The following is a 72089-nucleotide window of genomic DNA, read 5'->3' on the forward strand; positions in this document are numbered from 1 at the left end:
CGCTCCTCCAAACTTTACGCACCGACGTTTTGCTGTGGAAGTTGTTCAAACCCGATTTCGATGCGCTTCAGTGGAGCCGTGGTGTTCCAGAGAACTTTTCCATCTACCTGGAGGCGTCCCACGGCCATTTAAATAGTGGTGTTTCTTTTCTTTTTTTTACCCCCTTCATGTTCTTTCCTCGCTTCATTTATTTTTTTTATTCTGGTGGACAAAAGCTGTAAATTTTGGAATAATAATAGTAATATTTCTTTTTTTAAAATGTTCGATTCCTTATTGAAGTGCCTAGTCTTGGCGCTCCTTGTCAGCGTGCACAGACTCTTGGCAGACTCCTTGGTTCTCCCCCGGTTGGAGGAGGTCGATGAGCCCAGTGACAGTGCCTCAACGCTGGCCTTTGTGTTCGATGTTACCGGCTCGATGTACGACGATCTGAAGCAGGTGATTGAAGGGGCCTCACGGATCCTGGAAAAGACCCTCAGCCGGAGGACCAGACCCATCAGAAACTTTGTCCTGGTCCCCTTCCACGACCCAGGTACGGTCTAATCAGACACAAATCGGCTCCAGAAAGCTGCAAAGACTTCACCTGTTCATTTCCCACAATGTCCTAACGAACAAGCCTTGCAAAAGGGTTTGATACCGATTCAACTTTTGAAGGTTCTGTCATGCTACAGCCAAGAACTTCAATATATTCTATTTAGATTTTATGTGACAGATGATTTGAATTTAGAGTGCAGGTATGTCTTCTTTCACCTGGACCTTTACATCATAACCTGTAACATGGCCTATTCAAATTCAACATACTCAGAAAATACTTTGTGGAGCCACATTTTTGCCAGCCGGCTTTGCACATTTAGAAAGTGGAACTTCTGCACAACAGCTTAAGCTCAGACAGTCTAGATGGAAAGCATGTGTGAACAGGAATTTTCAATCCCTCAGATTCTTAACTGGAAGTCTGGACCTTGGCTGGGTAATTCCAACACATAAATATGGTTTGATCTTAGCTGTTTCATTGTTGCTCCGGCTGCGTGTTTAGAGTCATCGTCTTAGAACGTGAACTTCTGCCCCTGTTGTAAATCTTGAGCAGCGTCTGAGAAATTTGTCTACATGTAGCTGCATCTTCTCATCAGCTTCAAAGAGTTTTGGCTTCCCCTTTTGATGATGCTGCCACCACTCTGCCCTATGAAGGCGACTTGCATCCATGTTGCCACGCTGTGTGAATGGAGGCCAAAAAAGTTCTCCTTGTCCTGCATTTTTGGCAAAGCTCATACTTTTGGTTTTATGTGTCTTTTCTTGGGGGACAACTAGCAGAAGAGAAGCCAGCGGTTATTGTGTCGACATATTCTCACACCTGCGCCAAAGATTTCTGCTGCTCCTCCAGACTCACCTAGCACCTCTCAGCTGTTTGTACTGATTGATTATTTTTATTTCCATAAAACCAATTAGGTGGATTGAACAAATCTTTCTGTAGCTGACCTGTCTGATGGTTGCTCTATTTACTAAGCGTCCTGCAGCTAGTTGGTTAGAGTCGATTGTATTAGTTAAAGGAGGCTAAATTTAAATACATGCAAACACTTTTCAGATCTTTATTTGCAAAAAACTTTACATGTTTGCACCACTTTGTGCTCATTTGTCAAGGGGGGTGTCAAACTCATTTCCATAAAGCAATATCGAGGCACAGACATGTTATCCCGAAGTGGCTCTCTAGAGCTATGGGTGTTGAGTTTGACACATGCGTTCTATCTCATAAAATCCCCATACAATACGTCGAAGTTTATGGCTGTAATAGGTCAAAATGTAGAAAAGTTTAACAGTCACAAATACTTTGAAAGACACAATATAGTTTTGGCTCAAATTCTTCTGCCACTATGTCAGTCAACTTAACGTAGTAGTATACCTTAAATTTCCTGTTATCTAGCTGTTGCAGTAGATTGCATATTTAAATTGAAAGCTTCACGTATGAAAAGTTATATATTCAGAGGGAGGCAGCACAAGCGAGGCGTGGAGCCGGAAAGCCGTAGAGTAACAGGTAAGTGTCTTCCCCCACCAGCATCTGTCCTCTTTTTTAAAAAGCTTCAGCTTGAAAATAAGAGTCCTCCAGTGGTGTTTGTGCTCTGATGAGAAGCATATGCTGGCTGCTTGTGTGTAATTACCCCAGTCGCCCCCCCACCCCCCTCCAACCCCTCTTCTTCTTAGCACACAAACATACATACACACACTTGCTAACCCCCATTTACCCCCCTCCACACACCAGTCTCCGGAAAACCCTCTCAGCTCCTGCCCCCGTCTCGCTCCCCCTGCCCCCAGTTTAGCCAGCCTTTGGGGCGAGCACGTGGGGGTGGTGGGGGGGTAACACCACACATGCAGTCTGTGTTTAATGTGCCCTGCCCTCGGGGACCTTGTAAACCTCCAAGACTGCGAAGAAGCGGCAGCGGCTGACAAACAAAGAGTCGTGACAGTGCTGTCAGTGTTTTACAGCCGCCGACAAAAAAGGGGAGGAGGAGGGGAAGGAGGAGAAGGAGGGGGAGGAGAAGGAGGAGGAGGAGGGGGAGGAAGAGTAAGGCAACTTGAAAGGCAGCAATACTGGGAGAAAAAAAAAAGGATTATTATCGAGTATGAAATATCATCAGCCTGACACACGTCTGTAAGCTCTGATTTTCATGTCAGTGGTTCATTTTGATACTTAGAATAACAATCGCAAGGCAGATCTCACCCTACCTGATGGGGTCTTCTTTGTCAGAGCAGCAGGAGTGTTCAATAGGGAGAACAATGCACTCCTTGGGTTACTGCTGATGTTTATTGCTTCACTGCCTGACTGCAGAGATTGTCAAAGTGAGCATCAGGCTGTAACTGGCTTGTGTCCATCATCTTGTGTCTGCCGCGCCTCCAGACCTTTGGGAAATTGCTTTGAATGAAAATGCTGATGGCGGCAGAAAGCGACCGCTCAGTCTGTGTCCATGAGGTTTTGGTCAGATTTCAGTGATTTGTTAAGGAAAAAAAATGAATAAACGTATTAATTCTGTTAATACATCAATCCTCTGTTGTGCCCAGTGAGCAAATTAGATCCATACTGGGAACAACAGGCTTTAGGACATCATTTGGGTCCTTATTAATCAAACTGCTGTTTATCTGATTTTATCAATAATCTTAGCAGCTGAGCTAATTACAACGGAGTTAATCTTTATTATCACTGCAAAGAGGCAAAACTGGAATCTGCTGAGAGGGGACCACAAAATATTTTCTTCTATTAATTGATAGTGAGGTGTCTTTATCTTGAGTGTTACATGTTGTCTGAGATAAAGGTAAATCTCCTCTCGATGTCCTTTTCCACCTTTGCAGATATCGGCCCTGTGTCCATCACCACCGACCCCAAGAAGTTCCAGCAGGATCTGCAAGAGTTGTTTGTCCAGGTGGGAAAGAAAACACACAAAACGGTTGCATTCATTTAGCTCCTCTATACCAGCCAAACAAAACAATCAGGGGATTATGGTAAAGAGTCATATCAGCAAAAATTGGAGATTTATTTATTCCAACAAGAGAAAGTTCATCCTGAACGTCGGGAACAAAAGTCGGATTCTGACGTTATTCTTCATGCAACGTGAGTCAATGTGCTCCTGTCAAACAGGGTGGGGGCGACTGCCCTGAGATGAGCATAGGAGCGATAAAGAAGGCCTTGGAGGTTTCGCTGCCAGGATCCTTCATCTATGTTTTCACCGATGCCCGTGCCAAAGACTTCCGCCTGAAAAGAGATGTTCTGCAACTGGTGCAGCTCCGTCAATCACAGGTACCAAGACTGAAAATTTGTGCTGCGATGTGCAGATTTAGAAGAGGCTTGTGTGTGTCCAAAAGAAATTATAAAATAAACATCTGGATAATAAACATTCACAAAGTGGCGAAAAGAGATATGTGGTTTTCTTTTTCTTTTGAATGAAAACCTGAAAAATGTGAGTCAATCACCTTTCGGGTTTTATTTACTTACATTTTAAAGGCTTATGTGTTTTTTTTCCCCCAGGCATTTCACTTATTCGTTACTTTTTTTTTATCTGCTTCTTAAAAAAAACCCCACTTCAGGTTGTTTTTGTGTTGACTGGAGATTGTGGGGACCGCTCTCAGCCCGGCTACCGGGCGTACGAGGAGATCGCCGCCACCTCCTCAGGACAAATCTTTCACTTGGATAAGCAGCAGGTGAACGAGGTAAGACCATGACAGAATGGACTCAAGCACCTCATTTTTCTTTAAATGAATGAGTTGAAGCAACGCATTCTGCAACATTTTGTTCATCTTCATTCTATTCGTGGAAACATGTGGTGGCGTGCAATGATTTAGCATTACATCCCTTGCTCAGCTCATGAAAATAAGGACTTCATGAATAGAAATCGCTATCAACTTCTCATTTGCGTTTAACTGATATCCCAATGTTCAGCAGCACTAAACTTTCTTTGTCTCTGTAGAGCAGTCTAGCTAAAGGAAATGAAGAGTAGAAGGTTACCAAGCACTTTCAGGTAGCTCTGCCCTTCATGCTTTATGTAATCATAAAGTGACAGTTACCATGAAAGGTAGGGTCAGGCTGAGGTCTTGCTGTCCATTTTAGATTAGAAAGACTCTTAAGAGTATTAGTGCGCTGATTTAATGGGGATATATTGCAGTGGAGAGCTGTCCGGTGGTTATCTGAAACACGGTGGAAGTGAATAGAAGTAGCTGTAAGAGCAAATCAATCTGCTTTTCTCCTCAGAGTTTGAGAATAGTGTAGTAATGTAGGTGTGAAATGTTAATCAGAGGACACTGTCTGTCACCCCATTCAATCTCTGTCACTTAGTTGTTTGGTTTTTATAAAGACTCTACAAGCTGTGTGGTGTTTGTAGGGGAAGTCAGAATACTGATAGGTGTCATTTCTTTTTAATTAGCTCAGACACTGAGAAAAAAGAAAAAAAAGAAAAAAAAAGATTTTGCTGCAGCTAATTGTTGAGGGAAAACATGCCGGGGGAAGGTTTGGAGAGCTTATGTTGTTAATCATCGCTAAATCTTTGGAAAAGCTAATGCTGCTTCCGCCATCATCTCGGTGTCGTCCATGTGAGATCACACATCCATTCAACACATTCCAATTAGAATGACTTGTTTTGCCAAGAAAACAGTCTCTCATCTGTTTGCAGCAGGCAGTGCTGCTCTGCAGTTCCAGGTGACATGTTGTCATCCACTTACAGCTGTCATATTCTGTTTTAGGAAAGCGTGGCTCCAACTTCTTTTTTTTTGTGTAAGACACATGTGTACAAATCCATTTTAATTATATTTTGTGCATAAAACTGACAGAGGAATGTTCAGCGGTGACGCCTATGAAGCCTCAAGCTGCTTAGGAACATTTCCTGTAGCCCGTTTTGGTGTTGATAATATATATTTTTTTAAAAACAACAAAACTAGTTAATTTTTGTTAGCTTTATTGTGAACCCATAAAACCTAACATTCTTGCCTGCATTTTCTTTTTGTTGAACAAAATGTGTCAGCTCATATGTAATGCAATCATGCCATCTGGTAGTTACATGGCTATTCATAGCTGCATAAATTTTCACCAGCTTTCCATGCTGTTTTTATTTACTTCCCGGTCTGGAAAAGAGCAGCAGCAGCAGCAGCAGAACAGGCACAGAGTCTATCAGACTGCTACAACAGCAATTTCATTCAGTCTAATCCAACAATATTAAAACTTCCTGTTCATACGATACGGCCGAGGGATTCTTTCATATCGGAAGGAGCTTGTAACAGAAGCCGCCCCCCGACCCTCCCTGTTCTCTGGGGCCAAAGACAACTGGGGCTCGCTTCCCAGTCAGACGTAAAAGAAGCCAGAGTTTCCTCTGGAAGAGACACTGGTATCCTGCATGTCAACACAGGAGATGGCTGGGTAGCGCTGTGCTGGAGCCAGAGGTTCTGGATTCTGGTGGCCCACTGAATCTGTGAACTCTCCAGTGTTTATGTGTGTGTGTGTGTGTGTGTGTGTGTGTGTGTGTGTGTGTGTGTGTGTGTGTGTGTGTGTGTGTGTGTGTGTGTGGTGTGTGTGTGTGTGTGTGTGTGGGGGTGTGTGGGTGTGTGTGTGTGCGTGCGTGCGTGCGTGTGTGTGTGGGTCTGCTTCCTGTCAGCTCCTGCTTGTATGTACAGCATACATTCGCCTGCGTGTGGTGCAGCTCGTTTCATTATCACACCATAATCCTGCCAGCTGTTTAAAGAGAGCCTGAATGTAATTTTTTTCTTTTTTTTTTGTGATGGGATTGCTAGGAGGGTGGGTCCAGTCTCGCTCTAACGCACCACCTCCAGACGGCTAACTTTTGACTGTTGCAAGTATTCAAACAGATCTTCGGTGTGCGGTTACACGCTTGCGCGTACTTGGTTTATTTTCTTGAATCCGTTTTGATTGCACTTCTTGCGTGGCACGCATTTTTAGAAAACGTTGCAAATCTTTTAATCCCTAAAAACCTCAAAAGCGCTACCGTCCTGACCAAAACATTCTCCCTTAATAACAGTTTAATAATGTTCACACAAATGACAGATATAGAGTCCTTTTTTTCTCTGTGTGCAGAGAGGAAGTTAATACAGAGCACTTATGTTACTCTCTAATCCCAGGATACGCTCTGTAATGGTTTTGCTCGTTCCAACGCAGCTGCTTAGTGGCATTGACTCAGTGTCCTCACACTACAGCTCCCTCTACTCTCGATATAACAGCCTTTATGTTTGATTGGTTGGGATCTGAGAGAGAATGTACATCCGGGGAGGAAAAGCTCATATTGCTATGATGGCATGTGAGATATGCATTTTATAATACTCTTTAAAATTCTGTTTATACACAAGGGCTTTGACTTTTAATTGATTATTTATGGGCTTCCAGGTCATTAAAACTGAACATTTCAATTCATCTTATTTAGATTGTATATAATAGTCAACAGAAACTAGTACATAATTATAAGGAAAAGAAAAGCATTACATAGCTTTCGCTTCCTTTTATCCTTACAAATAAATCTCTGCAAAGTGTGTTATCCATATATATTCAATCTCCTTCACTCTGAAGCCACTAAACTGCACCTCACCTAAGTAAAGACTCCAGATAATTTGATTAAGAAAACCAAAGAATACAGCAAACATGTCAGAGAATGTTCTGGAGAAGCTGAAAGCAGGGTTAGCTGATTTTTAAAAATCCAAAACTTATCATGGAGTAACTTATTAAGACATAGGGAACCACACAAGCTCATAGATGCATGGTGTCTCTGGAGGAGCTGCAGCGATCCACAGCGAGGATAGAAAAATCTGTTAATAGTACCACCAAAAAAAAAAAAGATGTAGACTCTTCAAATCTTGACGCAATGGAAGGAAACTACAAACACATATTTAAACGCAAGAACATATTGATCAGCATTAGAATAGCCAATGAGCAATCAAGTGGTCGGATTTGATTTAATTAACAAGATTTGGTTGATGGATTTGTGTTTTTCCGAGGAGAAAGGTGCGCATATTTGCGTGTACTGTTGCCCTTCTGGTTTCCTCATCATGTGGATTCAGTAGTGAGTCAAGGGGGTGGTAACGGTTCTCATGCATAAAATGAAATGTAGGTAACATCCACTCTTAAGTCTGAGCTGCCTCTCTCTAGCAGATTCTGCGTATCGAGCCCGCTGTGGAGAAAAGAGCGGGGGCTCCATCTGGTGCGGCCCACTCATATTTGTAGCGGGACATTTCACAGCAAATGTCTGCGGTTGCGGTGTTTAAACCTGGGTAAAGACTAAACTGACCCCTGCCCACCGGGACGTCTGGAGTCAGGCTTCCTAACCGCAGCGTGGATACATATTTTTTTCTCATATGTGGATGAGTCCGGGGGGGTGGGGGCAATCCAAGCAGAACTACAGCTTGCGCTTACCTCTCCTTCCAAGGCTCATCTGTTGAGCTGCTTTGACTAACAGAGGGGAGTCCTTCCTGTAGGCCCACTCATCTGAGACTCGCGGGGTGAGGTTACGCAGGACATGCGATCTTTGGCCTTCCCGGCGTTTGAGACGGGGAGAGGCCGCGGAGCCCCACCGTGGCCTGGACAGCGAGTCGTCCCATCTCTGGGCTTTGCTTCCTTTTATCCGGGCCCCGAGCAGATTAAAACCGACTCCTCCCTACGGTCTCGACTTGAACCAGGAGCTATCGCTGTCCGTCCTGAGGCAGATGTAGGACTCTTGGTTTGCAGTTTCCTGCTCTGCTGGTGATGACTGCACATGTGGCAGTCATTACAGCTGTTTCCCGTTTTCAAAGAGAGACCAGCTGCTGTCAGCACTCAATTGAAACAACATAGAAGAATTTAAAAAAAAGCAGAGATTTGATGATTGCGTTCAGAAATTTGTTCTAATTTTCTGTTGGTTTTAAACTTCCTAAAATATATTTCTGGAAATGACGTGTCACAGCCCGGCTTTCGACATACAAACATGCCTGCGAGGTTAAAATAAACATTAGACGTCAGTTGCTTGTTAAGCTTTCAGAAGATGTAAGAGTTTCGGTCTGTTGTGGCCAATGAAAGGAGACACTGGGAAATGTCTCTGGCTTCTGTTTCCATTTCTGGGGAAATCTAGAAGAAAACTGGGAAAATTTGGGAGTCAGTATCATCACAATAACTCCACATAGAGAGTAAAACAGCTGTCAAATTTGAAAGTCTATAATGTCAGATGTGTCTCCTGAGAGCTGCTGAGTGACTTGATATTCTGAGTAATTACTGCTTTTACCATTAGGTACAATCAACCTGTCCGCGGTAATTTCAGTTTTTGGATAATTTTCACTCTGCGCGTTGGGATGACTAAGTGAGCCGAGTGTGTCACCACCACCTGACCGAATTGTTCCCTTTAAATTTAATGGATTCCCTAGAAAAGTGGGGAGAAAAGCAGGTTACGGTCAGAGACCTCTTGTTTCTGTTATCTTTAGCCGGGTTGTTCCGAGGAAAAAACAACAACTAAAAAAAATCAGTTCAGTGTGCAAGTTTGGTTCTTAAACACAGCCAGCACTGCCACCCCCAAATTCAGCTATGCTTTTCCGTTCCGAGCAGGAAGCTGTGATTCATTAAAGCCGCAGAAAGACTACTGTCTGAAAAACTTCCACTGTGAGAGACGCTCTTCTGGGAATATATGCTTGAGAGTGCAGAAAACTGTATGTTATCAGTTTGACAGCTGAGACGTTTCACTTATCATTTGTTTAGGCAAAAACCTCTCTCTGGAATACTTTAGCGATGAAAGCAAAGTCTAAAGACAAAGAGTAGGGAAGGGAAGGCGTGCCAGGAAAAGCCCTTCCAGTTCCTGCACTGTGTATTTTAAGTTAAGAAGGGAGAACTTTGGTTAGCCGGATGATGAGCACGTCTCTTTGCACTTAAGTTTGTTTTTTGTTGTTGTTGTTGTTTTTGGTCGTAAAATTCTGTTTCTCCTCTCCTGCCAGGTTTTAAAATGGGTAGAAGAGACGGTTCAGGCCATGAAAGTCCACCTGCTGTCCTCTAACCACGACAGTGCCCAGGAAAACAAGTGGGAAGTGCCCTTTGACCCCAGCCTCAGGGAGGTCACCGTCTCACTCAGCGGACCGGCGCCACAAATCGAGCTCAGCGACCCCTATGGTTGTTACGCAGTTTGCTTCCTCCCATTTTTTCTTGTACATTCACAGAATAATGAGTGACTCTTCAAATTTTAACACACATTTTACTGTGGCTTAATATTTGACAATGGCATAAAAAAAAATTCAAGTTTGCATTCTGAGACAAACTTAAGACATTTATTTTGTAAAGAACACTTAACTGGAAGAAAAATAATAAACAAAAAAGAAATGAGCGAAGCCATGCATTACGGGGATTATGAAGTCTCTGTAAACAAAACCGCCTTTCAAAAAATATTAACAATCAGAATGAAAATTACTGAATTAATTTGATTTGTTATTAATTGATTGTTTATTCCGAATGTCTTACTCTCAGCATCTCACAGAGCACTGTTCAATCCATCGTCCAAAAATGAAACAATCCCATCAAGACGTGTTAATTGCTTCACCTCCATTTCAGGAAAGGTGATCAATAATCAGAAACCAGCCAAAAAAAGCAATGGTCACTCTATAGAGGAGCTGCAAAGATCCACAACTAAAGCTGAGAGAAGGAAATGATTCCACAAAAATGGTTTTTCTTAAAGAGTGGGAAGAGGACGCCATTGTTGAAGTAAACCAGAAGAAGCCCAGTTTGTAGTTTGCCTCAAGCCATATAGGGAACACAGCCTACTTTTGGAAGAAGATCTTCTCGTCAGATGAGCTTAAAACATAACTTTTTGGCCTGCATTCAGACCCTACATTTGGCAGGAAGCTAACCCTGTCCATCTTCATGATGACACACAGTGAGGGCAGCATCATGTGGTCGGGAGGCTATTGTTCTGAACAGAGTTGGCGATTAGACCTCTGGAGTCTGAATATTGCTGTTTAGCAATGGTCTCCGTGCAATTTGGCAGAGCTGGAGATAATTTGGTAAGAAGACTGGAAAAAAAAATCTCTAGATGGACAAAGCTGGTGGAGACATTTTTGAAAACTCTTAGACCCAAAATTTGGGTCCTTCAAACTGCTGACTAAGGAGAGATGAATACAATGCATGCCATATTTTTCTGATTGAAAAAAAAAGTAAAATGGTAAAATGTATATTTTGTAATGTGTCTTTTAAAAGTCTTTCACAAGGCACTTTTAACAGAATAATCTCTGTTTTCGCTTCTTTCCCCAAGGTCGAGTAGTTGGTGCTGAGCAGGGCCTTAAGGAACTGTTGAATATTCCCAACTCGGCTCGTGTCATCAACCTGAAGTTTCCCAGACCCGGATTCTGGAAACTCAAGGTACTTTGTCTTGAGGAAAGTGGATACAAAATGTATTCTTTGGTTTCTTGGAGAGTTAGCGAACAAAACGCTGCCATATTACTTTCTAAAGGTGAGCTGCAGTGGGCGCCATACTCTGAGGGTCACAGGGGTCAGCAGTCTAGATTTCCGGGCTGGCTTTTCGACTTTGCCCGTCTCAGAGTTCAACCACACCAGAGAGAGACCAATCAAAGGTGATGACAGACTTCTATTAGCATTTACATTGCATAAAGGAGAAAGTGTGTTGAAAATAATTGATGCCTGATATTTCCTTCTCCGCCCCAGGACTTCCAGCTCATGTCATGCTAAAATGTACCGGCCTGAAGCCGCCGGGTTACCTGAGCCAGGTGGAGCTCATGTCTGCCTCGGGACGCTCCTTACGCACCATCCCCGTATCTCTGCCCTCTGACCTCGGCCAGCAAGGGTTATGGACTCTCCCGGAGTTCCGCACCCCTCCGCAGAGCTTCTTCATCAAGGCAACCGGCAATGACGAGTCCGGCTTCCGATTCCAGAGACTGTCAAGTGTTTCCTACACCAACATCATTCCAGGCAAGGCTACAACCAGCAGTATTTCACTAAAGTCAACACTTCATCCATCTGTCCTGTGACCTTTTAACCTTTTGTTTCCTCCTTCCTGTAGATCCCCCAGCTGTGAGAATGCCTAATGTGGTAAGGGGCTTTTACATGCAGCCTGCCACCATTGGCTGCTCAGTGCAGAGTGACATTCCCTACAGGCTGAGATTCACCAGAAGTGGGATCACACTGGGAGAGGAGAAGCATTTTCAGTGAGTCGCCCCTGACCCACTCCACCTTGATTTTCTGATGCTTTTCTGCAGAGTTTGGTCTAACTTTCAGTCAGGTTCCTTCAGACGCGGCGCCTTCAAGCACGCATGACCCCTTTCATCGCTGATTAAGTTGCTCCCTACTATTCCCAGTGAGCACGGCTGCAAGGCATTAGTATTGCCTGACTGTTGCATTTTATTGGCTCATCTGTCAAGAATCAAGCCCCTTTTTTGTGTTTTTGGAGAACATTACATATTCGATTGTGTCATCATAAAAAAAAATGCTGAAGCGTCTATGTTCTTCTGTCTGTTGATAATCTGGTTTAAATTACATTTTTAAAGTATGACTGAATTTTGGTGAAAATATATCTGGATTATCCACATGAGAGCCTGCGGCTTAAAATCTTGCTTCACTTGACAACGCAGACTCACTCTCCACAGACTCAACTCAGACCTCTCCTTCACGGTCAATTTTTATCTCGTGCAATCAGAGATTGCCAGTAAGGGTAAATCATTTGAGTACATGATTCATGCTTTCAGCTAAGTTACAGAGGTGTAGAAACATCTTATGCGATATCTTTGTAATAGATGTATAATAAACTGCAGTTTCCAAGTTTCAGTTTTTTTTCTTTCTTTTTCATTTTTAGTGGTTCTAGTCCATTTTTTAATACGAAGCTAGGGGGAAGTAAACAAAAAGCTAACCTGTGTGCCACATGTTGCCTGGTCCGCAGCAGCTCGCATGCTTTTCTTCCTCACTGCCAAGCGTGCCGACAGAAGAGGCAGGATGCTTCCGGCTTATCAAAGCAAAATTGCTCTCACGGTCTGGAAACAACAGGGAAATTTCAAAACTTAGTTAGTTTTTGGACGAATGGAGGAACAAACAGGCCCATCAATGCAAGTGGTGGAGAGTCTATCCTCTAAATCAAATTTATTCATATTTGCTACATAGTGAAGAAGTCAGGCAATTTATAGGCAGTAGCTAAGTCGATACAAAGGTACTTACACTTCTTTAAATAAAGCACTTCCTGTTTGATTTATTCAGAAACTCAACATCAGCAGATCTTAACTAATATTTATTCTATAAAAATATTTGCCCCTTACAACTACTCTGTTTTTGTTGGGGCTTTTTTTTTTTTTTTTTTGTCAAACTTAAATTGCCTAAATAATTCACAGCAATATGTTTGTATGTTGAACCGAATGTTTTGAAAAAAGTAAAAACAAATACATCAATGTCTTAAAGTGTGCATAATCTTAATGGCTGGAATTTTCTTCCGATGTGATAAAATCTTAAGCTAAATCACTGGAAATTTGAGCTTTAACTTGGAAAAAAGTAATGACTTGTTAACGTCCCACATGTGTTTTTATATTAGACATTCTGCTGTGGCATCTTGGGAGATTGCACATGCATCCGGTGAGGATGAAGGCACGTATGAGTGTGTAGCACAGAGCAGCGCAGGACAAGGACGGGCTTTCACGCAGCTCACCATTCAAGGTATGTGACACACAAATGAGTTTAAGTGCTGGAGTTCAGCATGCATCACTGTCTTTTTTTTACCAAGCTTTGAAAGAAGATCCAAGATCTTTTATTTATTTTTTTTAAATCCTTGCTTTATGTCTAAAACATCTCCCAGATGCTGAGCATGCCAGCACAAACATTTGCTCTTAAAGGTAAACTATTTCTGCTCTGTTTGTTCATCGCTGATAATTCTGCTTTTATGTTTTGGTTGAACACGAACACAGAGCCTCCTCCGGTCTTGAGGCCCGCAGTGAACGTGACTTCCTCCGTGGGAGGCGTGGCCGCGCTGTCTTGTCAGGTGGACGGCCACATGCGTCACAACCTGACGTGGCATCGAGCCGGCCGCGCCATCCACGCCCGAGCGGGCCGGGTGAAGCTGCTGGCCGACTCGTCGCTGCAGATCAGTGGAGTTCGGCCGCAGGATGCCGGGGCGTATCGCTGCGAGGCAACTAACGCCCACGGACGCAGCGAGATCACAGTGTGGCTTCTTGTTCCAGGTACGGAAGGAAGATACCCTGTGGATCATCTGCTTAAGCACTTAACACGCCGGGGCCTCACGGCTCCTCTCAGGCTCCCGTCATCTGGTTTCCATTACTCCCCTAACCTCCTCGCAGTCAGAGTGAACGACTTCCTCAACACACATGCACACACAAAAACAGAGCTCATCAGCCAAACATGATGTTAAGAGAAAAATGTGTTTTTCATTGCGGACTTGCCCCTCAGTAAGCGTTGAAAACAGACAAATAAATGTGAAACTTGTTCGCGGTCATGATGTCAGACGTTTATTCACTTTGAGTTTACGGCTGTTAATCTTCTGATAGGAAGTTATAAATGACATCATGCTGCCTGGACAATGCACTGACTCATCGCTGTGTCTCTGTTTGCTTGTGTTTGACTCTGACTGCAGAGGCTCCTTCTGTGGAAGTTCGCCCCCAGACCCAAACGTTCTCGAGGGGGGATGAGATCCGCTTCGTCTGCTCGGCGTCCGGCTCCCCCCTTCCTCAGGTCTCCTGGAGCCATGGAAACATGCCCCTAGCTAATCAGCCGAGGTAAAGTCACTGTAAAGTAGCACTGGGTTCAAAATATTAAACCAACTTGTGTGAAAGTTTTTCTCTGAACCTTCCATGCATATAAAAAAAATCCCCTTTTGAAAGAGGACTACACTGGAATAAGTCAAATAATCTAATTTTGTGTCATTTGTGTAACACAGGTTCAGTCTAAAGAAAGATGGAGTTTTGACCATTCGGGGAGCCCTTCCAGAGGACGCCGGGGACTACACATGTCAGGCGACCAACGAGGCTGGAAGCGTCTCTCAGTCTGCGTCACTAACGTATGCAGGTAACATTTGCTGGATGTGTGGCCACATCCTGTCTCTGCCACAGACCGTCAGATATTTTTCCCCTTCTTCTGTGAGTCCTGACAGCGGTGGAGCAGTAGTGTCAGTTAGAGCCGTCAGCCCGTCCTTGACGAAAACGCTAACAATGATGGAGAGTGGCAGCCTCCTCCCTAAGGCGACCCCCGGTGTTACAAACCCGCCGAGTCCGAATGTCACGTTTAACAACACTGATCTGTCAAATCAGACGTTTGCATGTAAGATATGTACAGTGCCTTGCAAAAGGATTTATTCTTTGAAAGCCTCTTCTGTTTTCACATTTTCCCACACGTTGTCTGGTGGATTCAGGTTTTCACTTTAGGATATTTCAACACATGAACGCACTTTGATCATTAATCCTGCTGATATGTTACTGAGAGCCAAACCATGCAGATTTATGTTAGCAAAACAAAAATTGAAAGTTGTCCATTTCAATCTTCTATTTCAAAGGAAATCCAATAAAACGTAATAAAATTTATTTCATTGCGAGATGAGAAAAAAGCCTAAGCAGTGTCAAATACTTTTGCAAGGTGTTAAAGCTATTAAACTTTTTATCTTTGTATTTTGCTGTAATATTAACATTTTTTATATATATATATTTCCCTCCCAGAGGTGCCAAGATTAACAGTCACTCAGCAAGTCGTGCTAGTATCTGTTGGTAGTGACGCAACTCTGGAGTGCCAAGCCACAGGCGTCCCTCCTCCCCTCGTCCACTGGTTCAAAGGTAAGTTGAAGACAAACGGTTCATTCTTTACCGCGGCTGTGGGGATATTTTGGTTGAAATAGCAGCTACTTTGTTTGTGTTTCCAGGTGACCTCGAGGTGGGCTCTGCTCCTTTCGTAGAGCAGGATGTGCACAGCGGGACCCTGCAGATTCGAGGCGTCCAGGAAGTCGACGCTGGTCGTTACAACTGTGTGGCCAGCAGCTCTGCTGGAACCTCCACTGGCACTGTTAGTCTAGAGGTCGGAGGTAAGACAGCTATTTACCGCTTTGCACAAAGATGGTGTTACTCTCCAGCCCAAAGAAAGGGAGTCACCTTCTGCCATGTCCACCTCCACAGTGGGCCCATTGTTTTCCGAGACACCGGCCGACATGAGCGCTAATGTGGGGGAGAACATCACCCTTCCCTGCATCGCCCGAGGTTTCCCACAGCCGACAGTGAGCTGGCGCAGGAAGGACGGCAGACAGATTCTCGCAAGTACAGGCAGCGGCAGCAGGACAATGCAGACGGAGAGTGGCCATCTTTCAATCCAAAGTGAGTGAGCGTCGGTTCTGCAGGGGCTAACATTAGTTCACTTGCACTGACCCAAATGAGTTACCATGGAGAAGGTGCTCAAACCACATAAAAATGTCTCCCAAGCATCCATCTGGATAAAAACTCCATATTTTCAGTCACTCTTCTTGACATAATTTTTTTTATTTTGTGTAACACCTTGTTAAGACCTTGTATTCACTGTTGATTACTCTTGTGCCTAATATAACAATATCAAGCACCATATCATTCTTAATATTGTAATATAATATAATACTGCTAAAGAGAAATGGTTACATTTTTATGGACTGCTTCTGTCACTCCAGAAGCTCCTTTCTGACCTAATTCATTCAGTCTGTGAAAAATTTTTACCTGGTCGGTTTAAAACAGCTAATAATCCACCTTCTGCAATCCCCAACATCCACCTTTTGTTTTTACTTTCATGCTCTTTGTCCTGACTTTCAGTGTCACTAATGCCTGTCATTACCTGCTGTAACCATCAGCTGGCTAGCGAACACAAGAATTATAATTATAGGTCAATTTTACCACATGTAATGTCCAGGGAATTCACCAAGGAGGGGAAGTGTGTGTCAGCTGGCTGGCAGCTGAGCTAAGGCCATTAATCCCCCTTTTTCTCTATTTTTAAACCAGTAATTACAGGGCCGTCAAAGCAATAATAACACTGGTTATTGAGGAAAGGTCTTACGAGCTGTAGCTCCTAATACTTGATGTTCTCCATGAAGAGGTTATTCAGAGTGAGTGTCGAGATGTTCCTGTGCCACATGCGATCTGTTTCTAAAGGCGTGCGTTTGACTGCAGGCGTGTGGCTCCACGACGAAGGCGTATACATATGTGAAGCCAAGAACCAGTTCGGGACCATTAAAGCTGAGGCCAGAGTTAGTGTCACTGGACTGGGTAGGCTTTCGGCAACAATAACACCAATCCAACAAGCCTCATTTTCACACTTTCTGGCTCTTATTTATTGTTGTTTCTTTGACTTTCTTTTCCTACAGAGCCTCCTGTCTTAGCCCAAGCTCCACCAGTCATCACCACAGGCGCTGGCCAGTCCCTTAGTATCCCTTGCATGTTGCTGGATGGAATACCGCTTCCAGAAAGACATTGGTCCAGTAATGGAAAACCTGTATGTCGGACTGTAATTAAATCTATTTGTTCCAATATTCCTCTTCATTTATTTTTAAGCGTGTGTTTGTTTTGCTTTCTTTTTTGTTTGTTTGTTTTTTGTTGCTTAAACAGGTCCAAGCGAACGGGAGAATGTTCATAAGGAGTGATGGCAGTTTGTACATTGAAAGAATCCTCCCAGAAGACAGTGGGACTTACGTTTGCACTGCAGTGAACGTGGCGGGCTCCACGAACATTACAGTCAGTTTGGAGGTGCAAGGTAGGAAACTAATGAAAGAGAGAGCAGCTTAGAAAGCTTAGTCACTCTAATAGAAGTAGGCAAAGGAAGGATTTTTACCATATCGGCGTGTTTCAAGTACGACACTCTGTACCTTTATCCTCCAGAACTGAATCTCCTGGAACTTTGTCAATTATCTGTGAGTGTGTCTGTCCACTTTGTCCAAATCCATGTGTGGTTTTTTTTTCTTTGTAAATGACCTCCAAATCTTCCTTCTGCAGGAAGGATTATTTTGTTAGTGGTCACGATGAAGAAAGTCACTTTGTTAGAATGTGTATACGGGTTGAACTCTACGTCAAATGCTCCATTCATAACTTTGGAGTTTGCATCAGAGAGAAAATGCATTCTAGTTGTGAAAACTGTGATTTTCAGTTGACAAAGTATAACAGAGGTTTCTGCCACTGATAGTTTATGCATATTATAACTCACATAGAGTCACTCGTAACTTTATTAGAACAAACTTCAAATCACTTTCACAGTGTTATATAATATAATAATGTATATAAGAGTAAGCACTTTTTGTAATATATTGATATTTATTAGGTATTGATGCTGGTTGTTAGTGGTTTTACTCGCATGTAACGCTGCAACATTAGGTTTTGTTACCAATAAGCAACAGAAGCATCCACAGCAGTGTGCGTGTTGTTACGTCATGTAAAGTATTAGACAATAACCTGAATATATTACACTTTTATATTCTATAAAATTGAGCATGAGTAAATTGGTTTAAAGTCGTCGCGAAGACAAATACCAAATATTCTCATTTCAAAGTTTGAAAATCCCAGAAACCTTGACTGTCAACAAGCTTAAACTGGGAGAGATGAGAGAAATAAACTAGTAGCCACAGTTACTACAGATGGTTAATTGATTTAGCCAAAGTTTGAGATCAACAATTGAAAGTTTTCAATCTGCTTCGCCCTCATGTTCACACTGCCTGCCAAGCTAACGGGGTCAAATCTTCTAGTTTCATGTCAATGTTTGATGGATCGCAGTAAGACCGGTTTAATTTACCGTCTAATTATGCCCCGCAAAGCTTCTTTCCTCGGTTTTCCGTTTACAGCTTCTCTCCGCCGGACACTGCCGGGTTTGAAAATGTGCCGACTCAGCGCTGAGCACGAAATATGTTGATGATTCAACCACCTGCTCTAATCACAGAGACGGGATTCATTTACCGCACGCTTTGATGAGCAGGCCATTTTGTCCGTAGGCATATATTGACAGACAGGGCAGATTATAATTTGTCATCAGTTTGTAATTAAAACATGCCTCAAATGCTACCCACACTGGCAGACTCGGTGCAGTGGTAGTGCGACGGACAGGTTCTTCACGGTCAGACAGCTTTGTTTTACCACCCTCTTCCGCCACAGTGCCCCCTGAGATCAGAGCCGGCCCATACCAGTACATAGCCAACGAGGGTGTCGCCGTAACACTGGCATGTGAGGCCAGCGGAGTTCCCAAACCAGTTGTTGTCTGGTCCAAGGTGAGTTAACCCACACGCAGTCCAAATCCACTTCACCCACTGATTATATATTCATGCATTGCTGTTCTTCTCTTAATATTAAAGAGCGAATGCAATATTTATTCTGTTTAACGCCAACATTCTTAATAATGCACAAATAAGGCTTCTGAAGTGCAAGTAGATTGTCGAATGGCCATTATAATTTACACAACTACTGTAATTTATTGTGATTACATTAACATAAACCCTGCGTTTTACACTTTCCTTTTTATGATCCGGTGCTTCCTTTTGTCTGCAGAATATTCCTAACACCAACAACAATAGTTTGTGCTGCAATCAAGCCTTGATTACCCATCTGAAAAGAGAGGCTGTAACCATGGCAACTGTGCCCTGTTGCTACTGGGCTGTGGAAAAATAACTCAGGATTTTATAGTACCTTAGAAATCTATTTAAAACCTCTCGCGTGTAGGTTCTTCACATCTTGAGAGGAAAACCCAAAACCTAATGTGCATCCAGGCAGAAGCGGATTTGTTTTTTTATCACTCAGGATGCAAAACATGAAACTTGAAGTAGCCAACATTGTCCGACTTCTGTGCCTGTTTTAACAGTGATGTGTTTGATTAATCAGCGAATAATTTCTCTACAAGCGTAGGCTGACCCACATGGTGACACATTTCAATTTACACAACGACTTAGCAATTCAAGACAGAAAAAAGCTTGAGATTATTATTTCTAGAAGAGCTCATGTTATATCTTCTTAACTCCAGAGGTAAGGTCAACAATCTTCTTTTTCCACATGCTTAACTGAATCTCCTTTTTTGTTTTCAGAGTTCTGCTCTCACATATATAATTTTTCTTGAGATAAAAGCAAACAAGCAGAAGGATTTTTTATTTATTTTTTTTAAATGTTCAAAGCGAGCACTTTCACAGCTGGCTACTTTCCTCTCTGTGCATTTTGCAAATAGAGAGCAATTCAACGGGTGGTCTGTAATTACATTTGACATCAAAGGCTGCCGTGCAAGCCTCGAACCGAGCACAGTGTCTCTGCGCTGGTGTGGCTCTAACTTTTACCGTGAATTGTGTCCTTGTGTTGCACCTGCCTTTCTTCTAGGGAAGGCGGCCTCTAGCCAGGGACGGCCCGTCTCTACAGCCTGATTCTGACGGGAACCTCCACATACCCCATCCCGCCTCCGATGATGCAGGCATCTACATCTGCACTGCCACCAGTCCGGTGGGCTACGTGAGCCGGGAGATCCAACTCAGTGTCAACAGTAAGAGAAAATAACATGTCAGCAAAGTCCTAGACAAACATTCACTTGCAAGCATTCGCATACCTTGAAATGTTTCACGTGTTGTCACAAACTCATTTTATTTTTTCAAGATTTTATGTTAAAGGATGCAAATTGTGAAAGAGAGGGATGAAAACTGCTCGCAAAATTTTATCTCCTATTAATTAAGACCCACTTTTTACTGTAATAGGAGCCGCCAATCTTTTGTGTCCACAGATTCTCAATTAGATATCGACCTGATATTGACATTTTAAAACATGGATATGTTCAACTGTTCCATTACATCTCTGGCTGTCTGTTGAGGATTGTTTCGCAATCTCAAAATTGGACTGTTACTTTATTTAGCTTTTTCTACCTCTTCATCAGCTCAGGCTAGCTTCCCTTTGAATATGAAAAAAAAAGTATTCCTCCAGCATAATAATGTTTTTTTTTAATTTTTAAAATTATATATAGACTAATGAGGTTCTTATCTTCTTGTGACTTTTCTGTAAATATGTTTCTTGCTCTGTTCCTCCGCAGTTGGCCTCTTGGCATCTTTTTCTGTTGAATGCTCTCTTTGCTGGACAGGCAGTTTAGGAAGACAGTTATGTCTTGGTAGGATCACGGCCGTACTTTGTGTTCTGTGTCCTTTATGAGACGGGATACTGATTTATATCCTGCCTCTGGAAACTAGACTTCTCTTACACACATGTGAGGCCCTCACAGAACATCTGAATTTGTCCTTAGACTAAAACACACACACGGATTGTCTTTTGGAGACACCTGGTTGCCTGGTTGTATTTAGATGTATCAGAGTAAAAGGGGCTGAATGCAGATACACACACCACATTAATGATGTGCTCCTTTGAGTTTATCACTTAATTTCTATAAAAATACACTGAAGTTTGTGGTTGTAGCCTAACATAACATGAAACAGTCAGATGCTGCAGGTTTTCCGGTGCATTCGGCCTTTTATGAGACAAAAGACCTAGAATGACTTTGCCATAACTCTTTCTTCCATTATGATTATTTTTTTAAGGTTTGCCAAAGATTATGGGCGTGAGCGGCCACGACAACATCGTTAAGATGGTGGCGGAGGTGGGGACTGAGGTGGTTCTCCCCTGTGAGGCCCAGGGAAGTCCTTCCCCATTAGTCACATGGAGCCGCAACGGGCATCCCATCCCCCCCGTCACAAATGGGTAAGAACAGGCTTTCTGTGGCCATCAATATGCAATCTCATTAGACTTAACTGGGAAGTGACACATGCTTCCCACCTTTGTACTTCTAACAACATGTCAGACATCTAGTATTGCAAGCACATTTTGCTTATGAGGAGCAGCCCTTTGAAAGTACTGCTGATTTATTTATTTGTATTATTTTCTTTTGATAATGCCTTGAAAACGGAGTAAGGCAGAGAAAGTGACAGTCCATTGAAAGCCCGCATGTGTGCATAGGCCTCACCCACAGTCCGAGCTGAAGAGGAACATCTGGCGAAATCTGGCGTTGTACCTTATTTTTATGTGTGGTCACCCCGAGGTGCCGACAGGCTGACAGATCGGAGCAACGTATTGGATACATCATAGACGAAATCTCAGAACCAGACAGCCTGCAGCGCATGTTGTCTGGTTATGAGATACCAGATAGGGTGGATGGGAGAACGACAGGGGCTACGGGGCAGAGACCCGTGGTGACTCAGTTACTATAAGACTATTGTGAGCTGGATGTGAAGGAAACAGTGGGAGTGGAATGCCAGGAAACTGGGGGGGATATGAACTGTCAGAAAAAGAGATTCAAGCATAGCGTCTGCCTGATCCTTGGATTCCCAGAAGTGTTTGAGAAGTAAAACAACATGCTGACTCTTTACAAGTTCTGTCTGATGAGAATAACACATCTGTGAGAACAACCCCCACAATCCGCCGTTTGCATGTGGAAACAGGCGGACCATGTAAAGATTTGTTCTTTGCAGCAACACTTTGCGACTCCGGGGAAATGACCAGAGGGTGCTGATTGTAGCGTAAATGAGTGGGGGTGAATTTCCTCCCACATCTACTTATTAGCCCTTCATTTGATCAAATTGAGTATGTGCTGTTTTATTCATAATACAAAAAAATTGGTCCCTAGGTGTGCAAAGCTGGTAGAGACCAACCCAAAAAGACTTGCAGCTGTATCTGAAGCCAGAGGTTGTTCTGCAAAGCATTGAACCAGGATAAAAATGCATTCCAAACTTTTCAGGCTTTTTTTTTTTTAAAAAGAAAATGTGTAAACTTTTCAGGTCACTTCACAGTTATAAACAACTTTGGTTTATTTCGATTTCATAAAATCTCCGTAAGATAATTTGGCTGTGGTTGTGGGCTGCACCAGGGAGCAGCTGGTAGCACTGTAGCCATACAGCAAGAAGGTCCTGGGTTCAAATCCCATCCTGGGAGCTTTCTGCATGGCGTTGGCATTTTCATGCTTGGGTTCTCTCTGGGTAGTCCAACTTCCTGAGACAATCCAAAGTCATGACTGCTCAGTTATTTCTCTGAATTTGGCGTGAGTGTTTGCGTTCATGGTCCTGTGTGCCTCTATGTTGCTCGGTGATGGACTGGCGACTCTTCCAGCGTGAACCCTGCCTCTCGTTCAATGCCTGCTGGAGATAGGCCTCCCTCTGCAGGGATAAGTGGGTTTAGATAATGGATGTGTGTGGTTGCTGGAACTTGACGAAACGTAGAAACATTAAAGGAGTACGAGTACTTTTCTAATCCACCACTTGTTCATTTTCCACCCAGTGCTGATGAGACGGATTTGTCCCAGTTAGTTTCTAAACCAGACGCTGGTGATTTGACAGCAGAGTGGGGAGTGATGAATGAGTGAGAGAGATGGCTCAACTCCTTTGTGTCGGAGCGCTGCAGTCTGAGCAGGGACCGACCGGGCAGCCAGTTGGTTCTGATTGTAGATATTCTCTTTTTTGTTTTTTTTACAGTGGTTGGGGGAGGGTGGGAAGGGGACATGGTGGTGGTGGAGGTATTACAGCATATGGCTGCTAAAATAGAGAGCTCTTTGTGCTTACAGACGAGTTTCCACTTTCTTGAACGTGTTATTGTTAGAATTTGGTTGCTTGGCAGACAGAGTTATCGCAGATAAATTGTGGAGGTGTGTTTACTTTCAGCTATACAGCTGCACAGCTTCTGATGTAAGTCATATTATCACAAAATCATTAAACACAACTGACCTGCATTTAGCTTCTTTAGCATAGGCTGGACTCTTGCTGCTGTTTGGGTAACAAAGCGTCTTCTTGACGTACAGTTTAGTGTAAGTGATTGCCACAATCTTATGGATGTTTATCTGTGACAAACATCCATAGAACAAATGAATGTTTCAGCATAAACTATGCATTGCACATGGTTTCTCTCTGAGAAACAAAACTTTGATTACAGAGACGTGAATGACCTCGCATTCTGATTTCATCCTTTAGCAAGTTTTCTGATTTTCACATGTTCTGTATGTCCTCAAATAACCTGCTGCATTGCTCCCAACAAGTGGAAATTCATTGATCTTTTTAAGTGTTCGATCTTTCCCACAGTGATATCATCAAGGTCAAGCTTCCCTTACCATTTTATTCGGTAATGGCTCCTGCACAATTGGAAATGTGAGTTTAATTGTTCTCTGGGAGCACAACTGGGGTGTAGCTGAGGTCCAGTCTTTACCCAGTCATGCCTGTCAGTCGTCACAGATCCATTTTTGTTCTGTGCACCAAAATAATGACATCAGAAAAGAGGCTGTACACTGTTTCCCTTGCATTTATAGCAAGCCCTATAATATAGCCTTAAAAATTAAGAAAATATTACAAGCTAAGCAATGGTTGCACTCTTTTGCAAAAGTATCACCAACCCTGGACTTCTACACATTTCATCACATTACAAAAACATCAAAATATGTAATATAATTTAAAGTAATTAATACTTGTGAGGTGGAAAGAAAAGGTCAAGATGGTAAAGACCATTGTTGGAAGAAAGACTTTCACCTCAGAATTATGCCCTTCTTTGCAATGGTCTGTCTTATAAAATGTTAGTAATATAAACTGAGCCCACATATCTGCATTCAGTACAGTTTAAATATTATATTATTATGAACGTTTTTTCTAACGACGGAAACAGTGCCTGTTTTTTTTTGCTGCAGATCCACTACGACTCATGAAGTGTTTTCTCCATTGCTTTGCCTTTGCACCCCATTCCTCCCCAGGTTCACTGTTTTGCCTTCAGGCTCTCTGAGGATCGCTGATGTGCGTCTGATCGATAGTAAACTGTACACCTGCACTGCAGAAAACCCGGCAGGCAATGTGTCCCTGAGCTACAATTTACAGATTCAAGGTACGTCGGTGGAGATTCATTTGTAAATTTAACTTAATCTGACGCTCAGAGCTTATTATGCTGTCTTCAGCGTCTTTGACAGAGATACTGGAGACTTTACCGCTGATGCTACCAATTTCCATTCTCAGCCAAGCCCAGAATCCAGCCTGCACCATCCATCCTGAAAGCCATGCTTGGCCAAACAGTGGCTCTTCCTTGTGTGGTCCAAGGAGAACCACGGCCTGAGATCAGCTGGTTCCACAACGGACGTCCTGTTGGTAACAAGAACTCTGCACCCTTGAGGATCCATCCAGTTGCCCTTGCAGACCAGGGCACATACCAGTGTGTGGCCAAAAACGGTGCTGGACAGGAAACATTAGAGATTATGCTGGAAATTCTTGGTGAATATCTCCACTTTACAGTTTTAAAATCAAATTACAAAATGATTTATACTAACATACTTTTTCACTATAGAAAAAATCTTGCTTCAGGTACCTGATGGCATCAGCCTCTGTCGCCATATAGTGAGATTGACCAGCCTGTGAGCTGTGCAGAAGTCGCAATTGCCTAATGTTAGAATCAACAGGTTATAGAGTTTCTGTTTGTCCAAGATATACAACGCTAAGGACCAAGGACAGCTAGACTGTCCAATGTTCAAAGGACAGGCTGATATTAATACCAAAGCAGTGATTTTTGTGTTTGGTGTGGTGCTATAACCAGGAGGATCAGTGGCACGCTATCATTTTCAGTGACAAATTTCAGTTCTGCATCACAACAGAGAGCTGTGTGTGCATAATTCTGTGACAGGATTTGTGGAAAGACACACTTTACTTAAGTCTTGCCTCAGAAAGTTCAGAGCCATAATGATGTGACTTGAGGTCTACTCTGACCATGCCAGCGCAATGTTATAGCCTTTTAACAAGAAAAGACTCACAGGGCTTTAAATTTGGGCTTCACTCCAACCTCATGCTGATCTGCCTAATCTTATGGCCAGTTGTAAAAGTTGTGGATCCACCACAAAGTTTTATATATCACGGTTTGTGTGAAAGCCCAAGAGTGTACCACACCAACTAACACCATTATCTGTTTTGATTTTTTATGCTAATTATTCCATTACAGTGTCTCTGTGTGCTTAACTTTCCCTTCCAATGACTTTTGTACAATGTTTGTCGATGACCTGATGACCTTGTGTGCTCTCTCAAATGGCACAACAGAAATTATTTGTATGCCCAGAGGCTTCCTGATTCCTTCTTATTTCCACACAAAGAATGTCTGATTAACTCTCCTCATGTACTTTTAACTTATCAGTAGATTTTTAGTTCAAAGTGAAAAACCTATCACCACTCCCTCCCCACCCAGAGGCCCCATCCTTTGCAGAACCTGGAGATGCCATCTTGGAGAAAGTAGTGAACAGCAAAGTCGTCATCTCCTGCCGTGCTAAAGGTATGAATTAACCTCACATATCACTTTGCATGCTGATCAAAAAGTTTTGTTATTGTCTTTTCAGTCCAGTGCGCTATCTTCTACCTGTTTGCTGTGACCCCTAAATAGCTTGTAGCAAACTCTAAACAGGGCTTATTGTGGCTTTTCCTGTAGCCACTGTTCTGTGAAGGTCATAACTAATAGCTGTACTGTTGACAGATTTCTCCACCTGGATTGTGGATCTACAATCACCTTGAGTCTCTTGGTTAATACCTATGTGGGTGTTTTGGTGTGGGGCTATTCTCTTTCTATTGTTGACTTATGGAATTAACAACATTTCATGAATTGTTCACAGCTTGGAATATTGTTTTTACTGCTTAATTATGCTTGGAAGTTTCCTAAACCTTTTCTCTTGAAATCTCTTTATACTATCAGACGTCTGATAGTATAAATCATTGTTCTTCCACTAACCCAAGAAAATACAATGAAGTGTTTTGTAACATGACAAAATGTGACAAAGTTCACAGGGTGGGAAATATTTTCGCAATACTCTAAAAATATGAAATAGCTATGCCTCTTCAGAGGGATGTTCTGGGTGTCTCAGTGAATTTACATGACAGCAGCATCCCCCTATGCCGCTGTCCCATCCAGAAACCTGCCCGCTCAACAAGCTAGCATTTTCGAGAGAACTTACAGTTTTATCAAAGCATGCAGGTGTCAGCAGCTGTCCCTGGAATCACTGAGTGATCCTCACCAGACAGCTCCTGCAGACAACCATTGTTTGTGTGGAGCTCTGCCATGGTAACTTGCTCAATGAGAGAAGGTGAGGACTGCGTCTATAATGTGGAGCAACAGCTGGAACATCGGTCTGCCGGCTGCCTCAGTGAGCCACATCTGCTTTCCTGTGCGTCGCGGCCTGCTGGGAGAGGAATCCTAATTACAGGCTGCTGCTGGCAGATAAAGGACAGAGACGTCTGAGGTGCACCGTGAAGCAGGGGAAGAGGCAGATAAAGCCAAAATAGCCCTCTTTACATCTTTGCTATAGAGGAAGGCAGATACCACCATGTACCACTTTATGGGGCTGTTCAAGTACTTGATGTTCAAGAGAGGAAGTCAGCTGCAGGAAACATGCATCCCTGCATTGTTCTCTTGAGATCAATCTGTCTAAGCCGGCCTAATGATGCTAATGCAAATCTCTTGCCAGGAAGACATTATTAATACAACAAGTGTATTGCAAACGAAGGGGGTAAATATTTAAGAAACACATGTAGGATATCCTCTTTCACTAATGACTCTAAGGGAAAAAAAGGGCCTACTAATGAGATCTGTCAGCATCTAAAGCGGGACATCTGTACACATTTCCTCCCAGCAATGACATAATGAATCTGCATTAAAGCTCTTTCAGCTGTACACGCATTAAAAGAAGCAACACATGATGACATTGCCTGTGGTGTACTAGGGTGAGCAGCTTACAGATCGAGGAAAAGTGCTTTTTTTCTTGCCTCACGGCTGGTGTTTGTATGTAACACCTCTGGAAATAGACCAAGTGGTGTTTCCTCCAGGACTGCCACTCTGTCGCTCTGTAGAAAATCCTTTTTTTTTTTCTCACATTTTAGCTTTCTCCGGTGGACCATTTTCACCTCTCCTTCACTCGGTAATCCACAAAACACATCTGTTTCAGGCTCTTCGGGTGAATCGTCAATCCCTTTGTTTTATTTTTTTTGTTTTTTTCCTATGGCTCAAAAGCTTTCATTTCAGTGTTAGGTAATAAATCTGGAGACCATAGTCTTAAATATTACATTTCACATCCCTCTAGTATACTTTGTTTTCTGTTTTATGTGAGCCTGACCTTGGCTATAGTATGCCTCAGGGGCTGCAAGGACTCTAACTGTTTTGGCAGCGTCTCGCCTGCTGTCCTGCAGATAAATGGAGAGCTGGCATTTTCCATTCTGGGCCGCGCGCCCGATAAGTTCTGTCGACAATCGGAGAGATGGGAGTTACTTTTCTTTTTTCATTTTTTTTTTTCTCTCTGCCATGGTTAATATAAAGCTCGTTTTGTGCTCACTCAGAATCCAAATGACTTTCCTGTCTTCCACCTGCAGGTTCACCACATCCCAGGGTACGTTGGTTTAAGAATGGCCTGGAGATCCATCCAGGACAATCGGAGTACTCTGTGGCGAGGGATGGCGCTCTTGTAATTAGCGCAGCATCTGCCAGCCACAGTGGAGACTTCAAGTGTGTGGCAACCAACGAGGCAGGCTCAGTCGAGAGGAAAACCAGGCTAAAAGTAAACGGTGAGGATTTATTTATAGCTGCATACCTGCTTTCTCTCCCACTAACAGCAGACACACTAATGACACAAATCCCTTTATTGTGTATTTTTAGTTCCTCCGGAGATCCAAGACGATGGCCAACCGCTGAACCTGACTGTCACCTTGAGGCAGTCGCTCACTTTGGGCTGCGATGCGTTCGGCATTCCCTCCCCACTAATAACCTGGACTAAAGATGGTCATGCTGTGAGTGCTTCACTTGGATACTGAATCATTTCCATCTCTAGCTGTACAATGCCACCAAGTGGCTGGTGTGTCCTTCAGTAAAGAGGCAGGTGCTTTACAGAGCTGATCGCTGTGTCCAGGTGGAAAACCCCGGCGTGTATCTGCAGAACGGGAACCGACTGCTCAGAATCTACAGAGTTCAACATGAACACGCAGGTCAATTTGCCTGCACAGCTCAGAACTCAGCTGGAGAGGCAAGGAGACAATACAACATAGTGGTACAAGGTGAGGCCAGGAACCCAAAGCTGTAATAATTGACTTTTTTTTTTTTTTTTTAGCTTTATATCATGTTATGTTTTCAAGCCCAGCTCACTCAGCTCCTCCAGACTAGTCAGCACTAATTAGCAAACACCTGGTGGAACTGAGCTTATCATATGAACTATTTCTCAGTCCAGAGCTCCCAAGGACATTTATGAACAGCTTAACAGAGGAAGGCTGTTGTGATGACGCACTGAAGAGCAGGTGCTTCTTAAAGAGACAAAAGGTCCAATTTCAAGACGTTAAATTTCAGAGACAAATTTCTTTTAAATTATGTTTTATTTACATAACATTTTCCTAGGTACTGAAGGCAGCACAGTTGCTTTATTGTGCATTAAAATACCGTTATATGACAAGAAAGCACATGATACTACCCTTTAATTTGTCTTATAACAGAGTTGGAAACCACACAAGTTCTCATAATGTTTGAAATTACTGAGATGTTTCTGTGTATAATTTTATTCCAGCTCCTCCAGTGATCTCGGGAACATCCCGCCTGCAGGAGCTCACCGTGGTGCAGGGTCAGGAGGTGGAGTTCCAGTGTCGAGTCAGTGGGCGACCAGCACCCAGAGTGGAATGGAGCCATGATGGAGAGTACGTCATCGCTAACTTTTGAAAGGTGGCATTCAGCTGCATGCTAAGGACAATACAGTTACATTGATTTGATTATTGATTCCTTCGCCTGCGTTCAGGGTTCTGTCCCCCGACGGAGACCCTCACGTGGAGTTTCTGGAAGATGGCCAGGTCCTAAAGGTGAAGTCAGTCAGACTGAGGGACCAGGGCCTTTACCAGTGTCTGGCCAGGAACAGCGCAGGAACCCAGATGCGCCAGTTCAGACTTACAGTTCAAGGTGTTTTTTTCCTTTCTTGTCGTTCTAAGATTCACCAAAATTAAAAGCGCTTTAAACAGTCAGGATTACACCTCAGACATAAAGGTTAAAACTTTCCCCGTCTTGAGTCTTGAATCAACATCCCTTGCTTAAAATGTGCTCTCTGTTTGATTTTCTCCAGCTCCACCCATCATCAAGGGTACAAATGAGACTTCAGAGGTGTCAGTGGTGCTGGGTTTCCCCACAGTCCTCTCCTGCAATACTGCGGGCTCGCCTACACCCAGCATCACATGGCTGAAGGATAATCAGCCCATCGTGTCCACCCCTCAGCTGACGTACACTCTTGGCGGGCAGGCTCTGCGCCTGGGCTCTGCACAGGGAGACAGCAGCGGCCTTTACACGTGCAGGGCTACAAATCCAGCAGGCACAGCCACCAAGCAGTACTCGCTCAGTGTTTTGGGTAAGGAGTGAACGGTAAAACAACTTGAGCAGCTACTTCTGGATAATTAACTGTTTTCTCCATCTCATCAGTCCCACCGCAGATAGAAGGAGATTCTTCATCCTTGACATTTTCTGGTCAGGAAGAGAAAGTGCGGATAAACGGAAGTTTAACTCTGTCCTGCTTGGCCAAAGGATTCCCCGAACCCAAAGTTCACTGGTTTAAAGATGGACAGGTTGGTGTGGTGCTGCAGCTCCAAGCTCTGTGATTTTCATGCAATGCAGTCTGACCTCTGCTGGTAATCAGTATGAATTGCAAGAGCCTCAACAGGATAAAGATCCCTTTACATAAACCACCCCCTCTCCAGATTTTGTGTGATGAGCAAGCATGTTAATTATAGCAGAAGCATAAAGAATCCAGTAGTTAAATGTCACGACGTTGACAGTAAAAAAAAAAACTGTTGCTGTTTTGTTTTTTTCTCTCCGAATCGGCAATTTCAAATTCCTTCGGTAAACGTGTTACTCAACATCATACAGTTTGTCGAGATTCTTTAGCAGAAATGTAATTCTTCTGAGTCTGATGGACATGTTTATCTCACCTGAACAAGGCGGTTGCGTAACATGTTTTTCCAAGAATTATCTTTACAGACATTTTATAACACTTGCGTAACGGAACCACGAGTTTCTCAGCTGTCTGTTTAATGTCCAAAAAGAAAAGAGGACGGAATTAAACAAAAGGTGCGGATGCTGGCATCCGCTTGTGCTAAGTTAGAAAAAACTTTTCTCATTTGTCTAATTGAAGAGGACGCGAGTCAGCTGATTTACCTCCAAATGCAATTTATTAAAACAATGGAGACTAATGAAGCAAGGTCGCGCAAAGGTTCTGTTCAGTAAAGAAAAGTGAGAACATGACGATGATTATGCAATACAATGACATCTCAACAGGAACACACTGGTTGATTAGTCCATTAGATGACGTCACTGGTTCCTGTCCTGAATAGATACCCTTTTAACCCTTTATATTACCAGTGGTGGTTGTTCAGAGATTATTCCCAACAATGCATGTTTCATACTCTTTTGTTCATTAAGTGTAAGTGTGTTCAGATAATCCTGCCAAGGAAATTAACAAAGAAGAATGTTCCTAAGAGTTGAATCAAACCTTAAAATCCAACATGGCTGTCTTAATGTAAAATGTAGTAACAGGCACAGTAAAAAGTTCATTATTTGTACTAGTATTTTGTGCTTCTTCCTATTTGCACCTCTTTAAATCAGACAAACGCACAGACATTCTTTAGTGGACGCACAGACATTCTTTAGTGGACATAGTCCTACAGTGTTTGAAATCACATTGTGATCTTGTATCGCTTTTGCAGTTTGCCGGGCTGATAAGCAAACAAATTAGCAAATCCCACTAGCTTTTGAAATTGAAACCGGAATGCAACTTAGGTTCACCATCATTGATGCCATTTTCGAATTAAGTTTAGACATTAAAAGGTACAGTTAAACTTAAAATTATCTAGATAATGCTGGATTTAAATGTAAAATTATTCAATAAAGCAAAAAACTCTGCTGCTTATAGGAAGCAAGTTGAGTATTTCCTAACAAAATAAGAGCAAGGTCCATGACTGAGAAACTATTGATCTGCTTCTGTTTACATTTTACCTAAAAACAATATTTAATTATTTATATGTCTTTTGTTTTCTAAGTGTTACAGCTATCAAAGCCTTCTTTCAATTGTGGACAATAAGCAGCCATATCATCCACTACATAACAGTGAATACATTCGTTTTACCTTGCAAATATGTAATACTAGAAAAAAGTCAGTTCCACTATTAGTAATAGATAATTTTTATAATTAATTGCTTTTAATCTCATCAGTCTTCTTCATACCCCTTAACTCACAGAATTCTACATCAAGCTTTTCAAATGTGATGTAAATATATATATATATATATTTATATATGCATATATATTTGTGTCTAGTTGCTGACTGGGAGCCACCAGGCTGGCATTCAGGAGAGTGGTCACCTCCTCCACATAGAGAATGCCATGCTTTCCCACGAAGGACAATACACATGTGTGGTGTCCAACTCCGCTGGAGAGGATAAGAGAGACTTTCACCTCACTGTTCAAGGTGTGCATACAGTTGCTTCAGCTTTGGGTTAAACCTTGTGTCAAGACAACATCTCTCTGTTGAGATTGAAAGATTTTTTTAATCATTAGTAGAAAGTTACCGCGATCGGTTTCTGTCTTCCTGCCAGTTCCGCCCATCTTCCAGCGGGTGACCAACACGGAAGCAGCCTGGGGTTTGGGACATGAAGGGGACAACGAGGACAGGGTGCAAAAGCGGGACGTTGTCTTGGGTCACTCGGTCAGCCTGTCCTGTGAGAGCAATGCCATCCCTCCGCCAAAACTCAGGTGGTACAAGGATGGGAGAAAACTCACCTCGACTGACGGAGTGATGCTGCATCCAGGTCAGTGGAAGCTCCATTTAACTGTGACCTCTAACCTTTTCTGTATGACCGAGACATTATTTCTTTTTCCGGCCAGGAGGACAGGTGCTACAGATCCCTCGGGTGCAACAGGAGGACGGTGGAAAGTACACATGCCAAGCTGTAAATGAGGCAGGAGAGGATCACATGCATTTTGAACTGGAGGTTCTCAGTAAGCAAACAAACACACATTTTTTTTGCTTTGATATTTGCGATAAAATTCAAACATGAGGATTTATTTTTCTATTTATTCATAGTTCCTCCTGTTATTATGGGAGCATCAGAGAAGTTTATGGAGGAAATGGGAGCAGTGGTGAATAGCACCGTGGTTCTCCACTGTGACGCGACGGGACACCCCACTCCGGTGGTCTCCTGGCTGAGAGACGGGCAGCCTGTGAGCACAGACTCGCAGCACCACATCAGCAAGGATGGAACGCAGCTTCAGGTTGGACGTGTTTCACTTTCACCAGTCTGCAGACCGATCTGGCGGAGGATTTCGTTCGGAGACGTAACGCTGTGTTTTTTTTAAATTTTTTTTTTAACCTTTTAGCTTCTCAGTGTGCAGATTTCAGACATGGCTGACTATCTGTGTATGGCAGAGAATAAGGTCGGAACAGTTGAGAAGCATTTCAATCTGGCGGTCCAAGGTAGGACATTTAAAAGTAATCATACCCGATAAACTTTTTTTTACATTTTCTCATATTATAACCATGTGAGAAGTTTTCAGTCGGTAGATATGAAAAGCAGAGTCATTCCTCAAAAAAATTGGACCTGCAATTTGTATGAATTTGTTTGGCTCAATACACAAACATGCAGTATTTTCCAGATTTTCATTTGGAGGAAATCACTAAAACATCTAAATTTCATTCTGTATTCTTCATGTGAAATCCTTAGAAAATACAGTTTATATTGTTTATGGTTATATTGCGAAAAAATGTAAACAAGGTTCTCGGCTATGTGCATTATTTCTGAATGCACACAACAAATGTCATTCTCAGTGCCTCCTAGAATAACTGGTCCCAAAGAAGAGGAGGTGAGTGTGATCGAGGGGCTCATGGTGTCACTGCTGTGCGACGTCCAAGCGTACCCTCCCCCAGAGATCACCTGGACCAGGGATGGGCAGGTTCTCCATTTTAGCACCACGGTTCACATTCTGCCAGGTCAGTCAGGGGTCAACTGCTCCAATCGTTTCTACATCAGCTGCACTTCTGATCCTTTCATCCAATTGTCACACTGATATTAGTTTTTTATATATAAATCTGAACATGCATTAAAGGTGGCCAGATGTTACAGTTGCCTCGGGCGAGACTGGAAGACGGAGGTCAATATGTGTGCACCGCCAGCAACTCGGCAGGGCAGGACCAGAAGAGCTTTCTCCTCAGCGTTTATGGTGAGCAAGCACACAACGATCCATCTGCACATTTCCGATTCATATACAGATGATCAAATCTTAACACTTTTGTCCATGCAATAAAACGTGTTTATCTTTAACCAGCTGTGACTGACGACATGTCAGCCATGTATCATGCAGAGCCTAAATAGATCAAACTTTCCAATGTCTCCAAATAAACAGTCGCGCCCTCGCTGAAACCTCGGCTCGACGCGGAGGCGGACAGCGTGACCCCCCAAGTGGGCTCTTCGGTCGTCCTGCGGTGTGACGCTCACGGTGTTCCTGAGCCAGAGGTCACATGGTACAAGAACGGGCGGCAACTGGCCGAAGGGAACGGGCTGAAGATAAACGTCCACCAGCTGGAGATCATAGGCGTTCAGGTTGGGAGAAATGCGTTACGTCATAGGTGTGTCAGACTGGAAGCAAAACAAAATTCTTATGAGGACATTAAGTGGCTGTCAGCATTAGTTGTTCGCCAGATTGTTGATGTTTGTTATCTGATGAGCACAGCAAACGGTTGGATCATCTGTTTGCCTGCAGTCATCCCTAAAAATTACAAAACGTCACCACAATATACAGATTGACACAGCTACAAGTCTTCAAAATACAGATAAATAATACATGTATGTGGATGGATGGATGGATGGATGGATGGATGGATGGATGGATGGATGGATGGATGGATGGATGGATGGATGGATGGATGGATGGATGGATGGATGGATGGATGGATGGATGGATGGACGGACGGACGGACGGATGAATGGACGGATGAATGGATGGATGGATGAATCCCTGTCAAAAACACATGCATTTCTGCCACAGACTACAGATGGTGGATTGTACACATGCAAAGTGTCCAATGTTGCTGGACAGGTGGACAGGACATTTCGTCTGACAGTCCATGGTAAGAATGTCCCTGAGCTGCACTGTAACACTTTCAACATCTACCTATGGGTGATGTATGATTAAATGCTATGCTTGTTTATTCCCTTAGTTCCACCGGTGCTCGATGGGCCTCAGCGGGAGTCTGTCAATTATACCCTGGGCTCCCATGTGGCCCTGCTGTGTGAGGCCACAGGAGTGCCTGTCCCCAGCATCACTTGGCTGAAAGATGGAACTCCTATAGGTAAGAGCAAGGCAGTGACGGGAGAAATGGGAAAAGTACAAACTTCTCATACGTGACGGCTAAATTAAGAGGGTGCGTATGCGATCCAGAGAGCAGTCTGCAGTGGCAGTGGTCCGTTCGAGGTAACAGGCTAGAGCTGGGCCCTCTCACTCTGTCTCATGCCGGGACCTACACGTGTCTGGTAAAGAACAGCAAAGGACAAACAAAGAAAGACTACACACTCACAGTGCTTGGTAAGCAAGTTTCTCCTTGCATCCTTTTTGCTCTATTTTGACTTTGTGCGAAAGTGAGGATTCACGGGCAGCCTTTACATGTAATCTGCGCGGCTCCCAGTCTCGCCCACCATCCTGAACTCCGACCAAGCATCTGATGTGAGTGCACCCACGGGAGAGGAGCTGACCCTGGACTGCAGAGCAAATGGGATCCCCACGCCCCGCCTCAGCTGGCTGAAAGACGGAGAGCCTTTGGAGGGATCAGACACGCATCACATCGCGTAAGACTCTCACTGCTCTAACTGTGTGTGATTAAGAGATTAGCACTTAAAATGTCAGGAGTGATTAAAACTGCTCCGTGAAGGTTTCTGAGTATTGCTGAATACTCAGAAATCATAGTACAGCATAACAGGCATGACCAAGGGAAGCACAGACAAATGGTTTTAATTCCACCATGACGCGTATTACGAGCAGCTGTGTCACAGCTGTTCTGCTCATGATCATCGCTACTGCATCAGCCAGAGCGAGCAAATCTGTGTTCTTGTGAAAGTCATGGGAAGATGCTGTTAATGATGATGAGAAAATAACGCTGAGAGTCGGAGGTGGAGTACTGAAAACGCTTGTGTGTGTGTGTGTGTGTGTGTGTGTGTGTGTGTGTGGTGTGTGTGTGTGTGTGTGTGTGTGTGTGTGTAAAACCCTGCAGTTTGACCCCTGGTGGCAGCACATTAACTGTAAGGAGGCTGAGCCCCGAGGATTCTGGGACGTACACGTGCTTGGCTGTCAGCACAGCCGGCCAGGAAAGCAAAATCTACACGCTCGTTGTTTTAGGTTGGTTTTGATTAATTATTTGTCTTTGTTAAAGTTTAAAACTGCTGATATTGACATTTTTTTAAACTGTTAATTTTAAGTAAAAAGTTTAAAGATAATTTTAAGTATTCACTGGTTTAAAGATAAACGCAGTGAAGATATTCATAAATAAATCTCTGATATAGTTTTTCATTATTGATGTATTTAGCAATTGGGAATAATTTTGTAAATCTAGCTGAAATTAGAGAAATTTTGTCTGATTCATCTGCAGACAATGAGAAAACAAGTGTCCTTTTATTCGCTGCATTTAAACGTCTGGTTTCAACTCTATCTGTCCACATCTAGTTGCAACACTAATTCGGACTTGCTCTGGTTTATGATAGTCCCACCATTTATTTCCGGTGAGACGACAGTCCCCAGAGAGGTGCAGGTGACTCAGGACAGCGTTGTGACTCTGGAGTGTCACGCAGCCGGAAACCCTCCGCCTCAGATCAGCTGGCTGAAGAACGGCCGTCCGCTGCTCCTCTCTCCCCGCACGCGCCTCCTCTCTGGCGACTCCTTGCTGAGGTCTGTTTAGATCATAGCTGATATCTTGTAAATAATTAGATTATTAGGGGTGAGGTCACTCCTAATGTTCCCCCGTTTTCGAAATGAAGGATTGCTCCTGTGCAACAATTGGACTCCGGGGTTTACACATGTGTGGCGCGGAGTCAAGCCGGCCTCGCTGAGCTGAGCTACGATGTGCAAGTTCAAGGTAGAAATCCAAACATTTCATCGGCAGCTTTACTCTAGAGACAATACAAAGCAAATGCAAATCTGAGGAGTTTATTTGGTACGTGTTCCTGGTGTGCAGTGCCCCCTGGTGTTGATCGTGTGGAACCGGTGGAGCCGGTGACAGTAGTCCAGGGATCCTTGGTGACCTTAACCTGCGAGGCACGGGGGTTTCCCCTTCCCACCCTGACATGGATGAAGGATGGACAGCCGCTGTCTTTACACAGAAACCTGCTGCTGGACGGACAGGAGACGCGGCTCCAGCTGCCCGATGTGACTCGTTCAGATGAAGGCCTGTACAGCTGTGTGGCCAGTAACCAGGCTGGAAGCAGCACCAAAAGCTTTAACCTCACCGTGCTCGGTAGAACAATCACTGCACTCATCATCTCATCTTGTAAAGTCCAATAAACAATGAGGCAAACCGTTCTCCTTTTCTCGCCCAGAGCCTCCAAAGATTTCCCGCTCCGGCTCTCCAGAAGAGCTGACCATACCAGTAAACAGTCCACTTGAGCTGGAGTGCTCCGCTTCGGGCGTCCCACCTCCCACCGTCAGCTGGCTGAAGGACGGCCGCCCCCTGGAGGGAGCCGACATCGTTCAGCAGGACGGACACGCCGTCCGGATCAGCAAAGTCCAGGTGTGCGGTAGCTTGAGAAGTTATTGGTACCTGTTGAATGTTTTCACATTTTCTCATTTTGTGACAACCACAAATTTCATTGTGATTTTCAGAGATATGGGTAAAGCAGTGTCACTTACTGAAATGGAAGGTATATAGAGAAATGCTTTCAAATGTTTTACAAACGAGATCTAAACTATGCTGACAGCCCCTAACACATTTTAAACTGTGAATCTTTTACAGTTTTTTGGTTTGTTTATCTTCTTTGCCAAATTAGTGAATCGTGTTCAGATCGAACAGTTTGTTCCTTTGATTAGCAATACTTTAAATCTATTGACAGGTGACCAACTTAAAAATTTAGTTAATTTGTCACAAGTAATCAAATTAAGCTTATCCAAGCACATATATTACATTTATTAAGTTGTCGTGTTAAACAAATATGAATAAAGTAAGTCTGACAAACTGAATTTGATTACATGTAACAAATAAACCATCTTTTTAAGTAGGAGCTCCATTCTCTTTTTTCGGAGACAAAAGGGACAGAAGAGAGAGTCCGATTGTATTTTGCTGGGAAGTTGAAAAGTTGAACCTCCATCCGGTCTCAAACGTCCCTACTGTCCCATGAACTGTTAACAGCTTCCCTGTCTCTACTGAAGGAACACATCCCAACACCACCGTTGTGTGTTGGGATGCGGGATGTCGTGTTTGTTCTGGCAGGCCAGAACGTTTCATTTTGGTCGCATCTGACCACATGTTTATGGTGTGCCCTTTACGGCTCATTGGAAACTTCAAGCTGGACTCCTTACGACTCTCTTCCAACAATGGTTTTCTTCTTCCCTCTCTCACGAAGACCAGATTCCTGAACTTCATAACTAGTAGTTGTGTCCAGTCAGCAGATTTGTCCACCTGAGCCGTTCCCATTGTTTCCTCTGACCTGTTAGCTGTGGTCTTCCTGATGCTGTGTTCTCAATTTTATCTAACAAACCTCTGTGGACCTCCCAGAATAGGACTTCTCAGATCACATTTGGTTACACTGGATTCTTTATTGGATTTATTTGCGGGCATCAGGGTAAAGGCAGCTGATTTTTATTTGTAAACATTTCTGTGTTTCCTTGTCATTACAAATTTTAGATATGTTGTCCAATGAGAATTTTGCGTTGTTGCCGTGACAGAAGAAATGAGCGAGTTTAGAAGGACTTTTAGTAAATCTTATTTATTATAGATTTGTGGTAGAAAGCATGCAATCGTTCTATAAAAAAATAAATTTTTTCCCATTGTCACACCGAAAAATGTTTTAAAATAAAAAGAGCTTGTGTGCTCCTCTAAATACAATAGTATTGACAAATGGAGGTCACAATTTAGACAGCATCAGCGCAGGTGAAAACCAGACTGCTCTGCCAGAAGCACTCGGGTTGATGAATGCGCTCTGCTTAAAAGGTCGAGGATGCAGGTCTCTACGCCTGCTTGGCCAGCAGCCTAGCCGGAGAGGATGGAAAAAGCCACTGGGTCCGAGTGCAAGGTGAGACAAGCTGCTCTCTCAAAGTTATTGACATTAGAGAAATACGTTGCTTCCTTTCCTAACTACGCTCAGGAACTGATGAATAAAACTCAGAAGAAAATAACCTGCTAAAAGAGACCTGCTGAACATTTACTCCTGCTACACAATGAGGGGGATTTCACCTTTTCTTTTTTTGATTGATGACCCAGCATTGTTTTGTAAAACTCTAAGCATACTTCATTTTATGCTGTAACAAATTGAGGTGAATGGAAATGTAACAGTGCTGTTGGGGCCTGCAAAATGAATGACGACAGGCGTAATCGTCAACCTTCATCTGTGTCTGAACTGCATGCATGGTGACGTTTTAATCATTCATCATTATTTTTGTACTGAATGGCCATTCAGGCACATATTGTTGTAGTCTGAATACTTGAGGTGTAAATATGTCCTGACCCGTTTGTTCTTTTCTTCCACTCTTGATTCAAAACCTCCAGGGCTTAAAAATGAGTTAATCAGTCACTAAAGGGATTTATGGTTTGGGTGATTTATTTCAGTGAAACCCGTTTGTATTTCAGTCCCGCCCACGCTCCTGGGGTCTAGTGATGTAAAGTCAGTGACCGTGCCATTTAACGGACACCTGACCTTAGAGTGCCTGGCGGACAGCGACCCCCCTCCAGATATAGAGTGGTACAAGGATGAGGCCAAGCTGCAGGTACAGAGATGAAAAATTAAATAGATGACACTGAACTCCTCTGACTCCCATTTCACCTTTTTCTTGTCTCTTCCTGTTCCGTCAGCTTGGTGGTCGAGTCCAGCGGCTGGCAGGGGGTCAGTACCTGGAGATTCAGCAGGTCAAGCCTGAGGACGGTGGCCAGTACAGTTGTGTTGTCACAAACATGGCTGGAAGCACCAGCCTCTTCTTCACTGTGGAGATTATGTGTAAGTATAACAAGAAAAATGTTAAACTATATCAGCTTTAACCTACCTTTTAACTATACATTGTTATGTTTGAATTATTTTGTTGGTATTTATAATTGTGTCATAATACATTTGGGATATATTATGTGTATTTGTCATTTCACTCAAGTCATTTTGTTAATTAGTCAGCATTTAAGTATGATGTTGTTTCACATTAAAACCGGAAATATTTTCTGCTTATGTTTCTATAAGCTTTGCACTTCTGGAGGTCAAAGCTTTTCCCAATTGATTCTTGCAAAATAACTTGGTTCAGTTGGATCACAGGTCTCGGTACATTCAATTTCACTTTAGCCTAGACTTTAAGGGGGGTACTTTTTCACATCAATATGCTTTGAAAGACTTCAGTATAGATCTGGCTGCATGTGGAGGGTTGTTATTCTTCTCATCTCCATTCTTGGAGCCTGGCCAGCTTAAACCACTTCTTAGCATCTTCATAATATAATAATTCCACAATTATGTTTGGTATGACATTTCTTTCTTTAGTCGCTTTTTTCTTGCCACTTTTCCATGCAGGCCAGATTTGTATAGTTGTCATTCAGCCTTTATAATTCTTCTGTTATCATGGTCCCTTTGGCTGCTTCTCTGATTAATGCTCTCCAGGCCTATTCTGTCAGTCTGTGGGCGGCTATGCCTTAGTGTGGTTGTCTCAATGAGTTACCTCTTGTCAGATTCTGCTTCAGACTTTTATACAACTTTATCCGTGCCTGTCTGCCGTGCTCCTTTGGTCTGGTGCTTCACCACAAGACTCCCCAAACAAGATCCATTTAAAATCCTTAAGTGTGTTGTTGTAAAGAGACAAAATGTGTGAATATTTTTGTAAAGCCTTATACGCAATCCAAAACCCAGCATTATTTCTTGCTTTGATTATCCATAGAGATGCGACTATTATCCTGTTAATGGTCTTGACTTTTTTGTGTTTTCCATCGAGCGGGACTAATGTTTATTACATCAGGGAGGCTCTTAGGAAAATTGTGATAAATTGTGATAAATTTCAAGCTTTCAAACTTGTTCAAAAATGAATAGCTCTTTATTTGTTATTCTAAACTACTTTGTTTTGTAAAGTGATTTATGAGTCTTTTCAATCTGCCAAAATCAGAATTTTTATTCCTTCCACATTACGAAACTCCGTACACAAACGATCACACTCTAATGGGTTTTAGAAAATAATGCTTAGTGCAGTAATGGTAATCTAAATATATCCAGCTGCACTTGCTCGTCTATTTGCAGTACCACCAGTGATAAAGGAAAGCAGCTCCTTGGTAACGGTTCATCTTGGCCAGGATGTGGTTTTACCCTGTGAAGTTGAAGGTGACTCCTTACCTGCGGTCATCTGGAGGAAAGATGGCTTCCCTGTGCCTCAGGATAATAATAAGTATGTCCTGAGATTTCTGGACGAGGCACCTGCCTCTTCTGTCCAATAGACAATTTCATTGAGTGCAGTATAGTGACTGTTCACTTGTGCGTTTGCTTCAGGTTCACGCTATTATCTGAAGGCTCCTTGCGTATACGTGGGGCTCAGCTGAATGACGCTGGTCGCTACTTCTGCACGGTGTCCAACCTGGCTGGCTCAGATCACCGCGCAATGGATCTACGTGTGTTTGGTAAATAATACCTCGTGCTGTTTCTTTATAAATTTGTCAGTGTTCCTTCTGTAATTTATAGTCCATAAATAAAAAAAAAATGGAAGAGCCTCCCGTACCTAAACTTTTCTGTTTGTCCTTAGTGGGTCCTTCTATCAGCCCAGGTCCATTCAACGTGACAGTAACCACTGGAACTAGAGCCGTGCTTAATTGTGAGACCACAGGTATACCAGCACCTAAAATATCCTGGAAGAGGAATGGTACGCCACTTGACGTCAACCAGCAGCCTGGTGCCTACAGGTGAGCACAAAGTTGTGGTTATTGCTCACCAAAGTTTTAATTGCTTTGCAGTTATTGGTGATTTTTTATTGACTTCAGATTTTCAGTTCAAGTTTAGTTTTTATTAGTTTTATCCAATTGTTTGCAAGTTTAGTTTAGTTTCTGTTTCTTCAAATGCTCATTTTAAGTTTAGGTTTTGTTAGTTTCAGTCAAACTGTTAAGTCTTTTTTGTAATACAAGTTGCTTACCAAGAGACAGACAGAAAACACATCCTAGAAATAGATTTTGAGACAAAGTCCCAAAAACTGTCATCCCAAAAATGTGGTAAATTGCTAAAAATGAATGATCACACATACCAGACAAGTATAAAAGACATATGACACAACAACAGCGCCTGCAAGGCAGGTCTTGTACGAGCTTTTTTTGTAAATTTTAAGGTTAGTGTGATTTTTCCACCTTAATAATGTACCGCATGTTGTGTTTTTTATCTCGTTTCCCTCCAAGACTTTAGTTGTTTTTCTAAAATGCAGTTATAGTCAATGTGAACCCAAACTGGAGTGTGGAACTTTATTTCAACTTCTGCTAAAATGAAGTTGGAACGGACCGACACCAACAAACCTAGTACAGCGAAGAAAAAAAACAAAAAAAACAAACGTAAACTAGACGTCATACCAATGACACTCAAATGGAAGCTAATTACGTTTTCTTTTTAAATTAAGTTAATCTTAGTAGGTTTTGTGAGTGGCCATTAAAGTTTGAGTGAGTTTTTCTCGTTTTGCAAAGTATGTTTTTTTATTCCAATGAACAAAAATGTCTTCTTTTTTTTACTTCTAGTTACAGTTAATCATTAGTCTTTGCTAATGATAATAACCTCGGCACCCACTTTCTAATATGCTATAATAACACGACCTACCTCACAGAACTGAAAATACAGAAGGCTGCTCTGCCTCCACACCCTCTCCATCCAGGTCACTGTCTTCTGGGTCTCTCGTTCTTTTGTCTCCGTCTGACGAGGATGAAGGCTACTTCGAGTGCACGGCGGTCAACGAGGTTGGAGAGGAGCGCAGGGTCATTGAGGTCATCCTCCAAGGCAGGGATTTGGAGTTTTGTGCCACTTTCTGAACGTTATTATGAAACCCACTGAATGCTTGACGTTTTTCTCCGTCTGCAGTCCCACCTTCTATTGAGGATGACGTCACAGCAGTGACGGCTGTGAAAATGTCTCCTGTGGCGTTGCCTTGTCGTGTTCAAGGACAGCCTCCGCCCACTGTGACCTGGACAAAGGGAGGAGCCAAACTGGGAGCCAGGGGAGGAAGTTACCGTGTTCTTCCCACTGGTAAGACAACTGGACTGAGTAGTTCTTCTCAAAACAAGAACTACTCTTGGTTAATCAAAGAAAACTGGATGAAATTATATAATTTATTTTATTTAGCGCAAGCAACCAAAGTATTCATTTTGCTGGTACGTTGGTCTTAATATTTCCTAATATGGTTATAATAATGTTGATATAACTATAATGCTATCTATGACTAAATGTTATGGATGATATTATTATTGTTATTAATATACTAAATGTCTTAGTATATTTGAAATAAGTGCTAGTTCCACTGGCAGAATATTCCACTCATAACTAGACATTTTCCCCGTGCTGTAAGTGAAATAATCTTCCAGTTGTTCTGGTATTTTTTTCTCAATCTTAAGGAATCATTGCCTTACACAATTTCCTATATCTTGCTTGAAAAGTTACTTGTGAGTTCATTTTTTTTGCAGTGTATAATAATGTGACCTGTAACTAACTTATTATTTTGATTCTAATATAAACATTAGCAAGGATACATAATAAATGGTGTTATATGTTCACGCAGGGGTGTTGGAGATACCTGCAGCTTTGCCGAGTCATGCTGGCAGGTACACATGCTCAGCCCGAAACCCGGCTGGAGTGGCTCACAAGCACGTCTCCCTGACCGTACAAGGTCTGTCCTAATGGACCTTGGGCCAGTTACTGGGGGGATATGAATGATGTCATGTGTCAACTGTGAAATGGCTGATTTCGTCCTGTTCCACGTTCCTAGAGCCGCCAGAGATCAGGCCGATGGCAGAGGAGGTGCAAGTATTGTTAAATCACGGAACTGTTCTTCCCTGTGAAGTTCAAGGATTCCCCAGACCAACAATCATCTGGCAGAGAGAAGGAGTTCCTATAGCAGCTGGTAACAAGAACATGTGATTTAAAAAAAAAAAGAAAGTCAGCTGTCATTCACTCTGTGTTGTCTTTCAGAGTCTTTACACATTCATTTGCCATATTTACCGCCGGGACAATATAGAAACAATGCTCACAGGATTATAGTCAGATTTAGTAATCGTGCCAATATGACCTCCACAGGTCACAGGCTGGCTGTACTCTCAAACGGAGCACTGAAGTTCTCTCGTGTGACTCTTGGAGACGCCGGGACCTATCAGTGCCTGGCAAAGAATGAGGCTGGCGTAGCAGTAGCGAGAACAAAACTGGTCCTTCAAGGTAAAGTAGACTTCAGTTTCTTGCTTTTCGTATACATTGTTGTCATGATGCATCTGAAAAAGACTTCTAATTACTTCTTTGCATGGCAAATGTTCTTATTCTTAAAAGGCTTTGTTAAGCATTTATTTATGAGACATTTATGAATGAATTTACTTCCCTTTGTTTTTTTTCCAGTTCCGCCGGTGCTGAGTGTGCCTCGAATTGACTACACTGCTGTCTTAGGGCAGCCAGTCAGTCTGGAGTGTGCGGCTGATGGTCAGCCACAACCTGAAGTTACTTGGCATAAAGAGAGGAGGCCTGTGGTTGATGGTGCTCATATGCGTATTTTTGCCAATGGAACTCTGGCAATTGCTTCCACGCAGCGGAGCGATGCAGGGATCTACACATGTACAGCTAAAAACCTGGCCGGCAGAGCCAGCCATGATATGAGGCTTGTTGTTCAGGGTGAGAAGAGACTTTGTTTAACTCCACCTCACGTTGCGTAAGAAGCACAAACACATTGACACGACTCAAACTGTTGCATTTCAGTCCCACCCATGATTCCACCAGCACAGACAGAGCTGTCGGTGATTCAGGGGTTTCAGGCGCTGCTGCCATGTGCGGCTCAGGGTTTACCAGAGCCCAGAGTGTTGTGGGAGAAGGATGGCGTTGTTGTCTCCAACCTCCTTGGCAAATTCACCGTCCTACGATCTGGAGAGCTGATTATCGAGAGAGTGGAGGTCAGACTTTATATGCGGTTTATATGTCAGTTCACGAGAGATGCACCGAACCATCAGCTGATGAGTGAGTGGGATTGTCCCGTTTTCAGCTCAAACCTGATCAGTCGGATCTTTTCTATCAAAACTGTACTTGAGCGCTATCAGACCAAATTGAAGACACATCAGTGTGGATGCTGTTACTGAGTGAAGTCCAAAAGTTAGCTTTTCACTATCAGAAAGGTGTCTTAGAAACAAAAACTGCTGTGTATTATGTCATCTTCCCAAGAGCAACTTCACACAACAAGACCCTGCTGTACTCATAACATGCATATTCCACTATACAGATGGTCAGGCAACTCAGGGAGAGGTTTCTAGTCCAAGGCAGCATCAAGTTGTGATGGAGTCTATAAAGATGAATATATATATTCAATCCTTAGGAGATTTCAGAATTGTCTAAAGCCGGCATCTGAAGGTGAAAGCTTTCCCAAGCGCTTTAAATGTGTATCTACTTAATAACAGTTGGCTCTAGCAGTTCTCAGAGGAATTAATTTTGACAGCTTTTGCTTGTTTTTTGTTTCTCCACACAGCCGGGAGACGCTGGGATATTCACGTGTGTGGCCACCAACCCCGCGGGCTCAGCGAGACGAGACGTCCGCCTGTCAATCAACACCAGGCCGGTTTTCAAAGAGCTGCCCGGTGACGTAACCCTGAACAAGGGGCAGAGTCTGGCCTTGTCCTGTCATGCTCAGGGAACACCTCCTCCCTCCATCTCCTGGACCATCAACAACAAGCCCTACAGAGGTACTCCGTTCAGGTGCAGCCACCTGGTAGTTGTCTTGGTTCAGGAGAATAATTTGGGTTCTAACCACAACCAAAATGTTTTAGGAGCCATTACAGACGAGGCAGGCAGGAGCTCAGTCCTCTCCGAGAATGTGACTCTGAATGATGCTGGGACCTACGTGTGCTTGGCAGAGAACAGTGTGGGCTCCATCCGTGCGCTATCATTCGTCCGCATCAGAGGTGAGATTTTATCGAAGGATTATCTCTCCTTTAAGCTTTACATGTGAATAAGCTGTAATTTATTCATCTGCTGTGTTAAATATTTATTCTGTGCACCTTCAGAGCCTCCGGTTTTAAAGGGTGAAGCCCACACGTCTCAGACGGTTGTCCAGGGCGGCACAGCAATGCTTGACTGTCCAGTTCACGGAGACCCCAGCCCCGTCCTGCGCTGGCTGCGAAATGGGAAGCCCTTACACCGCCTCCTCCGAATGCAAACACTCCACAATGGATCTCTGGTCATTTACAGCATAACTGTAATTGTTTTTATTTTGTTATTCTGCCTTTTACATCTCACTCAATCCATTTTATTAACCATTGCAGCTTAAGCTTGAATAATTAGAACTTCCTAAAGAATCTCAAAAACAACAACAACAAAAAAAAAAGAGTTGTGCATCATTTATCCAAATTAAGCTTCGATTTGCAGTCTCCTTAAGTGTAAGGACCGTGTGTGACTGTCCTACATTGTCCCCGCTTCCATCCAAATCAGATTCAGTTCAGCCACCGCGGCTAACAGCATTAGCCACGGAGCAAAGTGACGGAGAGGGCGCTGCATGTTCCAAGACTCGCCCCTCCTTCGTTCGTCTGCAACCTTGTTATGGTCCGTAACTGCAGCCGTAATCGAACAGCCTGCAGCTGAGACTCTCACAGATGGATGAGCGTCCTTCCCACCGAGGACTCTAATGTTAAATTTCTCCCTCTCTGGACAAATCCTGTCTGTCACGACAACTTAATAGAATATAAGCAGGTGTTCCACTGAACATGTCAACTTTGTTTTTGTTTATTTTTTTTATCTTGGTTTTCTGTCCTTGTAAAAGTAACTGATTTTGTTTTGAAGGATTGTGATGTCATAATCAGATGGTAGGACACTAACCAAGTTAGCACTGCCTTATCTACCTGTTGGATCCACAGGCTGCAGATGAAGGAGAGTATCAGTGTGTGGCTGAGAGTGAGGCCGGCTCAGCAGAGAGGACCATAACCCTCAAGGTTCAGAGTGAGTTTGGCGAACATAATTTCACAGATTACGCATTGAATGACAAAACCAGTAAACAGAGATGCAGTGATTTCCAACCTTCAGATTCTGCCAATGTGGATTTTGACCAATGCAGATGTGTCTTTTAAGTGTTTTCTTTTAGAAATACTACCATGAGCAGTCATTAGTTGTTGGTATTAGGAGCAGAGGGGAAGTCATACTCAAATGTTAGCGCTGGTAGTCATCCTCTCACAGACTTACCCTTGCTCACTAATGTCAGTGGATAAACAGTTTTCCTTTTCCCCGTTATTAGCACATTATCAGCATGTTCACAAGAATGATTGGCATTGTTAAGACCTTACTCTTATTGGTTATTTTTGACCAATAGTGGTGCATTTTTACAAATTCCTATAGTGGCACTGGGAGGGGGTGGAGGACTTTGAGTTTTTTCACAGATTATCTCTCAAATTTAATACAGGTGTAAAAAAAGAGAAAAAAACAAAGATTGTTTCATTAACTTGCATACCGCAGCTTTAATAATTCACTTTGCTTTTGTGTGATGTAAGAGCTGATTTTCACATGCTTGGCAGTAAAAAAGCAACTCATCCATGCTGACTCTCTGCCATCTCTGATGTCTCTAACACAGTTCATGGAGGTTACTCCAGCTGGGGGGAATGGGGTCCGTGCAGCAGTACATGTGGTCAAGGTCTTCAGGAGCGAAACAGACTGTGCAACAATCCAGCGCCAGCCAACGGCGGTCGCACCTGCAGCGGCCCGAGCAGCGACTCAAGGAAATGTCAGACCGGTCTGTGTCCAGGTAGCGTTGCCAGACGTTTTTGTTTATCCAAGTTTTTACTTTTGAGTACAAACTAGCATGCACGAACCATCTGCAGAACTCCTATTTATCAGTCTGTTTGGGTTTCTGCTGACAGGTGAGGTTCCACGTAAGACCAGAGGCAGCCTGATAGGGATGGTGAATGACAGAGAGTTTGGTGTGTCCTTCCTGGAGGCCAACATCACAGACGACAAGGAACAAGGCAGCAGCACTCTGGAGGCACGTCTGGACAACATCCCTCCTGCAGTCGGTGAGTTACTGTACATACTGTACTGCTGCTTCAAAGCAGTTGTTTCAGCACGTTCACTCACCTTTTTATGTGGCTGTAAAGAGGCTTAAAACCCTTTGTCATAAAAAAATGCTCTGGATATAAAGTGGGCTAAATAAATTAGGTGTTTTATTGTATTAGTTTGTTTTTATTCATTCAATTTTTATTAGACACTTGCATGAATAAGTGATAATGGAAAATGTTTGAAATATCTTGAAATGCCTGCAGCAGATAAAGAACTAATGCTTTGTCGTAGGTCCGTTGCTGCAGGTTCTGGTGTCTGTTTTCACTCCCATCTATTGGACCACTGTGCTTCAAAACGGAGCCGCCAGAAACGGGTTCTCCTTCACACAGGGCCAGTTCAGACAGGAGTCTCAGCTGGAGTTTGAGACTGGTGAGCTCATCAAATTTTCACTTGCTTAACTTTTTTTTTTCCCCTTATTGATTTATTCATCAGGTAGCATAAAATCAGAACATAATCCCAGGTTAGTTTTACATATTTCACATGTGATGGATACAGGACTTCTTACCAATGGCTGGTCCTTGTAGTGCAGCAAGTACGTTAAAACATAAAAAAAAATTACATCTAAATTGAAAAATAAAATATAAAAATTACAGAAAAAATTAGAGGACATTATTTCTTTTATGTCAGAACCCAGTACTCATTTGTAAAAGCAGCCAGCAGATGGCAGCACGCGCTACTTTGAACATGCTCGAGTTTGTCCAAGAAACAATATTTTATTGAATTCTCACAGGAGAGATCCTCCGTCTGACCCACGTGGCCAGGGGATTGGACTCGGAGGGAGTTCTGCTGATTGACATCGTAATCAACGGCTTCGTTCCGCCGTCATTATCATCATCATCATCATCTCATCTGGGCCTTCAGGTGTGCTTGTGGAAGTGATTATGTGTATCCAAGGGGCCTCAATTGTATCTTGAGTTCCTTTTACCTCACTCTGCAGAAATGGATCCCTCCGATTTGTCCGACCTGATTTGACCTTCCTCCCACAGGACTTTGATGAGTCATACGTGCAGACGGGCCAAGGACAGCTGTACTCATGGTCATCGCAGACCCACCAGAGAGCAGGCAGTCCCATGGTGCTGCGATGTAATCACACCATCGTTTACGAGGGCCAGGACGAACGCCAAGGCCCTGCACTTCAGCTGCTCAAGGTTTCTGGAATGAACAGCGTCTACAACATATTCACCCTGACTTTGGACTTCCACATCACTACCAGCCTCCTCGTACCAGGTCTGGGGATACATGGAATAAGTTGTCCTCCGACATTCCCTCTACACATGAATTGTTGAACCTGAAATAATGCTTTTCTTTTTGCAGATGGTTATGAAGACGCATGCCCAAAAGGCTTCAGTCTCGACAGGGCCTCTTACTGTGCTGGTGTGATGTTTTCTCTTATTTGTCTCATTTTATTATTTGCCGGCAACATTTATTGGCATTTTTTCCTCTCAGTTCTCCGGTTTTGTGAATGTAACAAAATGTCTTGTTGCTAGACGAAGACGAGTGTGCATTGCAGTCTCCCTGCTCCCATTCATGCAACAACATCCTGGGAGGGTTCACCTGTGCCTGTCCTTCTGGCTTCACCATCTCTACAGAGACCAACACATGCCACGGTGAGACACTAGATATGACCCGCTGAATGCCAAATGGCATCTGCTAAAGGCGTTTACTTAGATATTGTCACGTCAACACTGTGTTTAACTGCATGCATCCCACTCAGATATTGACGAGTGCTCCCAAGGTTCCCACATGTGCCACTACAACCAGCAGTGTGTCAACACAGTGGGTACATACCGCTGCCAGGCCAAGTGTGGACCGGGATTCAAACCCAGCGTCACAGGAACCAGCTGTGAAGGTCAGTTTGAGATATGCCGTCCTACAGCCATTTATCGCCAATTGAAGCACGCTGTACAACATTTGGTAATGCTTTAAAACCGATTTTTCTAATTTTGTCCAACTTTACAACTACACATGTTAACATCTGACATTAGGATTTTATATGTATAATTTAATGCCAGTCAAAGTAGAGCAGTACTTTAAAGGCCCCAGAGGTTTGTTGGAGAACATAATAAGGTCGGGCGACTGGACGAATTTATTTACCGTTGACGATAGGCTAATCCAGTCACCGTTTTATTGATTATTTTTAAATAGCATTTGTTTCATTTATTTAGGTTTATGAGTTCCTCTCTTAATTATGGTATTTAAGAGAGCCTTCAATCAACAATGCTTGATTGAAGCCTAAAGACACAACCTAGTGAAAAAATATGTCATTTTTCACGACGCACGCAAACTCCTTCCAGCTTGCGAGCAAAGCTTTTATTTTCTCCAGACTGCATTTAATTGCAGCGGCAATTTATTTACTCAAACTTAGAACAGTAAGGCAGTATCCTACGTCCAAAAAATATATTTATTTAAATAATATTAATGGGTTCGGCAAACAAAGAGAGACTGGCGTTCCTCCCAGTTTAATGATGCTTGCGGGTCTTTCCACTATGCGTTTTACGAAGTTGAGTATTAAACAACAAATAAAAAGTTAAACAAACACTAAAATGTAAAAAGTCTCCAGCAAATATCTACTATAAACTCTAAAAAAATCTCAGTTGCAGTTTTAAGTCTGTTTGAGCGATTTGGCACATGCCAACCTGTCCAAATTATTATTGTAGAAAACTTTGGAAACCATTTATAGTCAACCTTCCACATCACAGTTTTGCACTGCGTTGTTGTGGTCTGTCTCATAAAATACATCAAGGTTTTTAGTTTTACCAAGAAAAAATGGCAAATTTGCTGTATGTAATTTTTATTAAAAATTTGTTTACACGTTTTGTCAAAACTGCCACCAAGTCGTGTGAGTAATCTCATATAGGCATGATTGACAGCGGTCAGGCCCTCCTCCTGGCTCTGATTGGTGATTTTTAGTTCGCACTGGGAGAAGAGTAGAAAAAATTTTCACAGTCTATCCCTCTGATAACCATATTTTCACAAAATAGTGACAGCTTCAACAAATATGTAGAAAAATATTTTTCATAAAAGTTACGTACTGCAGCTTCAAGGTGTCTAAACACTTTTTGAAGGCCCTGTATGAGTACTGATGAACTCTTTCATGGCTAATCTGTGTTTCAGATGTGGATGAGTGCCAGGAGTCTGCTGTCTCCCCGTGCCACCATAAGTGTCTCAACACTCTGGGTTCCTACCGTTGTATCTGTCATCCGGGATACCAGTCGTCAGGACATCGCTGCATTGGTCAGTCAGTTGCTTGTGATTAAAACAACTAACTCAGTGGTTTGGATAAAGACATTTTGTGAAGTGATTAAGATCCAGATTACCGATTACCTTGTTTCCCCTTGTGAGTCTGCTGAAGTCAGTCTGTTAGTGTGAAATCCAACCCTCATCAAATCTGTGGCGTGTCTATGTCGGGTGTAACAACATTATTTCCACTGTTGAGTGGTGAATGTGTGGACTTTTCCAGACATCAACGAGTGCATGAGGAACGTCTGCCCGGCACACCAGCAGTGCCGCAACACTGATGGAGGATATCAGTGTTTTGACAGTTGTCCAGCTGGAATGACCACGGCAGAAAACGGAGCCTGTGTGGGTGAGTGACAAGGGATGATCATGTGCCCGTCAGGATTTTCTCCTTGATATCGAGCTGAAGAAAGTCAATGATACATGCACCCTTTGAAACACGATACCTTTAAAATGCAGTAAGATTAAACTACTTGAATTACATACGAATGTAACAATGACAATGAACTCAAATCTTGCTCCTGTTGAATTTAGTAGAGTAGTCAGCTTAAGTTCTTTCTGTGTTTACTCTGTTTTGATGATTTGCTGGCAGTGTGTGAACAAAATTCACAGAAAAATTAATTTGAGAGATTCCTTGATTTTGCTTAAAATGGCATGGCATGCACTGAGTGCTTCAGATGCTCTCTGGATTTCTCTGTTTTCTGCACTGAGACTTTTCTGGGAATATTCAAACAGAGATAGCAGTGATATGACACATGCAGGCAGGGAGTTGCAGCAGATAATTCAGTCTCTCTTCCACTGTGATATCAGAGTAGAATGCAAAAATGAAAGTGGATTGTCGATTTGTTAGAACAAAATAATGTCATAAATTTAGAATTATGCAAACCTTGCCCACAAGAATAGGTCATGTCTATTAACAATTTGCTTTGCAACATCTGGCTGTACTGCTTACAAAATAACGATCAGAAGCTGAGTTTTGTTCTCACAGACCAATGTTTTTAAAAAAAACCTTGACTGGAATCCAGACCCTGGGTTCAGACTGAGAAATCTTTATATTTGTTTACTTTAATTACCTTAACTGTGCTAAGGTCAGCAGTAGAGCATCTATGTTTATCTGAATGTGCTGCTTATAGATAAACGGCTGTTGCTCATGTTAAAGATCAAAAGGGCAATCACATTTTATTTTACACACAACAATCTTACTAACAGAGCTGAAATGACTTGGAATTAAGACCATTTCAAGACACTTGACAATAAGCAGAATTTAATGGGAATGTCTGAGGGTAATTTCGTGGACTCAGTGTGTCCCTCAGAATGAGAGCTGGAATGATTTGTCCCGAGTTTTCCTCAAAAATACCAAAATATTTATGACAGGGAATTCACAGTTTCAACAGCAGAAATGTGGAAAAGCAATTAGGGTGAAAAAAAAGTGCATTTATTTTGTCTGTTTGATTTCAGTTTTAGAGTTATTACTTTGTCTTTTTTTTTTTTTTTTTTTTTGATTTTAAGAATAAAATGTTTGAACCAAGCTGCCTCCCGGTTTTCTTCCTAGATATTGACGAGTGCCAGGATGGAAGTCACATGTGCCGCTACAGTCAGATCTGTCAGAACACAGTCGGAGGGTACGGGTGTGTTTGTCCCAGAGGTTACAGATCTCAGGGAGTCGGCCTCCCATGTCTGGGTAGGACTTCGCTCTTTTCTGATTGTCGAAACGCCACCTTAAAAGAATCCCACACTGTCAGTAACGTGGATTTTATTCCGCCTTCCAGACATCGATGAATGCTCGCAAACGCCGAGTCCTTGTGCGCACCAGTGCCGTAACGTACCCGGCAGCTTCAGGTGCCTGTGCCCTCCCGGGAGTCTGCTGCTGGGGGACGGGCGGTCCTGTGCGGGGCTGGAGCGAGGCCAGATCTTCACCAACGGCACCAGAGTGAGGGCGAGACTCCGCCCCCAGCTGGTGTCGACCCTCGGCCGGCCAATCATCTCCCGCTCTAGCGGAGCCTCTCGCATTACGAGGCAAAGCTGTCCTGTGGGCTACACCAGCAGAAATGGTGCATGTGTGGGTAGGTTTGAATTGCAGGAAGGATTATATAAAGTTAAAACAGCTTCTTCTTTTTAATGTGGCCTTAGTGTTTTTAACAGTTTATTTCTTTATTTTTTTTCCCACAGATGTGGATGAGTGTTTGTTGAAGAAGCCATGCCAGCATGAATGCAGAAACACAGTCGGCAGCTTTCATTGCCTGTGCCCTCCAGGATACAAACTTCTCCCCAATGGCAGAAGCTGTAAAGGTATGAACTTCCTGAATCGCTCTACACTGAACACAACCTTCAAACCGCTCCTGCAAATAACAGAAAAGCCCGCATCCCCTCCTTTTAACAGATATTGACGAGTGCGCGGAGCAAGGAATTCAGTGTGGACTCAGTCAGATGTGCTTTAATACCAGAGGAGGATACCAGTGTCTGGATACACCCTGCCCTTCTTCCTACCAAAGTGGAGGACGTCCTGGGTAAATACGATGTCAACATTTTGTCCTGCTACAAAGCAAATCAGTTAACAGATGGATAGTTTGAAGACGACAGAAATCTCGATTTGTTTTTGTTTTAAAAAACGTTATGTGGTGGAATTAAGCCTGAAAGCAACAGTAGCCATGGGTCGAATACTGCATCATCAAACTATCAACAATTTCAGTTCAGCAAAAGTCGTTTAAGATTCAGCCAATTCCTGAAAATAATTCAACTGACAAATCAGGGCGCCACTGATGCAGAGTTTGCTCTTTAATAGAAGTAGGCAATGTTTCTACACACATAGAGAGGTGGAGCATTTTGAATGAACTCTTCACTGTAAACAGTGAAGCCATTCTAATGGGGTTGCCTCCAGTCCGAAGGGTTGGGAATGTTCACAATTTTGCCTAAGAACGTTGTTATTAAATAATGGGAAGACTTCCTCCATGAGCAGCTTTGTTTCACAACACTGCAGCTACTTGTTGATGAACATTGTCTTTTTTTCAGTGTAGAGCTCTGTGTCACAAAGCAAAAGTGATGATTTAAGTGGCTTAGTGGTGAAAACATCTAAATTTGGAACCGTAGCCAGAGAACTCCTTGGATGTTAATCCCACTGGGAAGAAATTGACAGTTTACATAAATTTGATCCATTCCTCTATTAAAGTCTTTCTGAAAGGTTAAAAAAATATCCTGGAAACATCTGATAAAGGCATCTAACACTGAAGCAGTGAAATTAGTGTAAATCATTTTCTTCAGCTGTAATCCGTTTGGCCACGTCTCGACAGACAAGCTGAGGTTTTTTTTGTGCAATAAATACATCTCTGCTATTTCCCACTGGCTCCTCCAGGATCTGCTTCAGGCCCTGCTCTCTGGACTGCGCCGCAGGCGGCTCGCCGCTGCTCTTGCAGTACAAGCTGCTCACTCTTCCCTCCGGCATACCGCCCAACCACAACGTGGTGCGGCTGTCGGCCTTCTCGGAGTCGGGCGTCCTGCAGAAGCGCACCTCCTTCACGATACTCGAGCAGGAATCGGTCACCGGTGTGACAGGGCGAGTGTTTGACATCAGAGACGAAGCCGGCAGGGGGATCATCTTCACTCGGAGGATTCTGGATAGACCTGGACTCATGAGGCTCAAGGTGCAGGCCACCACCATCTCAGAACACGGCCGCATAACGTACCAGAGCATCTTCATCATCTACATCTCCATCTCAGCGTATCCCTACTGAGCCCACACGTTGCTCTACTAAAGACTCAAAATCAGACCATGTGAAGAAACTGATATTTCAGTTTGTGTAAAAGCCTGTTAAGAAAAAAAAAATCAGCTGATCATCCTGAAGTGTAGATGTCTGCTACGTCCCCATAACGGGAAAGATGTGAGATTTCATACACACAAGCGAATCCAATGGAAGATGCTAAAGAGGAGAACGGGAACGTAACAGTAACATAATTTAGTCTCAATCTAAATGGCTTTTTTCTTTCTCCAGAATGTTCAGCAGTCCATTGTTTTAGTGTTTGATTCTCATGTTGAATATTCGAGTTTGGTACAGGGATACTTTTATATCTCGCACTTGGAAGTAAATGGCAAATCTTTTCACAGCTATGAATTTGTTTAGTGTCCCCAGGAACCCCTATATTATTTATTGATGTAATTTCAAACAAAAACTGCTTTCAGCACACCTTAGCAATATCAGGTTTGCGTTGTAATTGAGCTACTGCTGTACTGGCACGTTGTTAAAGGTCCTGTGTGGTTATTATTATTATTATTATGTTTTTTACTCCTTTTGTTAGATTTGTCATGTCAGACGGTGCTATTTTGAATGTTTGTGTGATTGGTGCCAGTGCTAATAATCAAAAGGCCAGTGATATTTCACAACAACAACAAAATATTAAAAAGGATAATAAGCAATTTGCAAACTATTGCAGTATTTTCAATAGAATACAGCAAACTAATACTTTCTTAATTCACACTAGTTGATGTGGAAGAAAACCAAGACCATAAATGAACAAGAAGAGAAGTCACCCAAAAGCAAAGAACTATCAACAATATTTGAGATGGTTTAATATTTGAATTGAAACAAAGAAAAACTCTCTTTGCTGTAATTGTGTCAAATATTTGTCTGAATAAAATGCTTTTGCTTCTCCCGTGTTGTACCGTGTTTATCCCTGTTGATCTTGTTTTCTATTGTTCACCATTTCTGCTGCACATATTGTCACCCACTGCCCTCTTCACTAGGTTCATGTTGGTTGCATGGAGTTGAAACATCTTTTTCCTTTAGGACTGCATTATTCCGACCAAAGGGTCGGAAACAGTCCTGCAGAATGCAGGGTTCAAATTGAAGTGATCGCATCACCGCTGCCGATTTCCAGAGGAATTACTAGAAACTGAAATTTAACTGCGCAAACCAGGGACTTTCTCTACACCGCAAGTTCTGCCAATTAGTGGTACCGACTAAAACTAAGGTAAATAATACTTTATTAAAAGCACTTCAACAGTTTCAGAAATTTTAGTTTGTCTACTGTTTCCTTTACAGGAAAGAAACACAGTTGTATTGAGGTTCCAGTATCGTCTTGAACCAGCCGGTCCGTTGTCTTCTGACATCAATGAGGCATTTTCACTCACATAAACGTCTCTCTCTGGAGAATTACTCATTTTCAGAACATTCTCCATTCACCACATAACTCACACCAGTCTCACTATTGACGACACACTTTTCAAAGCTGCTCAAGTCTCCTTTCCTCTCCATTCTAAAGCTGGATGCCTAAATGCGCTGAATTGCACATGTGATTTACTAATTCACTGTCTGCACTTAGCAGCAATTTAATGGGCGTACCTAATAAAGTGGCCAGTGACTAACCCAAAGCTTCACAATCTACTCCCTTCGCTTGAGGCTAAAACCTGCGGTTCGCAGAATTTCTGCCACATCTTGCTGTGAAACAGTCCCTACGTGGGACAGAGCATCTCTCCCATTAATATTATCACTTCAAAAAGTACAAGAACATAGTCTTAAGGTGTGTTTAGTGCGAGGCAGTGCCGGTGAGCACTCCCAGAACAGCTTTAGAGCTCCATTGGTGCATCGATGCTGCAAATCACAGAGGTTTACTGTAAGAATAGGGGATCTCCGTCTTGACTCTTACTTACAAGCCTATTGGAAAAGCCTGCAACGTTAACGACAGTGTGCTTTCAATTTTGTTCCAGAAAAAGTTAATGTTTTTCACCTTCAGTGCAGTCATGGGAACAAGTCAGTTTGCTCTCCTCCAGCTGAAGGCGTAAGAGCAACCAGGTTTAACGCTCATATAAATCTACCAGTAAGTGTACAAAAACACAAACTTTTACATTATTTCCTAGTTAGCAAAAACTGAAGCAACAGTGCATAATGTGATAGGAGAAACTGAATCTGCCTCCCTAAAACTTCAGTTGAAAAGTAGCGGCCAGGCAGATGCTGCAGCAAATTCAAACAAAACTGCATGTTAGACGCTACAGAGGTCAGTTGGCTAAAACACATGGCATGTTTCATATTGCACTTCTTGTCAAGGTGGAAAAAGCAATGATGCAATGTGTTGTTCAAAAGGGTTCCCAGGAGAGCATCTCTTCTGTGTAGAAAGAATATTGGTTCTCCTAAAGTTGCATCTGTGTGAAACCCAAGATTTCTGGAACAATAGACTTTCATCATATTTGGTCAAAATGTATTGCAGCATGTTTGGGAAAGACTAAAAACAGCATATCGGCAGAATAACAACGGTTAACCAACAGTCAAGCGTGGTAATGGTGGTGCGGTGACAGAGACCGTGTGTCTATCAGTCACTGAGTCGACCATGAACTCCGTGTACCAGAGGTGTTCTACATGCAATATGAGACTTGTCTAAATGCAGCAGGAAATCTACAACAAAATGCCTGAAACAAACAAAAATACATAAAAACCAATGGCCCAGTCAAAGCCATGATCGTTGAGCGTTTACATTGAAAATTTACAACCTCATGAGGAACACAACATTTTTCTTGCGCACAAATGCATTAAACTCCAGACATGAAACCACCATGGTTGGTGTTGTGGATGGACGAAAATGCAGACACGCCAGAATGAAAGATTTTTACGAACACAAATTAAGAACAGCACGTAAAGCCAATCGAGTGTAACGGAGGAATCCAGTGCTGAACAATGGGAACTAAGAAGCTTAATAAGGCAATGAAAACAGGTGAGAAAATCAGAACAGCTGAGACAGAGGAAAGAAAAATAAACAGATAACAAGAAGGACCTGAAAACACAAAAATATGCAATATACAAAATGGCAAGACCAAAACTGCAATAATGAACAACACAAGAGGAGTGAACTAATGGGAAGACAAAAAGAAAAAAAAAAAAAAACGCAAGATAAGAGCTAAAACACATGGAGACAACATTGTGCAGTAATGGAGCAGGAAAATAGAAACAGAAACAGACTATGGTCTCACGTAGGGAAAATTCAGGTTTATGCAAAAAAAGTTCTTACAGTGCTAAAAACAATATATAGAAAAACAATTAACAACACTTAAAATAACAGTGATTATAATACACTGTACAAGACATTAAGAAAATACTGTGCAGTTAGAGAAAATATCAGACTCACGATCCAAAAGATGTGCAACTGAGTTGGATCACTTTTTCAAAAATGATCAAAATGTGCATTGAAAATGAAGACTATTTACAATACAATGTATCAATGCAGAAAAACAGACGTGCAGCAGAAAAAAACAACTATTTAAAATCGAGTACAAACAGTGTAGGTGATTGAAAACAGTGGATTGTGTAAAACAGAAGTAAAGAAGGCAGAGCAGCTGCTGAAACAATAAGATAAGCTAAAAACAAAAGCTTGTCCTATTTCTTTTTAACCATCGTTTTATTATAACAGATGTGGATTTTTGTTAATCCAAGACAAACATGAGCGAAGCTCCGCATTAACGCCGATACAAAGCAGAATCACAACATTGCAGCCCGAGATTTTTGGGCTTTGGAGATTTTTCAACCCCAGCAAAACAGCAAAGTGCTACACTTATGTCGTAATGTTTCGTTCAATTGCTGCAAAGTACCAAAACTGAAGAACTCATTATGTAGTTCGAGTGCTTTCTTAACACTTCTGGGTTACATGGTGAAGACATATGCCATATTCCACATGACCTAATGGCTGGAAACTCACGGAAAGCGTCTAGTCGAGCAATCCAGCAGCTTTAACGAGGTGCTGTCAACTTTGCAGTCCAATTCCAAGGCTGGAAAAATGACCGAATCTGTGCAGGCCTTGGTGGCTCACGATTCAGTAACTTGCTTCGTCAGACAGAATCCTGGGCCTCGTTTACTGGAGGCGTCCTTCCATGATTTGGTTTGGTTTACGTAAACACGTAGAGACACTTGCACACAAATACACTAAAGGTTGTCTGATCAACGGCTTGTAGCAAGAGTTGAGCAGCTACAAAATGGAACTGGAGAACTTCTTCGGTGACTGACATTTGTGTGGGTCCTTTCACAGAACTGAGGTGCAACAGAACCGATGATGAGTTGCAACATTTTCACGTCCAAAACAGTTGCCGGACTTTAATAATTAATTGTATAATGAAGAGAAACGTGTAGACCCAAAGATTTTTTTTAATCTCATGGATTTAAATAAACTGTGACAATATGAAAACATTTTCCTTAAATAAACAGAAGTCATATTTAAAGTTTTCGTACATTTATGTCTTCGTTTCATTGACTTTTACTGGGGGTTTTTTGTGTTACACAGATGTTTACAAAAGGGATCTGTTCAGAAAATGTTTAGGAGGATTATGCATATTAGACATCACTCCTTGTCTCACATCCCAGAAACAATCTAATATTCCTTCTGAATAAGTAATAATGCAACAATCCCAACAATGACCAGTCCCTCTAACAAATACAAGTTACTTAATCGTCGTGACGTGGAATTAAAAACAAAGAATCTTTCTGATTGAAATTGAAGCCCTAGGAATTAGATCATTCTTTGTCTTTTGTGAACTCTGTGGACAGGAAGTCTCCAGTGAGATCATTGGTTTGGGTAATACCTCAGCTGCTCAGTAGGTGGAGTAAGTTTTTTTTAATCCTCCAGACACCCAGTATTACATGACCGGGTGTTGCTGGTATCTCAGCTGCCGCTAATTTCATATCTATTGCCAGTCCTAAAACTTCTGGCTGTAATAACTGACTGCAGAAGAACAACAAAAAGAAAGCAGGCCACATCAAAAGAGAACCATGCCTGTGTCTTTGTATTTTTAGAAGTACTTGTGTAAGAGGGAGGGCTTCTGCAACTCAGCATATTTTATACAGAGGAATGGTTTTACCTCGTCTCATGCTCATATCCCAAATGAGAATGGGAGGAGGTCAAAGAAAGGTTTGTACTGGGAGAGTGCTGACATGTCTGCGTGTGTGTGTGTGCGCGCGCGTGTTTGTGTGTGTCTAAATTAAGATAAGGCCTGATGTAGCTAAGCCTTGTCGTAACTTAGAGCTCCAAAATTGACTTCTTGTCAAAACTGCTCTTAATTTAATTCAACACAAATCTGACTAAAGCTGACAAAACCTAAAGAAACCACATCCGTCAACACATTTCCAGACGAAATTTGGCTGGATATTGACCATTGTTTGGTAGAGTTTAATTAAACTAGTTGATTTCTTTGGTATTCAGATGGGATTCAGGGATAATGCATCGACTTTCCATTGGGTTGAGTTCAGGACTATGCTTCATGTTAGCCTGCTTTATGTCTTTCAATGGGATCATTATTTCTATTGGTCCAACCGTTACTTTTTGTGAGGGTATTGCCTGAGAAAGAAGTACCTCCTCCAGAACCTGCAACTGAAATTTGCCCTCGTTCAGTGAAAACACATTTATCAGATGGCCATAAAGTTTATAGATTTTGCAAAGAGTGCTCAAGAGGAGACTCTCAAGCATGGTGGCGGCAACATCATGCTAAAAATTGTTGTTTGCTGTTGGTGGTAGTTTTAGATCGCAAAAAAGAGCTGATGAAGAAGGAACGGCCGCTAGTCATTCTTCAACTGGACTTGAGGTCAATGGCGAGACGGTTAAATTTAGGACAAGCTGGGTGTTCCTGTTGGATAATGAACTCGTCTGTAACTGCCCCCGACCTCAACCATTCTTTAAATTTGTAGGACATAATTAAAGCCAGAAAACCAACCAGTTTAAATAAATATTGACAATTCGTTGAGAAAAAAAAAAAAGGTCATATTTCCAGAAAGTGGTTTGGCAGAAGCTTACTCATATACACAACCCCGGGCTGGTAGCCACTTCATCACAGGCTCAAGTCAGACATACGGGGAGCGCACCTGCTCGCAGATACCTAGAGAGGCATATTTGACGAGGAAAACGCATGCTTAGGTTGGACATGCGAGCGCCACACAGAACGCCTTCGCTGCCGGACAACGCAGCTAACCGCCGTGGCAAAGAGCAGACCTGAACTTCAAAAGATTGATGGGAATGGAAAACGCAGCTGCTGCCGAAATGTTGAGCAACACAGTTTGTGTAAGAGGGAAAAAGAAATAAGCTTCTTAGAAAAACAGCAGGGCCACACTCAGACCTGGAGGCGATTCATTCATTACATTTTCACGTAGCTTCACAAATTCCCGTGAACATCTGTAACCTACTGTAAGGCAGACGGAGGCCTGTTTCCCCTCCACTATAAAACCAACTATTAGAGAAAACGAACGCCTAAAGTGGAGGAATGGCCACACGTGCCATCTCCCCTGCTGCTTTACACACTCATCTCCAGTACTGGCTCAGTAATGAGCACAACGCTGTTGCCTGTTGGAAGACATAAGCAAAGGAGCTCAAGAGGGACATTAACAAACTGGATCTGCTTGCAAAGTTTTTTTTACGTCAAAGTCACGTAAACATTCGGTTTTGTCCAATATTCTGGCTCACGTGGTTTCACATCCCAAAGCCTAAACAATCTCCACCTCCATACATCATCATTTTCACACAAATAATTATGCCAAACGACTGGAAACGTTTAGGTTACAGTAGAGACTATAGACTGATGATTTGTCTTTGTGTTTCGGTTTCACACCGTCGATATCGCTTCCAGACAGCTGCTTTCAGACGGGGATGGAGGGAAAAGAATCAACCTATCTCAACAATTTGACAGGTTTTAAATAACCCAAGCAGCCGTAATATAAGCAGCTAAAAATACAGATATGTGCCTCAGGAGAAAGTGAGAGACAGAGAGCGGGAGGGATTACATTTAGCAGGCGGCCATAAACAAAATAGAATTTGCAAAGAGTAAAATGTCGGTCTTTTAAACTGATGTGTGATTTTATGGGTTTGGAATACAGCTCTGCATTCTGCAAGTTAGTACATAATGATTCAAAGCAAAATCTACATTTTAGAACATTACACTCCAGTAAAAATAAATAGTAAATAAAGAATGGATCTTGACCCCCACTCCCCCAAATGTGTGACTAAAATAAGACAAGAAGTGCTTTTCTCAAACTGGAATCCAAACCAGTAAGGAGCATGAGTAATGCCTCGGTTTCAGACAGTCTAAGCTTGTGTGTCTCCAACCATGAAGGGGGAAGCTGAGTAAAACTGTGATGTGGCGACTCAGAGCTAACGGTAAACGTGTGGTGAGGGACGTTGAGCAGAGGCAGCAGCGTAAGGGATCTGAACACAGACGACCCTTTTCTGCCTTTTGTGACATTACAACCACTGACTTAAACAGGCCTTAATTTGGTTCTACATGATGGAACAACATAAATTTATGAAGAAATGAATACATGGCTTTCAATTTTTTCATATTAAACATTTGAGAAGTGTGGCGTACGTTTGTACTCACTTGCCTTTACTGTAGCCTGTTAAAAACAAAAAAAAAAGTTACTGTTTGCAACTTCTCCTTCTGTATAGATTGAAAATCTACATAAGGAATCCATGTGAGTGGGAGAAAGCCTCGACGGAGCAGTGGAAGGAGATGAGAATCAAGCAGAACTGTGTAGGTCAGGCTCCTTTCACTCTAGTATTCCTAAAACTGAATTTTCTAAAACTTGCTATTTTGGGCGTAACATCAGAATAAATACAGCCGTTGTGTGAAGACCTGGAGGTTCCCCAGATCCACAGCAATCATTCTCCATTGTCCTGCCAATATTTTGACAGGACAGTGATTGGAGATATCATACAACTATTACGTCCACTCCCTCAGTCTGAGATGGAAAAGAAGTAAGCCATTAGTGAAAAAAAAGAAAAGAAAAAAATCTTGGACACAATGAAAGAAGCTGCTTTGATCAGATGAGCTCAGTTATATAAAAATGTTATGTATGGAGACAAAACTGACACAGCAGATCGGTCTGAACTTCGGCACCATGGTGAAACATGGTTGTGGAAACATCTTGTGTGTCGCTTTCTTTCAGGAAAGACTGGGAAAAGTGCTCAGACTTCTTGGGAAGATGAATGGCATTAAAAACAGGACAATCATGGAAGAAATGCTGAAAAAGTGTGAAGAGCTTCACCACCCAAGAGGAAAAACAACCAGAACTTCCAGTGGAAAGGCTTAGAGTTAAAAAAAAAAAAAAAACTGCAGAAAGGTTTTAGTATGAAAGCACAGATAATTTGCAAGACACTGTAGCTTCTGACAAAAAAATAAAATAAAATCAAGAACAGAAATGAAGCTGAATCGTTTCAGAGTCTACATCTATGTCACAATTATCTGAATCGCTTAAGTTTCCAGCAGATTTTTGGCCAGAATCAGTAAAACTGTGAACTGCAAAAATGATCTCTGAGCACCAATCCTCTCAGTAATCCCATGGTTTGCATATGAGGGAAACACTACGCCTCCTTCGTGGCGACTCAATATGAAGATGTTGGCGACGCGTTCGAAAACCTTTAATAGGTTTTACTGCCTTGCGCTTTTTCGAGTCTGAAGACAATTTTACAACCCCAGACGTATGTTGCGAGCGATATATCAAATTTCTGGCCTCAGATGTTTCTTGATCACATAATGATGCTAAGAATCAATCCACATGGCCAGTATATTCTTACCCCAAAGCATGCTGAATTTTTGCCAAATAGCTGTGGACAAATGAGGAAGATGTCAATATTTATGTGTTACCATAGCAGCAGAGAAGCACAAAATACACACACACACAAAAAGAGAGTGAGTATGCAGAAAAGTCCATTTGCAAGTAATTTAAATGGTAAACAATATAATGTATGTGTGACATTCAGCTTAATCTTAGAAAACTGAAGGAGCTGAACATGAACGTGGATTCATGTTTGGAACAGAAATGTTGAGAGAGTGAGTGCATGAGCTCACAAAGCCCCGCACTGACATGAAAGTCTCCCTGCACAGAGTGGCAATAAAACCCACCCCAGCGTGCTGTGTGGCAGATTTCCTTTACATCACTCGTTTCTCGCCAACTCCACAATATTTCCTGCACACGTAAGGGGCCCGGCGCGCCAAGAACATCAGTAGGTTTTTGAACGAGCGTTTACCTTTTTACAGGGCCCGGGCGAGACTCCTCATGGCTGCCTGGAGAGTTTCCAGTCAGTGATGTCATCACCGGGATAATATTCTGTCACAGCCACACACACATTTCCAAACAGCGGTAAAACAATAACAGAAAAAGCACCTGATTGTGTCAAAATAACTGTGAAATAAACGGGGCTGCTTGGACCGAAGCTTTTGTGCCTGGCCGGGTTTTCACATGAGACAGAAACTGACTTCATCCCCACAACGCTCACCACAGTAGTTCCATCCATCCTGCTTCCCAGCAGGTCTGCCAGCCAAGTCCTGTTTCCTACCATTACTCCCAGCGATGGAAAAGGAGGAGGGGGAGGTCAAAGAGAAGCGGGAGAAGGTTGTATCAAATCAAACATTTGGTTGTTGCAAATGGAAAGCGGTAGAATGGCAACCACATGCACGGCCCTCGGAGCTGAAGTCTCAAAGCTACTGTTCTGGGTTCAGTTTTACATTTCATTTCTTCCACATCGGCCCAGAAAACAGCAGAACCACAGATGTCAGATTTCTTTGGGTTGTTCCAGAGCTCTGCACTCGTACTGTGTTTCACTGAAAACGACTTTCCAGACTCCAGCAGAGTGATAAGTACATACAAGAGGTATGAGCAAAGAGCCACGGTGGAGTGATTGCACCAACCTTTTGTATCTTAATTTTCACAGCTTGTTTGGCGCGGCTCACCCCGAGATGAAGCTCCCCAGCGTTTTGAAGAATCGATAGGATTTTTTTTTTTACTTCCACTATTAGAATGCTAAGAGGCTCAACAAGCCAAAGGAGGATTTATCAGCTAGAGAGAGACATATTTACAGTTTTACCGTTTTTTATTTATTTATTTTTGTCCACATTTTGGAAAACATTTCAACCGCCAGCATTAATGTGTTGAAATTGGATTTTATATGATAGATCAGCATGAAGAAGAAATATTTCGGTGAACGGTTTCCAAAAATGTTTTTCTCTTAAAAGCGTGGCGATGCATTTTATAGCCTGGGCATTTTGTTCTCCTAAAACGCCACTAAAACAAAATCCGGTGCAGTCAATAACTTTCAGAAGTTGTCCTTTCGGTAAAGAGTCTAAATGTGTTTCATTTAATCTCAGCATAAATCCAGCAGTTCAGCTGAAGCCACTAAGGTTTGCTGGGTAAAATTAGTGAACAAAGCAGAAGCCAGTACTGATGACCAGAACTCAACATGGATCTCCAGTTTAATGGGAGCAAATTCTGTCCTGCACACTGAACTCTGCAGGTCAGGCTTGTTTATTTGATTGAGGTTATTTTATAAAAAGTAATAACCATCAGGAAGGTGTTAGGAATGTCTCTATCAAGCTCATTATTAACATTATTCATTAAATATATATTTTTTATTGTTCTTATGTAATATTTTAATCTTAATATTACATATTAATATTACTATTACCTGTTTATTTAGCTGTAGGTGGGAAATGGTCAGTTAATGTGTAATTAATCTACAGAAAGCGTTTCATTTCGTTAACTGAGTTACTGAAATTAATGACATTTCCAATTATATTCTAATTTATTGGATATTAACTTGTCAGGCTGGAATGGCGTCAACTTGACCTAAATCGAGAAACGTTAACAATTAATGTCCATTGACCTAAATGGACATTTATGTTGTGAAAGTTGTGAAAGTTCAGAGCATAAATGCATGCCACACTTTTCTCATTTTTATTTGTTAAAGAATAAAAGAATGAAGAATCCCGTTTCCACGTCACAATTATGCACCATTGTGAGCTTACCTCTCATGATATAACACAAAGACATTTTCGCAACGTGACACAGTGTGGAAGAGTTTCGCTTCAGGGCCGTGGTTACCGTTGGCAGACAGCAAAAGCAGAAGAAGAAGTCACGGCAAATAAAAGTTAACGGCGCTCTGTAGATGTCCCAGTGAATCACCTCGCTGCTGATAATAAGACTTTTGTCTGAGCACCTGTGCTAACTCTTCCCCCGGCCCTCCACTGCTGAGCTAAACATTTGGCAGACAATTCGGGTTTGCTGCTCTCTCTGGGTATTCGGCGTCTGCTCTGTCAGTGAGGCCGAAGCCGTCGTTTGCCAGATGCACAGTTGCTTCGCTAATCACCCGGCGGAGATTTACGGCCCAGACAGAACAGGTAATTGTCTGTCTTGCTTCAGTTATAACTCTCAATACAAAGCCCAACTATTTTTGCCATGGAAACTACAAAAATAGTTTCCACACCACTGCTGGAGGCTAAAAGGTGGCACCTTAAAAAAGCAACATTGTAATTGCACATCAGATGCTTCATCACAAGGAAAAATCTAAGCATATGCTAAAGTAAGCAAGCTTCCTTCGTCTGCATCTCCAGGTTCACAAGACAAACAAACACAGAGATTGCATTTGCATTACATTCTTTTGCTCTTTCAAATTTAAAATATGCTTTTAATTTAAAGTCATTGACAGGAGTTCTTTATGAACAGTGTGGCAGCGGCGCTGCTAGTGGCCGAGGTTGAATCAGAAGCTTTAAACTGCGCTCCCTTGTTTTCATCCAGATGTCCGCCAGGCCACGTCTGTAATCACACACTTGTAAAATGACTTTTTAAAGCTCAAGTTGTTCATTAGAAGATAAATTTCCACAGCTGCTCTCCAATCTCCAGACATCAAACCTTGTCAACTTGAAGAAAAGCTTCTATCTCCGAGGTGATGAACAGCGTCGAGTTGCCACTTGCAGACTGCGGCTTTCGTCCCTCCTCTCTCGGAGGCGTGGGATTTGATGGAGCGATCGTTGTTATTAATAGCTTCAAAGCACAGATGCAAAGATGAAAACAGCCCACACAGTGGCTTTGGCGTAAATATGGTAATGTCTCTGAGCATACACGCCAGGACCCTAAAAGTCTCATTTTGACAATTGCAGGGGTAACCACGCTCAGAGCTGGCATTTCTGACAAAGAAGTCCTGGATGTTTGACTTAGGCACCAACATTCACTGCCAAACGCTTGTTTTTTCCTGTCAGGCACTCCATAGATCATCACGAAATCTGCAAACAGAGCCTGAAATTGGGGGGCCAGGCGGGTGATGTCAGCGGATCCACTCCCTCTGTCGCTGCAAACACTGAATTACCTCAGGAGAAAAGAATGGGCTCGAACATGGGTTGAGTGAAGCCGCATCCTACCACTTCTAACGCTCAGTCAACACTGTGTATTTTTTCAAGGAGACTGAAGCAACCAAAAGACGGCATCCCACGCAGCAAACTCTTGTTTGCCTTGGCGGCCTCTGCATTTAGCTATCTCTTGTGCTGTAATCACATTTGGTGCTCTGGCTCCATTTTGCAGTTCATGTGCGGTCAGGATGGACTAAGCTGAGATTTTCCTCCTGGAGCCGGGCTAGGACTCAGTGAGTCACTTCCACAAAGGTTTGACCTCTTGCAGAGCGACTCCAGGAAGTGGGGCGGTACTACGGGCCATGACAGTCATTCATCAAACCTGGAGCCCAGAGAACATGCTGCGGAGTACAGATACGACCAGCTTTCAGGCTTTTCCTCTCAACACTAACCCATTTCATGCTTCCTGAAATCCAACACCTGCTTATATTTAGCTTGTCCTCTGGATTATACAGCTCCGACTGGGCCAACAAACACTCAAGACTTACGAGACGTGACATTTAGCCGCTGTTGTATGAAGCATTACTCATGGCAACAAAATGAATCGACCTTACCGTGTCTTTGTTGCAAAGAAAAAAAAAAAAAGCACTTCAGCCGCAAGTGATTAGAATGTACCTGAAGTGGAGGTCAGCTCCGAATAATCATGCTGCACCGTCGAGTAATGATGCTGGAATGTTTTATTGTGAACAAGTTGCCTAAAACCTTTCATCAAATTTAAAGTCAACTCCCCAGCACGGCAATCAAGAGTCAGCTGGAATAAAGGCGTTCTGTTAAGCAATGTGCGTCGGCAAGTTTTATGGCGTCGATGAGGTATTTTGTTGAGTTAAAACTACCACAATCCATCACCTTACTGGCAGCTACTGTAAAGCACAAATCTCTACCATTAAAGAGCAATATTAGTGAAGAACATCTAGTCATCGAAACAGTGGAAGGTTATTTGAAATGAACCAATTCATAAAGATGTACAGCCAGCAACTGGTGACAATTATTGAGACAGGAGCTAAAGATGGGGTTCTTTCATTATGAAGAGGTGACACAGAAATAGAAATGATGCTGAAGTGGAAGGAATATAATACTTTGTATTGCAGCGTTTATTTTTACTATTAAAATCTGCCTAGTGTTTTGTATTTGTATGCAGCCTCTCTGTGTCAACACTTTGCAGAACCAAATACAGCTGCAAGTCTTATGATGCATGTCTCAGTGTACCAAAAATGTGAAAGTTCAAAGTTCATCTATCACTAGCATTAAGAGCTAGTAATTGACTTGTTCCAGGGATCGGTGGAACAAAAGACCGACAGACTTCGCTGCACGTGTTGAATGCAGGAGTCAGCTAATCAGAGTTTAGCGAATACTAGACGCTGTAGAAACAGTTCAAACACCCCACCTCTATACGCTGACGTTTGAATCTCAGGTTAGGGCGAAAATTGATTGGACACAAATGTGGCCTTGCAACCTTGAGCTGCATCTGTCAGCAGCGTAAGAGCAACATTAAGATTATTTTTGTTCCCATGAATCACAACTCTTTAGTCTAAGTTTTACAATCCTTTCTGGAATCTAGATTAAGTGTACCAGGAAGACTTGAAAAAAAAAAAAGTTGCTTTTTTTCTACAACTGCTAAAAAGGATTGATTTCATCTGCGTGTGTCTCAAAAAAAAGGAGGTAAAATAAAAGACACACAACTTGCAGATCAGACAGACAGGTTCCCATCTGCATCTATCTGCACCGTGAGCATCCCATTGTCAGGATGGCTCAGGCTCTTTGTGAAATGTCAATCTAATATCTGATAGTGATTAAAGATCAATGAACTTATGATCTCATGAGTTCGCTTCTTTCCCTCGGCTCAATAATGCGCTTTATTTCAGCAATCCAGAAAACGCTGCTCACAAGGGGTGGCTAAGAATATTACAAAGAATGCGCACATTAAATGCCCTTTTATTTTTATGCTCTATTCTTCACATGGAAATAACAACAGTTGAGCAATTTGACTTCAGAATAGAAACACTTAAGAGGCATCAAAGAATGAAAAAGCAAAAAAAAAAAGTTTCCAGGGATTGGTGGAACAAAAGACCAACAGACTTAGCTGCACGTGTTGAACGCAGGAGTCAGCTAATCAGAGTTAAGTGAATAATAAACGATGGAAGACAATTCGTCTTTTCCCTGCAATTAATGATGCCTTGTAATTGTTTGCTATAGTGGACCAATGGTCAGGCTCTAAAACGCAGCGTTTTCAGAATGGAGTAGTCACGGGCTGAGCTCAAACACACAAACAAAAGAAAATCTCGAGTTTAAAGAGTGATGATGTTTTCTGTCATTGAGTTTGTGGTTTAAAGCCCATTAGACTGAGATCCAAAGAAAGTGCCAGTGCGATCAGTGCTCCTCTCTGGCTGTTTGAAGCATTAGGTTAATGCTTCCCCCAATGTTTCAGCACACGGCCTGTAAACTGACTGAGAGAAGGCTCCCAAACTTTTCTTATTAATCCTGAAGGGAAATTAAATGCTGTAGTCATTCAAACTCTATGAACCCCAATCTGTTCTCCAACTGTTTTTTTTTTTATTTTATTTTTTTTTATTTGAATGATTCCAGAAATGCAATGGAAACTACATGAACTAACTTTACCCTTCTAAAGTAACACAGTTTTATAGCTAGTCAAAGTATGATGGACATCCGCTAAGCAGCTACCTCAGCAGATAGCCCCACTAAGAAACCAGCTACTATCAGCTTGCTATACTTGTGTTAGGTAAGGTAAGGTAATTTTATCCATACACCACATTTTCAGCAACAAGGCTTTACATAAAATAGAAGGAAATACAAACAAAACAAAACAAAATATTGTTTCCCCAGATATAAGAATAAGTAGTCGATAATTTCTAAACTAAAACGGGTTACTCAGTAAGTCCATAAAATGCAAATAAAAAGTAAATTACTCTTTTATTGCAAAAAAAAAAAAAGCACTGAAGAGAACGCGTTTATTCCATATTTTTATTCATTCTGGGCCTGTTTCTTGTGTTTTATTTATTGAGGAGAATTTTATAATGCTCAAAATTCACAGATATTTCATGCTCCGTAATAAAAAAACAAAGAAAAGAAAAGAAAAAAAAGCTCTGGAAGAAACTCTTCCTTTTGTGGAAGCCAAATTATAGCAAGCAACCCATGAAAGCAGAGCTTAGTGAAAGATACAATGCATTTGTCAAGCATGTCCAAAGGTAAGTGGTGGAGTATATGCAGAGAAACTGAAGGCCTCATTACAGTAATTAAAAGGAGCTCTTGAAAAACTGTAGTATTTATCCAGCTTAGATCCATTGACTCCAAACTGGCATGAAATCCTTAAATCTGTTGAACTTAACTGGACTGTTTAATTTCAGTACCACAACTGGGTCATATTTATTGTTGTCTCTCTGTCTCCAACATTTTTTAGTTTTTTTTTTTTTTTTATCTTGCATCCTGTTTATCAGCCTTAAAAATGAGAAGCACCTGAATTTACAACTCTCCGTCTAAACCCACACTTTCGAAGAACAAAGACATTTTTTTTAATGGCGTTATTAAAATCCGAGTGACATCCTGTTCCCAACTTTAATTCGTTTCTGATCAATAAACTGACCCATTATCTGTTCTGGAGCTCCAGCGCAGCAGCATCATTCCCGGGTTTAACCCAAGAGTGTCATAAAAACTCGGCAGACTCAGGCCGGTGCGTAAAAATCTGATGCAGAAATGGTTTGGACCAAAAACCCAGCGGCGTGAAAGCCGGTGACTCAATTTAACTACTCTAATTGGTTTCACTTTCATCAATGCAGCTGTGACCATGTGCGCTGAAACAAGCCCTGTTCTTTAACAAGCTTCATGGTAGTTAATGCTCTGTTAAGGCTGACACAAGAAAAAAAAAAGGAGCCTACTTTCCTTCCTGCTTAAAGAAACACAAGCTTTTAGGGGTAAAACGCACACAAAAGGAAGAAACTCTTACTTAACTCTTAGTTCACTTTCTTGGACATTCCGTCGAAATGACATCATGCCGGACCAGTGAGTCTGGATAGCCTATCTCAGCAGAGATGGGTTTTCCGTCAGCTCTGTTTTTGGGGGGGTTGGAGGGGGAAAGGTCAAACCTGCAGTGTGGGACACGAAGTAGCAGCTCGCTACACAGCGGAAGCAAATTGTAGCAATTTATTCTGCTCCGGGATTTACTCCCACATCTTTCATCATGGAATCACTCTGTCCAGGGTCACATCGGGAAATAAAATTGTCTGGTGAAAGAAAAGTCAGAATGGAAACACACACACACACACTAACAATCTAAACTGTATCCCTTTAACACATCTGCTCCTCTTCCTTGTCTGCTCTGTTTGTAAGCTGGAGAAGAAGAATGGGGCGGAGACTTAACGTCCATCTCAGCCTGTTCACAGGGGAAGTTATGGAGTCAAATCAACATGTGGGAGGGAGAAGCAACATGTCTGAACATCAACATGAGTGTCATCCACATGATGTGTTTCATTATGTACCCAGCAGCAGGATGGAGCGTTGTACAGCTCCTTCAGAGTTCAGGCCTCGGAGCTGCTTCTCTGACCGATGCCGTCGTTGCTTGGCCCGTTGATTTAGGTGGACTGGGATGCATTGGCAGACCTGCAGTTCTCCAATACTGTATCCATTTTCAAATGATTGATTAAAGTCCAGGGTTATAACCTGACAATATTTTAAAAGATTGATGGTTATCAAGACTCGCTGTCTGATATTTTTAGCATAAGCATAACAGTGTGTTATCTTTATGGCAGAATAAACCAAAAAACACATAAACTAAAGCAAGACGGTATTTACAGCCAAGGTATGTCTTTGTACTGCAGCTGCTGCAAAGGCATCAGAAGCCAGCG

At 42.4% G+C, this 72089-nt stretch overlaps 1 protein-coding gene across 1 annotated transcript; it reads left to right on the forward strand.

Annotated features, from left to right (window-relative positions):
* The first annotated feature begins 207 nt into the window (after window positions 1–207).
* On the forward strand, window positions 208–55748 carry hmcn2 (hemicentin 2). Its single transcript, XM_055050610.1, has 81 exons — window positions 208–529; window positions 3334–3404; window positions 3620–3778; window positions 4066–4188; window positions 9424–9595; window positions 10728–10834; window positions 10926–11046; window positions 11138–11401; window positions 11493–11637; window positions 13005–13126; window positions 13375–13647; window positions 14058–14199; window positions 14361–14488; window positions 15133–15246; window positions 15333–15491; window positions 15583–15777; window positions 16594–16689; window positions 16788–16915; window positions 17029–17173; window positions 18559–18671; window positions 19762–19921; window positions 20958–21117; window positions 24140–24267; window positions 24396–24647; window positions 25606–25689; window positions 27771–27962; window positions 28054–28184; window positions 28304–28448; window positions 28949–29075; window positions 29174–29331; window positions 29492–29770; window positions 29842–29984; window positions 31732–31882; window positions 32010–32222; window positions 32299–32412; window positions 32498–32685; window positions 32791–32887; window positions 33239–33400; window positions 33517–33630; window positions 33814–34010; window positions 34456–34537; window positions 34628–34759; window positions 34849–34992; window positions 35093–35252; window positions 35675–35799; window positions 36162–36345; window positions 36435–36532; window positions 36632–36910; window positions 36993–37183; window positions 38600–38681; window positions 39236–39372; window positions 39458–39599; window positions 40866–41010; window positions 41112–41239; window positions 41362–41518; window positions 42466–42587; window positions 42669–42833; window positions 43363–43470; window positions 43570–43704; window positions 43878–44012; window positions 44187–44456; window positions 44541–44731; window positions 45298–45511; window positions 45596–45730; window positions 45833–46023; window positions 46679–46760; window positions 47386–47556; window positions 47672–47824; window positions 48099–48236; window positions 48598–48728; window positions 48854–49094; window positions 49182–49241; window positions 49355–49474; window positions 49582–49716; window positions 50982–51101; window positions 51328–51453; window positions 52657–52785; window positions 52874–53167; window positions 53274–53393; window positions 53485–53611; window positions 54454–55748. The coding sequence occupies exons 1-81, from the start codon at window positions 259–261 to the stop codon at window positions 54830–54832; spliced, it is 12621 nt and encodes a 4206-aa protein (XP_054906585.1). The 5' UTR covers window positions 208–258; the 3' UTR covers window positions 54833–55748.
* Window positions 55749–72089: the final 16341 nt, after the last annotated feature.

The sequence above is a fragment of the Poeciliopsis prolifica genome, unplaced genomic scaffold, assembly GCF_027474105.1.
Source record: "Poeciliopsis prolifica strain line A6 unplaced genomic scaffold, Auburn_PproV2 SCAFFOLD031, whole genome shotgun sequence".
In the NCBI taxonomy this organism is placed as follows: Eukaryota; Metazoa; Chordata; class Actinopteri; order Cyprinodontiformes; family Poeciliidae; genus Poeciliopsis; species Poeciliopsis prolifica.

Coding starts and splice junctions, on each gene's coding strand:
- hmcn2 (XM_055050610.1), top strand. CDS start 259: ATGTTCGATTCCTTATTGAAGTGCCTAGTCTTGGCGCTCCTTGTCAGC. Junction 15,778..16,593: donor TGGCCATCTTTCAATCCAAA/GTGAGTGAGCGT, acceptor GTTTGACTGCAG/GCGTGTGGCTCCACGACGAA. Junction 43,705..43,877: donor AGGAGTTCCTATAGCAGCTG/GTAACAAGAACA, acceptor TGACCTCCACAG/GTCACAGGCTGGCTGTACTC.